The sequence below is a fragment of the Fundulus heteroclitus genome, unplaced genomic scaffold, assembly GCF_011125445.2.
Source record: "Fundulus heteroclitus isolate FHET01 unplaced genomic scaffold, MU-UCD_Fhet_4.1 scaffold_213, whole genome shotgun sequence".
Classification (NCBI taxonomy): domain Eukaryota; kingdom Metazoa; phylum Chordata; class Actinopteri; order Cyprinodontiformes; family Fundulidae; genus Fundulus; species Fundulus heteroclitus.
The window spans coordinates 24,715-96,803 of record NW_023396625.1 but is presented as its reverse complement, the minus strand read 5'-3'; the positions used below and the strand labels follow the sequence as shown (position 1 = coordinate 96,803).

General features: G+C 39.7%; 1 protein-coding gene across 1 annotated transcript; it reads right to left on the bottom strand.

Moving 5' to 3' along the window:
- Window positions 1–15,439: 15,439 nt before the first annotated feature.
- LOC105920271 (sarcoplasmic reticulum histidine-rich calcium-binding protein) lies at window positions 15,440–64,576 on the bottom strand. The gene is made up of 32 exons (XM_036129758.1): window positions 64,406–64,576; window positions 61,735–61,764; window positions 60,489–60,599; window positions 54,042–54,128; window positions 48,378–48,737; window positions 44,444–44,551; window positions 43,219–43,311; window positions 43,008–43,106; window positions 42,748–42,849; window positions 40,999–41,079; window positions 40,687–40,797; window positions 39,909–40,013; window positions 39,622–39,696; window positions 39,308–39,406; window positions 39,030–39,092; window positions 37,931–38,023; window positions 36,529–36,603; window positions 36,310–36,426; window positions 36,097–36,189; window positions 34,667–34,774; window positions 34,403–34,504; window positions 34,145–34,246; window positions 33,910–34,014; window positions 33,660–33,761; window positions 32,796–32,873; window positions 32,578–32,676; window positions 32,373–32,489; window positions 31,261–31,368; window positions 29,312–29,386; window positions 25,470–25,637; window positions 17,746–17,880; window positions 15,440–16,832 (listed from the first exon to the last, which is right to left on the bottom strand). The coding sequence occupies exons 5-32, from the start codon at window positions 48,631–48,633 to the stop codon at window positions 16,612–16,614; spliced, it is 3,090 nt and encodes a 1,029-aa protein (XP_035985651.1). The 5' UTR covers window positions 48,634–48,737; window positions 54,042–54,128; window positions 60,489–60,599; window positions 61,735–61,764; window positions 64,406–64,576; the 3' UTR covers window positions 15,440–16,611.
- Between the last annotated feature and the right edge of the window lie 7,513 nt (window positions 64,577–72,089).

The following is a 72,089-nucleotide window of genomic DNA, read 5'->3' as shown; positions in this document are numbered from 1 at the left end:
AATCTTCATATATACAATGGATCAGAAAGAATACCAAAAAATACAAAAAAGGAAATAGGAATGGGCATATGATGTCTCATTTACATTCTTAGTGGTCTATATATATATATATATATATATATATATATATATATATATATATATATATATATATATATATATATAAACATATCTATATACTTAAATATATACATATATCTATGCGCCTACATACATACGTACCTACGCGTATGTATGTGCATATACATTGTATACATTTGTACATACATACATACATACATACATACATACATGTGTGCTGACTTATGTTCAGCTGTTGATAGCAGCAGAAGTCACTACATCAGGATTATTGCACGGGTTGTAGGACAGTGTATTAAATCAATTATTGCACCTTGGTTATTGCACATTAATTATTACAGTTATGGTTACAGTTACAGTGCAGCATTGTAAAATCTGATAGCAGCAGAAATGAATGACCTGCGGTAGCGCTCCTTTTTACAGACAGGATGTCTAAGTCTGTCACTAAAGGAGCTGCTCAGCTCCTCTACAGTCTGGTGCAGGGGGTGGAAGGTGTTGTCCATGATGGATGTGAACTTGGACAACACCCTCCTCTCAGCCACTTCCTCCACAGAGTCCAGAGTACAGCCCAGGACAGAAGTGGCCTTCCTCACCAGCTTGTTCAGCCTCTTTCTGTCCCGCTCTGCGCTGCCAGGAGCCCAGCAGACAACAGCGTAGAGGAGTGCTGAGGCCACCACAGAGTCATAGAAAGTTTTTAGCAGAGGCCGGCTCACTCCAAAGGACCTCAGCCTCCTGAGGAGGTGGAGCCGGCTCTGGCCCTTCTTATACAGAGCGTCGGTGTTGTGAGTCCAGTCCAGCTTATTGTTGACGTGAACACCCAGGTATTTGAAACTCTCCACAGTTTCTATGTCCTGCCCCTGGATGTTCACGGGAGTGTGAGGTGGGGGTCTTCTCCTGAAGTCGATCACCATCTCCTTGGTCTTACTGGTGTTTAAGCACAGATGGTTTTTCTCACACCAGTCCACAAAGTCCATGATGACCGACCGGTACTCCAGCTCGTTCCCCTCAGACACACAGCCCACAATGGCCGAGTCGTCAGAGAACTTCTGAAGGTGGCAGCTGACCGTGTTGTAGGTGAAGTCCGAGGTGTAAAGGGTGAAGAGAAACGGAGACAGAACGGTGCCCTGGGGGGCCCCGGTGCTGCAGAGTGCCGCACGTACTGAGGGCGGTTAGTGAGGTAGTCCATGGTCCAGTCAGCCAGATGTTTGTCCACCCCAGCATCCTCCAGGGGTGGACAAACATCTGGCTGACTGGACCATGGACTACCTCACTGACCGCCCTCAGTACGTACGTATAAACTGAAACTGTCAACCTTATAAAGCACTTGACGATGAGGGGTGTTTTGAAATGGTGTGAGATAAAATAAAAATGGATGCAACTGAATAGCGCCCTGTCATTGAGCATGTTCCCCTGTTTTTTGCTCCTTCTAAACGGACTTTATAGTCACTTGTGCTTGTGATGAGGTGCCTTTGGCAGATCTTGTTGAACTTCGGCATCACTTCTAAATGAACCTGAAAGCACAGGCCTCGCGTCTCTTTGGCAGCAAAATTCTCAGCACAGGTCCTTGTGCTGAGATCTTAAAAACATCTTTGGCTCAAATACAGAGCTCTATAAAGATTGTAATTTGTGAGCTTTTCATTGTGTTTTTGTCTTTATATCTTTATACAGTATTGCATCAAGCAGCCGTTTGTTACTTCTAAGTAGAAACACCTTTAGCTTTTCACTTGAGCACTTTAACATGCATATTTAGCACTTTAGATAGCATGCAGCACTTTAAGGAAGCATATTTGCATATTTCAGAAATAATTGTACACAGTTGGATTTATAAGTGTTTGTTGATTATTGTCTTTCCTTTTTCCTGGTTTTAGATCCAGTGGCACTGCAGCGCTGTTATAGAGTGGTTGGGCCCTGGAGAAGAAGGGTGACAGAAATTAGAGTACCAATATTTGCGCAATACTTTTATTTAGTGTTGTTTAGTGTTTGTGTGTATTATTGCATCTTAAAGTGTTTTATTGAATGAAAATAATTAAAATAATCTAACCTGACCCTATTACTCCAGGACTGATATAGTTCTTCAAACTGTGACTATTCTGGAAATGTCCCCTCTTAATTCTGAAAATATGAACGTTTTTCTCATAATATTACCACTTTTGTCTTTTTTTTTTACTTTATTTTCCTATGTCATATATATATATATATATATATATATATATATATATATATATATATATATATATATATATATATATATATATATATATATATATATATATATATATATATATATATATATATATATATATATATTGTGGCTAGTTAGTGAGACAGTATTTAAGGCACCTGTTTCCATCACTTGCTGTTCTGCTGTTGGAGAAGACACTGCTCCTCCAAGCCCAATTAACACTTTTTGGCAAATGTTCTTTATTTAAACAGACATTATAATAATAATAATAATAATAATAATAATAATAATAATAATAATAATAATAATAATAATAATAATAGTTAAAAATTGTGGACCACGCCATTTCCTGCCTCTGCCCTTCTGCTTCCGCACCTCCCATACTTCAACCGCTAAAGAACGTACATTACAGGTATGTTTCTTTTAAACTAAAAAAACAATAACAATCGCAAGCTGCATTCATGAATGTACAGGCTATGGGACAAGATATTAATTTAATATAAGAAGCTCTGATGTGATTGGTTGTTTGCAGTCAGACTAGGATGGGCCCGTCTCAGCATCACTTTAACCCATACTGTATCTTTCATGGTCCTTGGAGAACAAATTCGGATAAACTGGGAGGTGCTTTGACTTGTGCCATTATGAGGTCGGCACTTTCAGTTTTCAGTAAGCTGTGGTGCATCGTTTCAAGAACTCTTAAGATTTATTGTCATAAAATTGGTCCAGAAATCTGTGTCCTTGTCAGAATGAACAATGGTTAACAATATTTCAAAGTCAGATTAGAATGCAAATCAGAGGTCTTCCTGCACAGTGGCACTTTGAAAACCGTTGTTGCATCAGTATCCAGCAAATACACAACCGCGGCTTTCATTTGGACGTTTAGACGTATGACAGAAGCTGACAGTGCTCCGCCATCCATGAAGGAGCTGCAAGCTGACTGCTGCATAAGAGAGTAGAGACTGCAAAAGAGATGGAAATGTGCTGTTTAACAGAGTGTGCTAAAAAAACAAAAAACAAAAAACAGAGCAACTTGTGGAGGCTTTCTGAAATATTCAGAGCAAAATAAATAAAACAGAATCGCATCATTTTTTACCAGGAAAGTTTTTGATCTTTTCTGGGGTTGCCGAGTGTGCAGGGGGACCTGTTAAATATTGTAAATGACAAAAGATCAGGCCCACATAAGTGGGCTAATTCAATTTCATGCTGCTTTGACAGGCTTTATAACTCATTTTATATTTTTTACTGAAAAAACCTCCACCTCCACAGATATTTAGAATTATCTGTAACATTTTCCATGCGGCACACCCAGCCTACTGGTCACTCTAATTAGTTTACCTACTAATCTTTCAACCCCTGAGGTGTTATTTCCAATCCCTTGCAGAAATATTCAGACCTTTTTGTGTATTTTGTCACATAACCACTACAAGGTCAGTGTATTTTATGTAATAGACCAAAACAAAGCAGTGCCCCATCATGGCAACAAACATGTTCTATACAAATAAAAATCCAAAATGTGTATAAATACATTAGTATTCAGTCCCTCTGAGGCCACACTACATAGAACCATCTTCTTTGCAATTACAGCAGCAGGTCACTTGGGAGTGCGTCTTTACCAGCGTTGGGTGGGAATCTTTTGTCCGTCCTTCTTTTTAAAACATCTCAAGCTCCATTGGACTGGATGAAGGGCATCTGTGAACAACAATCTTCAAGGTTTGACTCAAACTCCCAATAGCATTTAGGTCTAGAGTTCGACTGTGCCACTCTAACACATACAAATGTTTAACCTAAACTGTATGTGTTTAGGTTTATGTTCATTATTAGTTTTCTGCCAAGCTTACGCAGGTTTTGCATAAAGGCCAAAATGTAATATTTTGGTCTCGTCAACTCAGAGCACCTTGTTCCACATTTACTCTGATCCCTGTATTGGTCACGGCAAATTGCAAATCAGATTCCTTTTGCTTTTCGTCAACAATGTCTTTCTTCTTGCTGCTCTTCCATAAATGGCAGACACTGTATGTGGAGTTGTGGTATTAGGGCTGGACGATATGATTTGAAAATAAAAGCTCAGATTTTATTATACCAGATCTGATTATTTGATTTTTTTTTCTCCCTTTTGTTTCATAAAAACAACTTATAGAAATAATCTTTCTTTAAAAAAAATTGCTTTTGTTTCAGTTCTTCTCATCTGGGAGTTGACCTGAACGCAAAGGGCAACTAAGTACAAACTGTGAAATATAGTGGCAGGGGCTGCCATTGTAAACAATGAAAAAGTAAAATAAAATGTTTGCTGCTTGTGGTGTGTTACACAATGAGCTAGTTTTGAGTATACATCTAAGAACAGGCTTCACTTTACTTGTGTAACTTAAAAAAAATAAGTTAATGAATAAAGTAAGTTGACTCATTCTTGGGTAAAAAAAAGTTTCCTCTTTACAGTATTTTGACAATATAGTACATTCTTAAACACATTTTTAACGTTGCTGTTACCGAAACAATTTTCCCTTTCAGGACTGATATAGTGCAAAGTTTAATTGAAGGCCATAAAGTGCAAAAGCAAAATAAAAACACAAAAAATAAAATCATGTTTTCCCCAAAATTAAATAACCATACATTTCTAATTCGCATTCACTGATAAAATCTATTTATTGCTGAGCCCTATGTGGAATACTCTATTTTTCAGATTATGAACTGAACAATGCTTTCTAAGATGGTATTGTCTTGCGTTCTCTCAGGTACATCTGAGGCCTTCTTGGAACTGCGCTGTTTATCCTATGATTAAATTATGCACAAGTTAACCCACAAATAGTTGACTTCTAAAGGCAAGTGATTGCACTGGATTTTATGTAGGGGTATAAAGTAAAAGTGTTGAATATAAATTAATTTCACAATCTTCACATTTTTATAGTAAAACCAAGAAACATATCCTTTTCCTTCTACTTCGCCATCATGCACAATTTCGTGTCAGTCTATGGCATAAAATCACAATTTGGTACGTTTAAAGTTATTGTTTGACCCTCCCAAAATGTTAAATGGATATCAATAATCGAATCAATGCTCTTATCGGTAAACCAGGTTTCCTTCGTCTGTATCAGATAGGTGCAAGATGCTTTTTAAAATTTGAATATAGTCTTAATTGATCTCATATTCGGAGTGCTATGGTTTTCATTTCTAGTCAGCCCAAAAGGAGACGAAAGGATGCAAAGGTTGCTTGTAAAATGTGCTAAAATTCTTCACAAGGCTTTTAGTTGTCTACACTCTCTTTAATAAGAATGTCTGTCCTCTGGTTCTGATTTGCATAATGCTATTCTTACAAGTTTTGAAGCTTTAGAGCCAAAATGGTTTGTTTTGTAAAAGCCATCTGGAAGTGCACTGACTGAGTGTTGGAGGTGACAGTCAGATTCTTCCTATGAATAAAACCGTGCGATCTGCAGGTGGAATCGCCTCACACCTGTGGTGCTGGCACATCATCGGCAAATAGACACAACAGATGTGTCAAAGATATAATGCAAAATATTCATGCCTAACTTTTAATGCAAGGCCAGATATGGCAGTAATTAAAGCATTTCATTCAAGCTGTCTTTGCTACACTGGTGAGTATATATAAAAATATAAAAAATTTAAATACATACAGCGCTTTGAACTTTTGTGTACAAGAGTTGTTTTTAACTCTCCTTATAAAACTGTTTTTTTGGCTTTCATTAGCTCGGGAGATGCTGAAAACGGCCCCTTTGGAAGATTAAGGTAATATTTTTAATACATGTGTGAAAATCACCAGCTAATACTGCGGGAGTAAAGCAACTTCGATTGAAACCTGATTGATTAGAGGCTTTTCAGTTGCCTATAAATTAATGAAAACAAAGGCATTGAGGGGAAAAAAAGCACTCTCCATTTTAATTTTACTGTGGAAAAAAACGAAAGACACTCAAAAGACTTCAGACCATCACTATTTTCTAAACAAAAGATAAAGCCCAGATGAGAAATAGAGTAGAGGAGTAAAGGAGGAAGATGGCAGTCAGGCTGTCATGATGCTAGGATGTTTGTGTTAATTAGGTACTCCACAGTTATATTTAAGTTCTGGGTTTTTGTTCCTCCTGTGTTAAGGTTAAGGTGTCGTCTGTTTTCATTGGCTGTTTTCGATCCCGGTTCCTACGTTGTTTATTTCTTGAGTTGGCTTCATTCAAATATTATTTTCAGCACGCGGCTGCCGTTAACACAATGCCAAGAAGGAAAGACATCAGCAGCGACTTTAGAGAAGCCCTTGTTGCTATTGGTGAATTTGGGAGGAATCGCAGGTCCACATCTGAGCAATCTGGAGCCCATCAAAGCAGTGGGAAAGATTGTTAGCAAGCAGAAAACGTTTAAGATTCTTCCAATAGCTCTAAAACCTGTGCTCTCAAATTCACACCAGGGTCAGGCAGGGCAGTTCTCCATGAAACTGGTCATGAAAGCATGTACTGAAAATTCAACTCCAATAGCTGCCGATAAACCCTAAGAGGGCAGCACTAATACAGTTTTAAAACAGATACTGCAGAACTACATAAGTTCACATAAAGATGTAAAATATTGCATAGTTTCATTAAAGTAGCCCCCTTAGGCCCAGTTTATTTTTAGGGTGAGTTACACTTTAGGGCTGCTCTAATAGCGAAAGTCAACGGGAAATCCTATTTTAAAGTGTTGTAATCTAAGTTATTTTAGAAACACTGAAAAACATTAAATTGACTCTGCAATGCTGAAAATAGCCGAGAGCTTACTACGTCAGTGTTTTCCAATCAAAATATCTGGTTTCCAAAATCTTTTAAAAGCAAATCTGTTTACTTTTTCGATGTGCAGCAGAAATACTTGGACAATCGGGTTCATTACTTAATCATATGCTGTAATTGATCTGGAGGGGATGGGTGTGATTCAGAAACGTAGCACAGTTTCAAACATTAAAAGCTTTTCATATGATAAACGAGTATCTCTGTTTAGCATGACAGCACCAAATAAAAAAGCCATTTATTTGCATTCCTTGTGTTTTTTGTAGCTCTGACATCTTTGATTAAAATTTTATCAGATGGTTATTTCAGTTTGCCCCACCTAAACTCTGTGGCTGAAAGTGCTGCTGCGACTCCACTGTTGTACTCTAAAATCCTGGTGAAACGCTAAAATAAATTATAGTTAAATATGAAAAAGGCATCTTGTCTTCTTGCTTTCTCTTCGTGTTTGAGAACCCGTTGAAATATTTAGACAGATCAGATGGCAGAGGCATTACTTCAAAACAAGCGGCGTTTACCACCTGAAAAGCCCCCCGACAGGCCTAAAAGCACAGCAGAATATTTCAAAACAAAAGCGAGAAAGAATAAATCCGATTCCTTCCAGCGGCGCATCCACTGTGAGACGCAGGAAGTGGATGGGGAAAAAAAATGCTCTGAATGAGACAGTTGCTGCGCTCAAGAAAATTACCGTTAAAATCAGTTTTATGAGCTTCAGAAACGTGGGGTCTCGCATCTAAACAGTGCGGTGTGTGCGTGCTGGAGAATCACAGAGAGGGCAGCCACCCCAGCTGCTCTGATCACACATCCCCTCTGCAGCACTACACCCAACACGCCACGTGAATTTTCACAGGTTTCTTTCTTTCTTTCTTTTTTTTTTTTTTAAAGCCTGAAGCGCAGGCATTTTTTGAGGGCTACATACTGCACAGCGGCAGCCGTTTTTCAGACACACGCCAGCGTGTTTGAAATATGGCACGCAGGTGCTTCAGAAGGGTGTGTTTAAGGCACAGCGAGTCACAAGGAGAAGGAAATGGGGCACAGCCAAAGCGAGGGCCCATTGTAGACATTTTTTTTTCTCCTGCTTATTCAAGGGGAAAAAAAAACAGTTTAGAAAGTATGCAAACATAAGGCTGTCACTCTTAACGCTCCAGCAGGAAGTGACAGCAAAGAGGAACAGTGCACGACATCTTGAAACATCAAATGTCTTCTTTAGATTCAAATAAAGCTCAGTGTGTGTGTGTGTCGGATTTTTAAGTCATTAAATAAATAAGAATATATTTTGTAAAGGGGATTATCTAATCTTCAGATCAGATTCCACCTAGCTTTGTTCATTGCGTATGACATAAAAACGTAGCACATAGGAATAATTTCAAGCATAATACCGTTCATGACGTTTGTTACTTTCCCACTGACTGGTGTGGAAATCTCCACTGCCTGTCTGTGTTTCCACAGTTTTACGGGGATCACAGAATGAAAAGGCTAAATTAATTCCTTAAATCATTCCTCCGATTTTAAATGAAAACAATGGAGCAGGTTAAAAAGTGTAAAAGTATTCGCTCCCTAATGGATTTCTTCAGATTGTGTTTCTTTGTCACATTCAAAAGACCAGCGCATCAAACTAATCTTCAGATAATAATAGAAAGAAAACCCAAAACGTTTTCAAATCATGATTTAATTTATTATGGAAGAAAAGCATTTTCCAACTAACATTATCCTACATAGCAAAGCAATTACCAGCTTATCAAATTCATTTTAGGAACTTTCTTTGTCAAAAGCCCTTTTTATTGAGATTGATAGAAGCAAGGTAGTTTTTTTTCTCAACAATGCTTTTGGACGTATGTCTGAAATTACTTGTTAAGGTAGTCATTACATTGCAAAAAGGAAACTAAAAGTAGGTAAAACTTTCTTGTAACCAATGTATTTCTCCTTGATTTGAGCAGGTAAATAAGATTATCTGACAATGGAATAAGTACTTTTACCCCTAAAATAAGATAATTAGATATACTGCACTTGAAATAAGATGATGGAGATGAGCTGTTCCAAAGGAACCCAGCAAACATCTTATTTCATTTGCAGATTATCTAAACTTGCCTGGTCAAATCAAGGTCAATTTTTGTCATTTCAGGACAAAAACGTACTTACTTCCCCTTTTTGCCGTGTAGATATGTGAAAAAAGAAATGAGTACTATACTAACTTTACAACGATAACAAGCTGAAGATCACGTGTGTTTGGATGGTTTCCTGTGCTCAGTTGATCATCCACACTTCCGTGTCTACAAATGTGATTTCCTAGATGCCCTGCCGCTGTTTTTACTGACAGCCTGTCTTCTTGACCTTTGCAGCAAACAATAACTTCTTTTACCAAGAAGCAAAGAAGGCAGACGTTGAGTCAAGCCGACATTAGATCGCTCGGTCCCAGATCACAAGATAAAATACTTCAAACAGTCTGATGCAACTTTGTACAACTTCTTTTGTACTAAGCGCCATCAGTTTTAAATTCAGATAAGCCATTTCAGTTCAAAGGATGGCCAGGTTGGAATTAATATTTCAGCAATGTCACTTTTTGTGGTGGTTATTAATATTATTTTCTTTTGTTTGGCAGTGTTCTCCCCCTTGTATTGCCTATATTTGCAGAAATAATGTAATAATATTTGTTTTCCCCACCTGTAAGACACATTTCCCCTCCATTTGTTTATGTGCTCTGGGAAATACATAGTATTTGTACCACATACGTTCTTCACATTTCATCAATTTCCAACAGCTATTTTCTGTGCATTTTACAGATTTTATGAAATAGATCAACAGAACAGCCTATGATTGTGAGGAGGAAGGAAATGTTATTTTATCTTACTCCTTTTGGGTGTCGTTATGGACGTTCTTACTTCAGGTCCATCATGTTGTTGAGGAAATAAACGTGTAGCACACACCAATCAATGTCAAACATTTAACACCAACTGTTGCATGCACATAGGTAGGTAGGACCCAAGAGATTCGTAAATTATTTATGCGTGTTCTCACACTCTTAAGCAGCGATTTTCACAAGTTCACAGGCTTTGCTACCAGACTCAGATTGGCAATCTGGAAACTGAGTTTAATGCCAGATGGGCCGTTTGCACAGAGGGCCAGAAGGCCACCAGAGATGTATCAAGAAACGGAGAGCAAATTATTATTTTTTTAACTGGATAAGGAATAGGCTTTACAGGAAGCAGCATCCTCAGTTCAGATTTGGTCAAGATAATGTTTGAAACCGGCAGAAAGCAAACTACAATTTTTTTCACATCACGCATAAAGGTAAAAGTTTCAGGAGCTTTAGTTGGCCGTTTTTGGGTTGAAGTAATGTGACAAATTAGCAAGTGACACCACCTGTGGTTACCCCAAAGTGCTTCGCTAAGCATCTCATTCTCTTCAATTGGGCAAATGTAAAAAAAAAGGACAGTGCACTTTGGCATATGGCAGCCATCCTGCAGCATATGTAAGACCCTGTCTTTTTGCACATCTTGCTACATCACAATTATAAACTTTATTATATCTTGGGGTTTTAAGATAACAAACCAACAGTTATTTAACATAGTATAAAAGTAGTCTACGCCTAGGAAGTGGAAGGAAAATTACACATAATTTAAAATCCAGGGCAACCAATTAATTGCAAAAGCCACCTAAACAGTTAATAGAGATTTAATCTCAGTAGAAATTCAGGTATCAGATGGTTGTGTAGAGAACATCAGGGAGCAAACAGCATCATGAAGTCAGAGGAGCACAGCAGGCAGGTCACTGAGTATCTACCCTGGCCTCGTGTTTAGCCGTGATGCATTACCGACCTAGACTGGACAGACTTTATCAACATTCAACTGCACATTCACAATGCACATATGAATGAAGTTTCGTTGCAAGGCTCCGAATAAACACAAAATACAAAAGGGGTCATTGCCTGAGCTATTGTTGCCAATACCTTCATGTTCTCTTTCTATAAATGATATACTTTACTATCTTCCTGAGCTTGTATGTTGTGTGATGTGTTTCTCTCCCTGATAAAGCACCTTATGAAGATCCCACTACCATTGACTCTTTACCTATTTTTTACGTTGAAAGTCCTCCTGGATCAGTGATTCTTTGTTTTATTGTACTTTTTTTTCAAACCCTCCATCAGTCGTAGCAGACGGCTGTGCACCACGAGACAGCTCCCGCTGGAGATTTCTGGAGCTCTCCTTCTTCACTGCAGCCACATACTTGCTGTGGACGAGGGATTGCTGCAAAGTTGACGTCTCAATGAAACAAACTGTCCACAGTTGCTTACATCCTTTTTCATGAGTGACTGATGCAAAGTCAGTCACCCAATGCAATCAGCTGGATTTCCTTAGATAGAAAACGTTTTACCAATTGGCACAATAAACTAAACTTGACCGCCTAGTTTTACAAAAAGGACAGAATGAGTATTTATGTGATGCTTGAATCTGTCTGTTTCTTTAGATTAAGTCGGTCATATATGTCCTACATAAGCTCGACCTGTTTGTCCTGTTTAGATAAATAAACTGAATTAAACTGCTTTAAAATGTAGGTAAAATACATTGATGTTCTGGTTGTAATGTGACAAAATGCAAAGAAACGTCAAGGAATATGAAGACTTTTGCAAAGCATTGTGTGCTAAATAAAATGACCAACACTAAGCAGGTATACGTCTGATTCTGCAACATATGGTGCTGACCACTAGAATGGGCTATAATCCCTTTCTCGTATGTACTAAAATGTGTCACACAGCAGTTTGCAATTGATAAAATACTGTCTGAAAATAATAGTCGACTTTTAGTGTTCATTCCCACCTTCTGCTCAGAACAAAACAGATGCGCTGAACATACTTCAGCACCCCTGAAGCTGTTACTAATGAATTCACAGGTAAATTAAAAAAGGTAGTTTTTAAAAAAAAATCTCTTTTCTTGTTAGAAATGTCAAAGATTTAATAAGTTATTGAAAATGTCACTTTGATATTCTCCCAAATGACAGTAGATGGTATCTGCATACGAATAACTATTTCAAATAACATTAATATGAAGGAGATCGTGGGCAGATGACATTGCAGAGGGCCAAGACGCTGATATTTAACGGAATCATAAAGAGAATGAGCCGGACTACAGATTAGGAAATTAATAAATTCCTGTTTTCTATTGCAACAATATTTTTAAAACCAGAATTAAAACAGAATAGTTTTATGTTTCATTAAAATAAGCTGCAAATCTCTCAGCAAGGGATCTGTAATATATATGGAAAATCCGAAAGACGGGTATTAACGCAGAAGAGTGCATGTTAAATCCTATCAAAACTCTTCTCCTTCGCACACAGGACTCATTAGCTGTTGACCCATTGTACACTATTATCTCTACTAGTATCTCAGAGTAAGCCTCCTTATCCTTCCATTGAACAAGTAATTATTGTTGTGTGCCTGCTGTGATTTCCTGGTGCAAGCCGGATGGGATGATAGATGGAGGGACCTGTAACGGATTGAGAATACACGACCCTTGCCAAAAAAAAAAAAACATAAGGTGCACTGCCTGGATTGTTTCCATAGGTATTCTGTCACATGAAGTGTGTGTGTTTTTTTTAGACGATGAAACTCAAGACCAGCTCCAGTAAGAAGCCAGAGAAAATCCCACCCCTGGAAGAGAAATCAGGTCATGTAGGGAGAAGGTATGCTGCACAACGTATTACTGACAGAGGCCCCTGGGCACAATATGAGGAAGGTAAGATGTGCGCATCTTGAAAACAAAGGGGGGGGGGACAGCAAGGTAGTGGGGTGGGAGGGAGTTTTAGGGCAATCAGATGTAGAGGCCATGTGGACCCGTGTGACATCTACAAATAATCCAAACAGAAGGCCTGGGCACAGCTGGGGAAATGGTACAAAGATGACATGGACAAATAGAGACATTATTTTCCAAAACTTGGAGTCACATCCAGGCAGCTGCAGGGAGACAAAGACAAGCTTAGGTCGCTGTGCTCTCATATCTCTTCCTAGGATTTCAACATCAGCAGCACTTTGTGTCGAGTACTTCTTAATAGAATCAGATTAATGTTAACATGAGGGCTTCGCCCTCTTTTTGCTTAAATAAACATAGTTGGATGCATGAACCTGACCAAGCTGAAATTTATTGTGACTTAAAGTCACTCTCCACAAAAAATTGCAACGCCTGGGCTTTCTTCGCTTGATACGCTAAATGCTCAGATTGTTTGATCTGACATATTAAGGGACAGTAGATTACAGCGTTTACTCTCATTAATTTCTAATGTTTGAGCGGGTTCCTCTTAAAAGTGGAAACGCAATATAGCCTAATTTTTAATTTAGCAGGTTTGAGCCTTAATTAATTAATAAATTACTGCAACAGCTGCCTGTGCAAACTCTACAGCTAACAGGCTTAAATCAGAGGCAACCGGACTTTCGTTCAGCTCTTTCTGAAAACGTTTTGACACCTTATCCAGGAGTCTTTGTCAATTCTGGCGGCTCACACTTGAGCAACCTGCAGTTGGTGCTCTGCTGTTTTTAAGGACATGGAGGCCCATCCTCCTAGGTGCCTTCTCAGTCAGATGCAAATCAATGACCCACCTGTCACTGTCCTGGGTCACTAGAAGCTATTGCTTGGTGTGAGTGGAGTACTTGGTCACCTGAATCATGATGAGGTGCTGATGTAGTCTCTTTGGAATGTGTTGGAGGACTGAGCTGTAAACACTGAGGAGTTGGAAGCGCTAACTACCCCCTCCGTTTAGTGATGGCTTTTCTCTTTTTACCAAGATGGCTTCTTTCACCCCTCTTTCAAACCGTCTGAGCACCTCAAGAACAAAGGACACTCTTTTGACGACAACAACGTCCAGATTTTGGACAGGGAGAACAGACGGGTGAAAGAAGCCATCTGCATGAAAGCTATATTTCATGTAAACAAAGCTACTGATTAATTTTATCATCTTAAGCATTCGCCAGAATCATGTTTACAATGTCGTCCAAAAAATACAGTAAAAATGGGACGGAACAAACTTAATTTCAGGATTTATGTTACCGATACGTAATGCAAGTGTTAACATTTGTCAACATACAAAACTTTGTATAAATATATTAATTAGTTATTTATTTTATTTCAAGTCACGCCCTTCTTTTCTATTACACAATCTGATGTTTTGTGCACATGGTTTTGTGGCACACCATCACTTTACTTTTGAACCAATGATAGCACAGTTCAAAAGGATGTTTTGGTGCCAATAAGGTCATAAGCTAAGCTATAGTAGCTGAAAACCTGGAGCTAAGTAGATGATCAGCTGCAGGATGGTGCATCTTTGCAGGATGCTCTCTAAATCTTTTAAAAGGTTTTGTTTGCTCTACAGTTTGATATTAGAAGACCATCTTGATAGTTGTATGTTCAAGTACAACCAGATCCTTGGACTCCCTTTACATTGTGGATGTAGATCATTTGTGGGTTTGTAAGCTCTGTGCTCCCGTGATTCGGTTCATACAACCGCTCAGGCTCAGAAGGGATAAGCCCAACATACAGAACTGCTAATACAGCAACCAGCAGCTCAGAGAGAGGTGTAATGCCCAAATCCCTATTCCTCTACTCCTTGCAGATTTAGTCTGGGTTTTGTATGTAATGTGTGCTTTATGTTGATATTCCTGCTGATATAATGCAGAGTTTGTGTCTCTTTATGCTCTTGCTAACGAGGCTGACTCAGCGGTTCAACAAGGGAAACCTTTAAAGGTGTTTCTGCTGCATGCAGACAGCGTTATCTGGGATTAAAAGAGCCAGATTTGTTTTTAAGTCATCGCAGATCACCGTCCCATCACCTATGATGGGGAAATATATCCTCCAGATCCAGAGCCTTGCAAAAGTATTCATACATCTTGTGTTTTACATTTTTTTGTCCTGTGGCAGTCAGAAACTTTAAAGCATTTTTTAATTTGGATTTTGCATAACAGACCAACAGACAGTAGTAAATAATTATAAAGTGGAAAGAAAGGAAAACCTGTGTTTTACCCTTTTCACAAATAAAAAATTGCCTACATTTGTTGTCAGCTGTCTTTTCTCGGACACCTCTAAATGAAATCCAGTGCAACATATGCCATTTGTCACCTTTTTAGTACAGAATAAGCCTCCATCTAAATACATTTTTATCTCAGAATAAATACTGTTCGAAAGGCATTGTATGATCATCTCTTCTTTTTTTACTATATCTGAAGACATAAAACCTCCTTTCAAGTACTCCTTAAAGTAAACCATTTGTTACTGTTGGAGAGTTAGAGACAGATTTAAAATAACACTGGACGTAGTTCTTCTTTTTTTTTTTTAAATGAGCAACTTTATGTGCGAATGTGTTGATCCCATGAAAATCTGCCTCAAGAACAGGAGCGAAATGAATCGACTCTTGAGTGAATGAAATAAAGTACAAGCAAGAAGGCAAATAACAGTCATATTTACTGTAAGCTTTACAATCAGTGTAATAAAATGCACATTAGGAATAGTTGTAAATTTATTTTTTTTATAATTTATTATAACTTCAAACAAAAATAATTTCTACAAAAAATATTCAAATAATGTCATATAATTGATACGTGGTTTACATCTTTCCTCTCTTCTTTAGACCTCTGATTAGTTGAAAAGTGGTAAACTCTGCTTTCAGAATACTGTGCGAAGATTAAATCTCGTTAAGCGTGGCAACAATCACTGATTCCTACGAAAACCATAATAGTGACTAAAGTCCTCTTCTTCGTCTTCTTCTTCTTCTTTTTTTTTTTTATTCATAACCCCTCCCCCTGGATATTATATAATATGTATAATCTCAGCGACTGCTAGTGGGCGCATTTAGATAAAATGACTGAAGGTACAATTCAAACATAAAAATGCAGCAGAAAAAGAAGAAATGTAAAATCAAGTCTCATCTTTTGAGGAGAAGTGAAACTTGGTTAATATACTTATGTGTGTAGGCCGCAGCAGCAGAATTAAACAAGCTCATTTGGACCCGTCCGTTTAGTCGACGTGACTGAGCGCGCACGCACACACGCACACACAAACGCACGCGCACGCACACTTTAGCTGTCAGTCAGTCTAACAGATGAGAGATCTTTAGCTCAACCAAGGAGAAGGAGAACAGAACAAAAATAGATCCTGGTGGGGTTTTTTTAACAGCCATTCTCTCTGAAGTGAAAACAGTGGTGATTTAGGTGTCTTTTTTTGTTATGCTTTTTGGTTTGATGCACATTGCTCCAGCTGAGGAATAAAGGGTACAGTGGTTGGTATGATTTACTTCCCCCCGCCCCCCCTTTTTTTTTTTTTGACTGCATCGCGTTCCCTCTGAGGCGTCTGCGTCTCTCTGCTCGTCCTTCTCACCCCTGAGAAAACACGCTCGGCGTCGTAACAGTCCGGTGAGGTGTGTGTACGTGGGCTTGCGAGGACTTAGGTAGTGTTTTGGTGCGAGAGTGTGCTTGTTCCGAGTGCTGCCGCGGGGGGGTCCATAACTCGACGGGGCCCTCCCCACCTCTCCGTTGTATGTGTGTGTCTGTGTCCCACACACTTGTACGCGCACACTCGCAGTGTCTCGAGGAGTGGGCGGGGGGAGAGGGCGTGTTTTCGTGGCTCAGTGTTGCGCTAACGTGGCCAGCAGGTAGATTAGAGCGCAGAGCAGCAGCGCTGCCAGGGAGAGGCGCGCCGACGGAGCGCCGTTGCAGTCCTTGCCCGCCTCGCAGCGGGACTGTTGGCACAATACCCCTTTAAACTCCGGAGGACAGATGCACTTCTGGTTCATGTAGCACGTTCCTCCGTTCTGGCACAGCAGCATCTCCTCGTCGCAAACGTTAGCTGTGAGCACAGGTAAAGAAAGTGGGAGAGAGAGAGAGAGAGAGAGAGAAGATGAAGGAAAAGAGGGTCAGTTTGATAGGAAACGAGAGATGGAGCAGGAAGAGCGGAGTTCAGAGCGGAGAGAACAAAGCAGGAAGGATAGCAGGGGGAAGGAAGAAGGGGCAAGATAAATGCTCCAGTTTTTTTCCCTCGGGGATAAGAAAAAGTAACACCTGCTTTTTTTTTTTTTTTTTTTTTTTTTTTTTTTTTTTTTTGCAGCCCTTTTCCGGTTTTTCTTGAGGTTGCACTTTCCCAGGGTCGAGTCATAAACTGTTTTGTCACACCCGGCCAAACTAAGAAATAAACAGCACACGTGTAATTTGTTAAGTAAGGATCTGAGGAGCTTGGAGCGTCTATAAAAGTGCTATAAAAGGCACGAGTGAGAACACAGAAGCAGTTGGATATTTAAAAATACCTGACCTAAAAATCTTAAAAAAAAAGGATCAGGTTTCTGTGTCCAGAAATATTTATTTCTTTTGTTCCTTCACAGCAGAAACAATTGGTTGGCTAGAGGTACTTCGACATCTAATCTTAAACAAACGGCACCCGTGTTAATTAAACTGTGCTCTCTATCATTTCTCATTACTAATAAATCAACGGCAAACTCGTCCATGCCAGCTTTTTTAGCATAAATGCGAGGCTGAGGCCCCTGACTGGATGGTAGATGGGAGAGGAAGGCGATTCTCTGTAATGGGGTTAAGGTGTGACAGGGTCATCAATTTAAAGAGCAGCTGATGCCTCTAATGAGCTACATGATCCATTCCCCTGTGTGTAAAGAAAACATTGGGAGCGGCCACGAGTTAAGTGGCCGGTGCGCTCGAAAAGGTCCCGGGAAAAGGCTGCAACGTTTCCCTCGTTCCCTCGTTGCACTCACGGTAACAGCCTTGCTTCCAGTAGTATCCTGGCACGCAGTCGTCACATTTGGCCCCCGTGGCCCCGTCTTTGCACTGGCAGAAGCCCGTGCCGTTACACCGGTCGTGAATGGAGCCTAGCTGGTTGCAGTTACACTCTGATGAGAGAGAGAGACAAAGAAGAGGGGGAGACTTTTAGACATGATGGTTTGTTTTTTTTTTAACTTGGGCTCAGTTGATTAATGTTCATGGTGTTAATAGCCGGGGCATTTTTGTTGCCTGGGACTGCCTGGTTTGCGTGTGTTGGCTGCGCGCCGCTAATGTGGCCACAGCCATAAAAGGAAACAGCTTCATGAGTCATGTTCTTATGGGTTTAAAAAAAAAGTCACAAGAAAAATGGACGTGTTAATTTAGGCACTGTGGACGACGTGCACCTTTGTTTTTTTTCCCCCAGTGCCTTGCGATTGGGTGTGCAAGTGTCCCCTATCTCACATTATAGTTTTGGTAATGCTGTTGAGTTCAATATATTACACATTGGTTATTAGTTTATTCGCTGACTGGTAAAATAAAACATACTATTTGTATTAATTTCCCCACTGGAAGAAGAAGTTTTGTTTACAGTGTCTAGAAAAAGTATTCGCTGCCCTAAAACCTTTCCACCCCTTGCTGCTTTACAGCCAATGTATTTCCCTGGGATTATGAGAGATGGACCAACACAAAACAGTGCATCATGGTAAAGCTGAAGGAAAAGTCTTTTACAGTTTCAAAATGTTTCACGTAATATAAAATCTGAAAAGTGTGGAGTGTGAGAACCTGGTAAAAGCATCATTAGCTGGAATGACGGCTGAAGCAGTTCTTCTGAGACATGCTTCTACAAGGCTTCTTCAAATATGTCCACAGCTGGATGATCTTGCCCTTGAGGGCCGATGCCTTGAAACCTGTAGTCGGGTCCCCAGACCGTCATGTCAGTGTCCCCTGAATTACCTTCTTGGGATGCGTTCAAGTCCTACAGGGTGCTGCTAATGACCCCAATATTTCAGGTGTGTTGAAACAGAGCTGCATCTTAAAGTTGTGGGAAACGGGCCCTCGAGGACTGGGGTTTGAGACTGCCGGTGTCGATGGAGTGTTTGAGTGGATTTGCGGCGCACCTTTCTGCCACCCATCGTGTTTTTGCATGTGGGCCAAATTGTTACAGTTTGGTCCCATCTGACCGGATCACCTTCGTCCACACGTCTCCTGTGTCCCCCACATTCATGCATACATTGAACGCATGAACGTATCCTACTTACAGACTGCTTCCGGCTTTCTCTGAGCAACATTCTTCAAGGCCAGATTTGAGGAGTGCATGACAAGATGCTCACACCTGAGCTGTGGATCTCTGCTGCACCCCCAGGATTACTTTAGCAATGGCCTCTTGGCTGCTTCTCTGATTAATGCTCTACTTTCCTGACCTGTCAGTTTAGGGGGAGCAGCCGTTCCTTATTAGGTTTGCAATTGCCCCATACTCTTTATATATATTTTATTTTTGAAAACAACAACAACAAAAAAAAAAAAACAGCAGACCTTGAGATTTTTAAACCTCATGACATCGTTTTATGAACTAACCCTGCTTTAAACATCTCTGTCTTCCCTCACCTCTGACCTGCCTGGTGTGTTCCTTGGACCGTTTGCTCGGTAATGAGGCGACGCCTGCCAGCTAGTTGAGGCCGTAAACTCCAGTTATGCGGCTGCTTCACAAGGGAGCCTGCGCTACCCCTGCCTGCTGTTGTTTGGTGCTCTTCAGCCCCTGAATTTAAATTTTTTTATTTTATTTTTTTTTGCACTGCTTGTGTTCCTCTGTCACATGAAATCCCATCAAAACACACAGGGGTTTGAGGTTGCAATGTGACCAAATGCAAAAAAAGAAAATCGAAAAAGAAGTTAATGGGTGTGAATACTTTTAGAAGGCACTGAAGTTATGCATAATGATTTTCTTCTGTGAAATTAAGCTTCCTGGAGTGTCCTCAAAGTGAATATATGCTAGACAGTACTGCAAGGATTCAGATCTGACATGTAATCCAGTTCTCTGCACAATTGCCACTGTGTTTCACCCTGTTTCTTCCGCCGCTGCAACATGTCTGAAGCAAAAAGTCTCATCTAAAAGCTCTTTTCTAGTATTTGCAGTTATTTTTGGCTCTCCGGCTCTAAAACGCGTGTGACTGAAGATCTTTTTCTAATAACGTTTTCTTCTCAGTGTCTACAGCATCAGTACACAAACCGTCTGAAGGTCTACCTGAGGTTAAACTAACACCTTGCTAGTCTTTCCGCAAACTGTCACACGCTTCCAAACAACAGCGCGCATCTCCCCGGCCTTGAAGACTTTGCTTTGACTTTCTTCACATTAAGATAGAAGAAAAAAAAAAATCCCACAAAATGACAGGTGTCCTTTTATGTCGGAAGGTATTTATCTCAGACGTTGATGACAGCCGCTCAGCCACGCAGAGATGGAGGTTTTTTTTTTATTTTTGATCACATGATGTCTGAATTGAAAAGTAAGTGTCAGGAATGTTGTACGATAAAAAAAAAGGCTGACAGAGAAGCAAAACTTCCTGTTTTAATGATGCATTACTCACCATTTTGTTTAAACTCTTGCTCAGATGTGTTCTTTTTGCTTTAAGAATTCAAAGAGCTTAGATTCAGATGGACAACATGTTGGAAAGTGATACATTCTGCACAAAACATGAATAGTTTTGTGTTCACAGACAGTCTCAAATATACAGTGTAATTCATCCCCTGACCACAAGATGTGGAACCTATATTTAATTTAAATTAATTATTCCCTCTGTAAATTGTCTACCACTTACTGTACATAATGATGGAAATCTGTTCCCATTGAAAGCATTTTTGTTGGTCATAAAACACAATTCAAATTTATTAGCTGCACTCACTCAATAAAGGGGAACCAGAGCAGTAACCCTAACCCTACCCTACCCTAACTGGAAATAAAATGTTAAACTAAAGTGGACAACTGCCCTGGTTCACTTTTTTGAGTGATACAGCAGTCTGAACTTTTAATTTGTGAGTTGGAAAAATCAAATTTGTTACCTGCTGAAGTCGTAATTCCGACTTAAAAAGATGGAAGTCCCAAGACCACCTCGGGTTCAGATTCAATATGGCAGCTCGGTAGGGGAGCCGCTATGCCTCATATTCCGATCAGATTATGAGATAAAATGATACCCGATGCTAGCTTGATGAGAATGATATGAAACAAGATGAAGTTTTACCAACATTTAGAGCAGGGGTCACCAACCATTTTGAAGCTGAGAGCTACTTTATTGGTACTGTGTCATACGAAGGGCTACCTGTACTGACCTTTATAGTAGAAAAGTGAAAGTTCCCTTCAACTTTATGTAAAATAAGATATTTTTTCATGCTTTTTAGATATTTTAATCCTCCAATGTATATAAATGGAAGTGTGATTAAAATGGAGGAGCAATGGAATAAAATAAAATGGGTTTGTGGTGGGTTGTGCTATTTCTAGAACAGGCTCATGCCCACCATATGTGGTCCTTGGGGGCTACCTGGTGCCCGCTGGCACCATGTCGGTGACCACTAATTTAGAGTAAAACTAAGAAGATGTGTTTTGGCTTTTAGAATTACGATAAAGATTTAACAAATTTACTAACTGTCATTGAAATAATTGTTTATAATTAATATGTCCAGCCTTGTCCACTCCATATATCGCTGTTCCACCTCTAAACACTGTTTACGTTGGTTCTAATGGCAAAAAAGTGTTATTGTATTTTATTCAGCCATTCGGTTTAGGTTTGATCAGTTTAAAATTAGAGATGGTCAAATCCAGACAAGACTCATAAAAACTAATTTTAAATCAGCCCTTTAGCATCCTAGTGCTTTGAACCACTAGGATGCTTCAAAGCAAATGCCAACTTTAGCCTCATTTGCAGCTAATTGTTTGCCAGCTGCAGTATTCCCACTGGGCTTACACATCGTTCCGATCTTTATAATCACAATTTAAAAAGAGTAGGGGGCTTTAATGCTGTTAATCCTGTCAAAACAACAGGGCAACTCAACAACTACTTCCTTCCTTGCTTCAAAATAGGCGTCACAAACATAGATACAACAGGGCGTGAGGATCAAAGCACTCACTTTCATATCTGGGGAAACATAATATTATCTTACAGTCACTTCACCCCACAAACTCACATGCCGACAGTAGCTGGAAATTGCTTCGCTAGACAGGCTTCACTTTGATGGGTTATTTTATTATGGGGAAATAAACTGATTATTTGCACTTCTGGTGTTTTCTATTAAATTAGCTCTGCATAAAACACAGAAATGTACAATTTCTATCCGTAAGCATGTTCCTTTACTGTTTGAATGCATAGAATGGGGAGAAATACATTGTCATCTGCTTATATTGCTAATAGCAGCTAGCCTGGACACATCAACTGGCAAATTCCACTGTTTCCCCAGGTTCAATGAGACTGAACTTAAGTCTGAGGTCATTTCTGGCAAATTTGATGAAGCAAAATGGGCTAAATAAAGTTACTATACATTATATAAAATCCAAAAGTCCAGCTGAGAGACCAAGGCTGAAAACGACAAACAGGTATGTGGTTCAATTTCTGGGTCACATGCAGTGTATATTACCGTTGGGGGTGCACGAGCCAATGAGCCAAGCTGTTTTAAATATGTTTCTTCCTCTAGAGACTCTTGATTTCTTTGGCCACGCTCGGTGTGCCACTGTGCAGGCAGATGAGCTTATGGGGCCCTGTTTGTGCTGACTCCAAGGCCGGGGGCCTGTGTGCGCGCTGACTGTGGTGAGTTCACCCTTCAGCCTCCTGCAGTTCACTTACAGATGGCAGAAAATCAACAGCAGATTTCACCTCTACAGCTATACAAACAGAGGAGTCTCTGATACGTATGCTTCACAAGAGCCGTGGCAGCCGATTAATGTAAATAAACAGTGACTGTGTACAAAAAGTGTAAAAGTAACTTCCTGCAAATTTCAAACCGGGGCATGTCCTTCATTGTTCTGGTCCTGCACTTCAGTGTAGTGGATGGGATGCGTGTTTAAAGTGTTGTCTTTCAGCTTTAAGGCTGCCTGAGGGCGTTTGCATCATTGATATTGTTATCCGTCTAGCTTCAGGGTACCAAAACAAAAGTCCTAAAGCACAAAGTTTTAACTCCAGACCATGGAAAGCTCTTAGGGGTCGCTCTAGTAACCGAACACATTGTTGCGATGGACTATGATTCGACTGAAAGAGAATAAAAATCAAAGAACCGTGCTTGTTTCCTTTTCTGTTGAAGTCCACCTGATTCAAGAAGTATTTGAGAATTTAGTAATTTTTTTATTCTATTTGTCACCTCTACCACTGGCCTCCGCATACACCCTGTATAACTATAGCATTGGTACACTTGTGGTAAAAAGAAAATAACCTCTTTAAATTCTAGGCTTGTTTGTATTTTGTTGATTATATATTATAACAAATATATTTATGTCCCTCTAGATTATTGAATTCAGGGGCTCCAATCCCTTGATTAAAATCAAGCCCCTAAGCATGCAGACTGTCTATCAGAGAATGGGCCACTCTCAAAAGTTTAGCAAATCCCATCGTGGTGCTGTGATAGGAGGCCACCTGTTCAGTAAGTCCAGGCCTGAAATGTCCTCAATACCAAACATTTCACATTTAACTTTTATTAGCACTGAAACAAAGTGGAAGCAAGTGGGAGCGAGTTCAACTGGGCCTTGAAGTATTAGGTCACTTAAAATCCCAGAGATGCTGAGGCGTACAGTCCACACAACACCAAACTTCATGGGACATCAAAATGATTAATGCTGACCTGAAATTTGAACTTGGTCATAATTTGACTTGGCTCTGACTGTCAAAATTTTATTTTTTTAGTGACTAAGATATCTATAAATTAGAAATAATGTGGTCAGATAGACTTTCCCAAGATGAAAAGTGAGCAAATTTGGAACTAATGTTCTGTGCATCCCCTATGGTGCCTTGCTAAAATATTTTACAGCTTGTTCTTTCACATTATTTTCCTTTACAGCCACAAACCTTTGTATGTTGTTCGGATTTTTTAAATTAATTTAAAAAAAAAGGATTTTTTTCTGCGCTATACCAACTCAAAGTACCGTGAACTGTGAAGTGGAAGATAAATACACGCACGCACACACACACATACACACAAAATATTGGCATGCATCTGTATTCAGCCCATCAAAGTGAATACTTTGTGGGACCACCTTTTGCTGAAATTACAGCAGCAGGTCTTTAGGGGTATGTTTCTCCCAGCTTTGAACTTTTACAAACTGATGTTCAAAGCTATTCCTCTTTTCAAAGTCGCTCAGGCTCAGTCAAACTGGACATAGACCGTCCGTAAACATCAATTTTCCAGTCTTGCCGCAGATTTTAAGTCATTTTGACACAGAAATACGCTTTGTTGTAAACTTCAGGCACCAGTGCCCAAGGATGACAGCCCTGGAGCTCTTAGATGTGTCCCTGAATTAAATATTATGGCCATTAGCATAACTCTGACTGCAACCTGAGCAACCCCCCCCCCCTCCTTTTTCTGTCCTGGTGAAGAAAAACCTCCCCTTGGCATAATGCTGCCACCACCTTGCTTCAGTGTTGGAGAAGTGTGTTAGTTTGGTGCAATACACAGCATTTTGCATTTTGGCCAAAAAAGTCAACTTTTGGTCACATCTGAGCAGAGCCCCTCCTTCAGCATGTTTGCTGTGTTCCTTAAATGAGTTGGAACAAACTGCAGAGGGACTTTCGTGCAAGCTTCCTCAAAGGGTTAAACAATCGTCCCACTTTTCTCTAGTGGCCACAATAAACGGCGATCCTGTGGACAGATTCTCCCACCTGAGCGGTGGATCTTTAGCGCTCCATCAGGGTAATCATTGGCTGCTGCTCTGATTAATGCACCCCTTGCTCACCCGACTTCTTTGTGGGTTTGTACGGTTGTGTCGTACTCTTTCCCGTTACAGATGATGGATCGATCAGCAGTCTTGTGAGATGCTCAAAGCTCGGGATCTTGTTCCGTATCCTCACCTCGCTTTAAACCTTTCCACAACATCCGTCTTGTGCGTTCTTTCGTCTTCATTGAGATGGTTGTTCATAAATGTTCACTTAAAAAAAACAACCTCTGAGCAGTTTTATACTGACACTAAATGACAGATCCAGCAAATTCTACAAATGCTAAAAGCATGTGAATAACTTGCGGAGGGGCCTTTAACGCACAAGCAATTTAAAGGCAATATTTATATTATGACTTCCTCAACTTTAATATATATATATATATATGTATATATATATATATAAAACAGAACACACTCACTACGAAATCTGCAAACGTAAAACAAAGAAGAATCAAGATTTGCAAAAATCCCATGAATTTTGCAGGAAGGTCTTTTCGGAGCTCACTTGAACTTATTTTCAGACAAGCATCTATACATTTTATAGTATGAAAAGTCTCTTTGTTTTTACACATTAACATTTAAGTCTCCAACCCACATCACCGAACAGTTATTCCTCTCGTTTAAAAAAAAAATAAAATAACCCACGTCGTATGAGTAATTGCCTTAATTTTAAAAGTAGCCACAGCATCCTTTTTATCAGCTTTCTCTGTCAGACGCACAGAGGAAATTCACGCTGCGCCTGCTGCGCTACTGACACAAACACACGGCTCCCCTCCCCTCGCACTCTCTCTCACTGACTCCCAGCAGACTGACCGACGCAGACGTTCTCATCATCCAGTTCAGCAGAGGCGTTGCGGAAGTATCCCAGTCTGCAGTGCTGGCAGTTCTGGCCTCTGGTGTTGTGCTTGCAGCTGACACAGGTGACGATGTTCAGGTAGTCGATGAAGCTGCAGCGGTTGGAGTGGCCGTAGCACTCACAGTCTGAGGAGGGGGGGAAAGAGACAGGTTTCAATTCATTTCTCAAGAAGAAGAGGGCTGTATTTTGACTTCACTTCGAAGGGTGAATGATGAACATGGGGAGCGGGAGAGGATGTCATTCAGGGCGACAACGAGAAAGGTTCTAACGAATGTATCAGACAGGTATGGACGCCAGCTTGAAGAACAAACGGCTCTGTTTGCCTTTTATATTGGCTCCATAAAGTCAAACCACTCCCTCTCCATTAGTACGCTCGCAGGTTTGCTGAGTCTGCTGCGCTGTGCCGCACTGATTACTGAGGGGAATTCCTCCATCCTGTGTGTTTCTGCCGGAGCGTGTTTGTGTTCACGCATTTAATCTTGCATAGGTTCAAGCATGTTAATTCTGCCCGGGAATTTAATTACGTTACCAGATGACTCGATTATAAGCTGCAAAACTCCTAAGCAGGGGAGTTGGAGGTGAGGGGTGCGCCCATGTGTTTCTGGACCTGAGGCGGGAAACCGCGGAATCAGCCTGACCCCGCTTAACATGACGGGTCCAATGCTGAGCAGAGCAATAAAATAATCTAGATAAGCTTTATAAAATATTCTAACTAACGTTTAAATGAGATGCATTTGGGGCAGTCCTCCTCGGTAAGCCCGTTCTCTTTAAAAATCAAACCCACGGGTCGTTTATGCATGGAATAACAACTTATAACCACTTTTAGGAATATGGGAGCTCCGGCGGTCATGAAAGCTTGTCACTGATCAAAATAGTTTTATTAATGATTTACTTCAATGAGAACATGGCGTGGTTAATATACTGTGTTTTAGCTTTAACTATTACCGTTTTCTAACCTGAACCAAATATTGCTTTCACAACGAGCGCAACAGATGGCAAATCTTTCTGTAAATGCTTGGCAGGTGTTCATTATGGAACCCCGAAAGATGTACATTCATTTGGTTCATGTACTGCTTTCACGTTGATTAAATTATTGTTCTATCTAATAAAATTGTTTATTACAGTACTCTGCTTTTTTTTCTTTCACTGTTTTTGTTTATAAAAGTTGCCGCGGCATTTGTTAATGGCCAACGTAGAGTGCAATTTGACTTTTAAGCTTCGTTTACCTTCTGAATTTCATGGTTTTCAGTTAAATATGAACTGAAAATCATGCCGGTTAATGAAAATTATTCAAAGAACATGTCTGAGGTGGACATTTTGAAAAATATTCAGGAACTGCTTAAATATTTCACAGTTTAATTTGAATTTCTGACTCACTCTGAAACTAATGACTTTGCTATTCACAGAATTATATGTAAAAAGTGGAATAGCTACGTGTGTGTGTACAGTCGTGTTTAATAAATTATATTATTATTGAACAGTTCATTTAATTAATTTGCTCAATTCACTAAGGGAAATGCATACATTATATAGATTAACACAGACTGATGATGTTTTCAAGACTATATTTCTGTTATGATTCTTTTTCCACCTCCAGCTAATAAAAACATCATTTACGATTAAAATATTGCATTAGACCAACAAAAAAGCAACAATTTTTATGGAGAAATGGGGACTTAATGAAAAATACTGACTTAGTTTGTATTTTTTTTCCAAAGGTACTTTTAATCTGACAAACAATTATCTTAGAAATGTATATTCTAACCTATTGAATATGACTGTATGTATTGCTGTTATTTATTATTCAGTAATAAAGCCAGGTGTAAATAGAAATGACTATGCAGACAAGGTTGAGACAGTAGATTTTGATTATATGTAATCATATGTGAGTCTTTTTGCACCTTTTTGAGGAATTAATCACATTTTGTCAACATCCACGACCTAAGGTAGTGCCGTGATTCAATTGTAGAGTTTTGCCAAATTCAGTTTTGTCTTTAGGTGATTGTAAAAGCTGTTCGGATTGAAAAGAGCTTGAAAGGTTTACTTTTTAATTATTTTTTTTAAACTAGGATTGACGTCTTAGAGGAGTGGTCCCCAATCCTGGTCCTCAAGGGCCGGTGTCCCTGCAGGTTTTACATGTGTCCCTGATCCAACACACCTGACTTACTTCCCCAGTGTGCTGTCAAGTTCTCCAGAGTCCTCCTAATGACCTCATTATTTGACTCAGGTGTGTTGAAGCAAAGTAACAAATAAAAGTTGCAGGACACCGGCCCTTGAGGACCAGGATTGGGGACCACAGACTTAGAGCATTCAGCAAGCACCAGGACTGTAAAAATGATGTTGCAGACGGTGCAGAGCTTGCTTTAAAAGGCATGCATGCATCAATTTTTTCATTCATTTTTCGTTAAGTAGCTTAACTATTTACAATTACTGACAACATTTACAATTATTTAATCATTTTCTGTTTCGATTGCATTTATCGAAATTTACCAATACATTTATCGGGCAGAGGGTCGTCTGGGCCTCCCTACTGAAGCTGCTCCGGACCCCGGATAAGAGGAAGAGGATGGATTACAGTTATTTTATGTCTTATTTTTGTTTATCTGTTTTTAAGGAAACTGAGGGTTGCATTATAAATGTTGTCATGAACAAAGTATTATGGCAATAAAACATTAGATTCTATTCTTTTCTATTCTGTTGTTTTTATTGCTTCATTTATTTACATTTTTTAAATATTGTCACAGCCTGAGCTCTTAAGGACATATTCTCTTTGTCATTTTAGGAACTGTTCATAGAAGCTCTGATGGAGGTTTTATTTATTGTACATCCTTAATAAATGAACAGCTTATCTGACGTTCAAGTCTAACCAAAACTAAGAAAAAAAAAAAAAGAAAAACGGTGTAATGATTGGAATCATTTCTCTTCAGAGAGAGATTAATGATATTAGCAACAGAGGTGTCTGCATTGTGCAGAGGCGGCGCAGCCATTGGTGGAGCGGTGCTGTTCCACATTCGCTCCCTGATTATCTTGGCCGGGGCTGCTCCCTAATGAAGCTTTTGTTCAGCTTTAGAAGTTGGCTGCAATAGTGCGCTGCAAGGCATCACTGTCCTCTAAAGAGGCGTTTACCGGGCATGTTTATGCAAATACACATTTAAATGCGCATTAAAAAGTCGGAGTTTAGCTGTTTAATCAGCCGTCACATTATTATTTTATTATTGTTCGGCTGATGATGCCAGCTAAAATATTAATGAGCCGGAGAACCATAAAGTGCCTCTCTCAGCACTGAGGGAACCGTGCAAGCAGTAGGGGAGCCCTGCCTAATTAAATATAAATGGCCAATTACTTTGTAGACTGGAAAGGCAATGGGACATTCTTCCGCAAATTAGTGTTATGAGTCAAGATGCTGGTGTATTGGTATTTATTGGTAGTGAATGGTTAACAGCAAAAGGTTAGGTTAAGGGAAAGAAGGCAAATGTCTGGTTTGAAGCCTGGGAGCCCACGGTAATTATTGAGTATCTTCCAAACAAGCAGAGGAGAAAAAAGAAATGGGAAAAGCCATTAGGTGTTTCAACAGGAGCGTGAACATTGACTGCAGCTGCTTACCTGAATCATGGACATGAGACGAACAAAACCATGAGAGGGCAACAGAGACAGAGGGAATGAAGGAACAAAATGAACAGATGAAGAAGATGGAACAACGTGAGGGAATTTTTCCACAAACTTGATCTGCTTTAACACCGGTGGAACCAGGAGGCGCATTAAGTCCTCAGACTTCTTACTAAAGATATCGGTCTCTTACCTTTAAAATTGTCGTATATGATCCCAAGTAACTGTTTGACCTGGGGCTCTCCTGAGATCAAGAGTTTCAGAAGCCCTTTGGGGAGTGAAGGAATCTTTGTTTCAACATTCATGTTTTTCCACTGTGCTACAATTCTCTACTGCACTTTACGTTCCCACAGCCGGAGTCTGTCTGGCCTAGAGGACAGTTTCAGAACCACACAGGAGTCTAAAGAGGAATCTAATGGATTAGGTCTAAGGGATTCCCACTAGAATTTACCTGAGAAACCGTTCTGCAAAGCTGACAAACTACAACTACTGAAGTTTTTCTTAACTGGTTGGACATAAGTGGAACAATTTATTGATGAGGACATGTCTAGTAAGGCTTTCCATAGAGGTACGTATGAATGGGATTTGACTGATTTGGTTGAAAAGGTGTGTGGACAGGTAGCTTGGTGTGGACTGTTTGAAAAACAGAAGACGCTTAGGTTGTTATCAGCACAGGCACTGATTCTGAAACACTTTAAAAAGAAGGAAACCAGAAAGGAACCAGTTCAAGATTGCTTGAGGCGATGACAGAAAGTCACCAAAATCCCCAGAACTGAACTGAACAGAAGGTTTTCTGGTCAAAGTTAAAACGTCATCACACTTTAAGTAAATAAACTCCAGCATTGATCCTGAAGCATGCATAACTTGATCTCCAAGCTGCCCAGATGTAGTCTTGGATTTATTCAAAGTCAGAAGTTCACACACGCAAAGAGAAATATTTATTTCAACGATTAAAAAAAAAGATAACAGATGATGATGATGAAATGGCTTTGTAATTACTTTGGTTAAGTCACAAGATTTCTCCACACCTGTGGACGCTATTTAAGGCAAACACAAACAAAACGTGCTTGCAGAGCTGCAAAGGTGTGTGTTTAGTGTTTGGTCAGAAAAATGAGTAAAATATCAGCAAACGACTGTGAGAAATTTGGGGGAAAAATGGAACAATTATCCCAAGTTACAAGAGTTTGAAAGGCATTTCTGTCAAATATGAAAAAAAGGGAATTAACTGCTGGATTTGGAGAAAGCTAAAAAAATATTTTTTCTTATTATTTGATCTAAATGGCAGATTATTCTGGCATTCAGCAACAAGGAATCCCTTTGGGTGATCCTCACTGAACTGACAGTTCAGTCTAAGTTTAGTCTAAATTAATGGCAGTGGGAAAACCTTTTCTTTTAATACACTTTACATAAACAAAAATATAAACAGTGTGCTTTCTACTGCACATAACACATAGTTGCCGCTGCATAATAATTTACATAAAAGTCACACAAACATCAGAGCAACTAACTGATAATAGCACACATTAATGTCTATCAATAGCTCCAACAGGAGGGCAGTCTAAGCTACTTCCTGGTTAATTCAGAGACAATGTTGTGAAGTATTTGACCTCTTGGTGGCACTGATAATAAGCGTATGGCACATCGAACTTTCCTACGCAAATGGTCAGCTGATCATTAAGTATGGGGGGAAAATATGAAAACGATGACTTCACAGCAAAGGTAAGTTATTCTGTCCCTTCACGGGAGCACACTCTGAAATTTTACAACCATTATTGGGGGTTGCACCCCTACTTTAAAGATGGAAGATAGAACTTAATAAATAATAAATAAATGTATTTATTAAATAAATTTAATAAAATTTAATTCAATTGAATTGAATTGAACTTGATGCTTTAAATAATGCACTCAATTCCCTTCACATTTATAACCTCATTAGATGTGTCTTTAGACACACCAACACAGGCGGGGAGTTCCAGCACTCCTGGACTCTAAGCAGGACGGCAAGCCTCACTTCAGTGCAAATACTGGTAGCAAATAAATGCAAACACCAATAAACTCTGATATAATCCCATCAGCCGTGTGCCATCAATATGTACAACCAGTTATGAACCACGATGCGACTAGATCACTATGAGATTCTACCTTTCTTTTTCCCTTTTTCTTTTTCCTCTTCGTCCTCTTTCCAAGCACCGTGCCTTGTGGTCCCGTGACCACCTCTTCCTCTCTCAGGATTTGCAACCACACCATGCTCTACAAACGAGCCACAACTCAAACATCAATTTGTATTTGTCCAGCGCAGATTAACTCAGGCTAAGTGACACGCAGTGCGGTGCCCCCTTACAAGATTTCTTCAGTTTTTTAACTTTTTGTCACATTTAATTGTATTTAGTCATCAATCGCAATTCAGCACACTACTTAACCTGAGTGAATACGAAAACGCAGTTGTCGAATAATAAGACACTTTGTTGACGGAACGAAGCTCTCCAAAGCAACCTGGCTCTATGCGAAAATAAAAATGTCGTCTTTGTTACATCTTGAGTTAACTGTGATTGGCCAAATTGTTTGGTTCAGCTTTAACCAGCAACGCAAGCGCCTGATTACTGCCGAAAATCCAGGAATGACTTACATAAAACCGGTTTGACAACATGAAACAGACTAAGAGATCCAATAAAAGCAACGATTTTTCAAAGTAATCCTTTAAGAAATCTGTAAGTGGGCAAATACTTTTCATGGCACTGTAGCACTAGCACTACAGGAAAGCCAACATCATTTCCAGACATGTGAGTAGAAATTGCAAATGCTTTGTAAAATATAGGCCAAACTTAGAAAAATGTTTCTGATTTTCTGATAAAACATGAAAGCAGTTTGAAGAAAATACCGCTGCGCAGCATTAACAAATCTTTACAACACTCTGATTAGGGCAAAGCTGCATATTTCATTGTCGCTTCATCCTTAATGCTGTTTCTTATTTACTTTTTTCGCCTTCAACATCACTGAAGATCTTCCATAAAATCGTATGGCACCACTATTACTACCAGATCAAGATTTAGCAGTATGGCTCATATTGAGTGGCAGGCAATTATTTAGTTGAAGGGATAAGTTCAGATGCATTTTCCACTCTTACTGTGGGCTGCCAAGTCTAATTTATTGTAAACGTTTATCTACTCTGCTGTTACTGCATCGCAGGTAATGCAGTGTTTATAGCTACTGTAAATCTACGAACGCGTTGCAATAACTGCGTGAAAACAAAGTACCTTCATTTTCAGCCCCTCTATGGCTGTGGGCATCCAGCCCGTCCTCCCTTTGCCCTGATGGGATCGCTGGTTTGTGGCCGTGAGTGCTGTGCGCGTGCTCCTCAACAACGTGGGAGACTGAAATGCCATCATTAGCGGTGAGGTGAGTGAAGCTCAAGTGTTGATTTGTAAGAGGGTCTCTATGACAGCATGTTAAAACAGATACCTGTCCTCCCAGTTTCCCCGTGCCCTCCGCTCTTCAGCTCATGTTCGGAGGAAGTTGTGGATTTGTGGCCATGTTCTTCAGACTTATGTGGAGCTGGGGCTTCATAAGCAAAAATGTCATTTTTATTAACAGAAGCTTCTAAATCTAACTAATGAGGAAATATTATCTATTCTACTGTCTATAGAGAGTATGCATATTAATCAACAATCAAGTGGTACCTTGGCTATGCCTGTCCTCTCCGTGCTCTGATCTGTGGCCATGAGTCTCATGTGCATGTCCATGAGACTTGATGGGGTCTGGAATCAACATTTTCATTGAGATTACAGATAAACAGCTACATCAACGCTAGTTTTTTTGTATTTTAGTTTTCTTTTTTTTTTTTTTTTTTTTACTTTTCTGCTTGATGTTCAAAACTTCCAAGCTAACAAGAACAAAACTACTACTACTACACATTATGTTGGACACAAAAATTTCATCTGTTGAGCTTTTTCCCTTTTTGTCAAGTTACGACCACAGACGTCCACGCATTTTATTAGCAATTTTTTGTGTTAGGCCAACAAAAATATAGTGAAGTTCGATGTTCACGATCGTTTTACAAATAAAAATATGCAACATGTGGCATGCGCTTGAACGCAGCCTCTTCTACTTTGACTGTCCCAAATAAAATCTGAGGCAAAAAGTGCTTTGTGGATTGTATCTACAGTATCTTGTTGCATCTGTTATGTTAAAGTACATACCTGCAGCATAGTGCTGCCCCCTCGGTGTTTAACAGAGAGCGTTACCCACATAGGCCAAAATGTTTGACAATAGCTTTCTTCTTACACACAGGCAGAGCCAATATAACAATTAGATAACTTCAGATGGCAATTGATTGCACAGAACTTTTACTTAAATCAAATCTGCCATTTTCAGAGTTTGTTTTGAATTAGCCAGAAGCTATTTTCCAAATCGCACAAAGTGTTGGCCTATCACATAAAATCCAAACAAAGTACACTGAAGTTTGTGGTTGTAATCTTACGACATATGACACAAGTTCAAAGGGTCTGGATACTTTTGCAGCACCCTGTATCAAACAGATCTACCTGTCCTTTCAACATTTCTGGCTGTGTGCTCCACCTCTCCATGTCCATGTGAGGTTGCTGATCTGTGACCATGAGTCCCATGTCCGTGGGACTTGTCAGTCTCTGGAAGTAGTATTTTTTTTATTAAGATCACAAAACAACAACATTTTAACGACATCTTGCCTGAGTTTCCATTTTAGCTTTTAATTTTGCAAAACATCTCAACAAGATGGTTCCACATGAGCTCAGCTCTGACTAAACCTATATATACCTGTCACTTCAACTTTCCTGTGTGTATGCTCCTCGCCGGGTCCGTGTGAGCCTGCTGATCTGTGACCATGAGTCTCATGTACGTGTCCATGAGTCTCCAGAGGCTCTGAAACAACCGTTGTCAACAAAATCACCAGTCTGCACCAACATTTTTCTATTTTCATGTGTCAGGGCAGCTTATCTGCTGCTTTATTGGACTGTAGAAGAACAGCTCCTACTCCTTGAAACAGATATACCTGTCGTTTCATGTTTTCCGTGCGAATGCTCTGTCCTTCCGTGCCCGTGGGAGGTTGGTGATTTGTGACCATGATGTACATGAGTGTGAGACATGTGAGCATCTGAAAATAACAATTGTCGGTAAAATAACCAGTAAGCGATGCCCACTTTTTGCAGCTTGTAACTCTTCAGGGGGTACATTTAGGAAAATTCGCTAAATATTGTTAGTATTTTTAAAAAGCTTCCAGAAGCCTCTGACTACATAGCTAAAGGTTTACCTGCACTCTCAACCTTTCTGGCTGCATGCTCCGTCTCTCCGTGTCCATGTGAGGTAGTTAATTTGTGGCCATGATGTACATTGGTCTGAGACTCATGAGGATCTGAAATGCATATTTTCATTTAGATTACAAGTAAACGCTTGCAGATATCTACTTTTTGGGCATTTGATATTCACATGGTGAATGTCTGCAAAAGTCTATATTTAAAATTGGTAACCTTACATTACTTATTGCTATCCCTGTTTTAATTTTTTAGACATGTACCTGTCCTTTCAGGGTTAGTGTGTGGATGCCCCTCTTCTCCATGGCCATGTGGGGTTACTGCTTTGTGGCCATGAGTACCGTGTACTTGTCCGCTAGACTTGTGTGGATCTGAAATCAATGACTTGCCATTAAGAAGAAGAGCAAAGTTGTCTGCTTCTTGAACGTTTTAGGTTTCAGTGGCCCATTTTTGTATATTTATGAAATATCGTGACTCTTGATCATCATGACTTCAAAAACACGCAGCTCCTACTACTTTTAAAATATATCCCAGTATTAATCAGATTTTTAAATCACATTGCCTTCAAAAATTCTGCTCACCTATTCAACTTTTTCTCACTTTGGCATAACCACAAATTCCAGTGTATTCTATGAGCTTTTATCTCAGTTTTTGCTATATCCCTAAAACAAAGTAGCACATAAATGTGACGTGGATGGAAAAGGATGCATAGTTGGCCACTTAAACTGACAGTCCGGACAAGGAGAGCATTAATCAGACAGGCAGCCAAGTGACCCATTATAAACCTGGAAGAGCTGCAGAGATCCAGAGCCCAGGTGGGGGAAAAAAACAAAAACATTCAACACAACAACAAATCTAGGCTTTTGAATAGTGACAAAAAGCCATTTTTTTTTTTTAAGAAACTCATGAGCCGTTTAACACAACCCATGCAGGGGACACATCTGGTTGTATTAGACCACATTTTTACTCTTTGGCCTAAACACAAAACACTAGGTTTTGCAGAAATGTATCACAGTACGTCACAGGCAGCTACCATCTCCACTGTGAAACATGGTGGTGGCAGCATTATGCTGTGGGGTTGCTTTGCCATGTTTCTGCTGGACAAGCAGAAGCAGGAAGCTTCACAGAGCTGAAGATGGTACTGTTCAAGTCCTGGTCAAAGCCCTGTTGGAGGCTGCACATAAAGTTTGGTCAACTCATCACCTTTGTGCACAACAACTCTAAACATAAAGTTAGAGCTACAGTGGGATTACTTAGATGAATGATTTTCACGTGTTATGATTCAGTTGAGAATCTTTAACGATGACTGAACTTTTTTTGCAAAGAAGAATGGGAAAAAATAAGTCTGTTGGTATGCAAAGCTGATAGAAACGTGCCCCAAAACACTTGCTGCTGTAATTACAGTAAAATGGAGTTCTACAAAGTATCGACTCTGAAAGGCTATAAACAAAAGCACGGCATACTTTTCAAATTTTTTATTTTTTTTTGTATTTAAAAAAGTAAACCTGTATCCTTTTCCTTCCTTTTCACAATCATGCACTAATTGCGGATAATCCACTACTTGAAATCCCAGTAGAAAAACCTTAAAGTTTCTGGCTATGACACAACAAAATGTGAAAAAGTTTTTCTTTTTTTGTATGTTTCCATCAACACAGCTTCAAATCAATCCCACATTTACATCCACACTATATACCTGTCCTTTCTACTTTACTGTGCCCCTCCTCTCCATGTCCATGTGAGGCTGTTGTTTTGTGGCCGTGTCCGTGCCCCTCGTGCATCTGGGAGACTGATGCAATAATGTTCATTAATATAAGTAGCAAACATTAATATCCACCTTTGCTGTTTCTAGTAGACATTCAAACTAATACAAAAACTCCTCTGCCACCAACACAAATTAAACAGATACCTGTCGTTTGAGTATCACTGTGCCCTCCCTCATCTGTCTTGTGTTCAGACAAAGTTACTGTGTTATGGCCATGAGTTTCATGAACGTGTCCATTAGACTTGTGGTGGACCGAAACTGCTAACACAAAAATAACAGAAGTTTGGGGGATTTTTTGTTTTTGTTTCATTTGACAGGTATCCAGCAAACATTATTATGCTCCAAATAATACAGATGATTTACCTTTGCTCTCCTCCCCATGATGAGATGATGTTTGACTTTGAATTACATGTGCATGTTCCACAGATGTGTGCTGATCTGGCATCAGCAAAGTTGTTAATACAAAATAAAAAAGATTTTGATTACTTTCATACAATTATACGAGGTGTAACTTGTGTGGGCCAAAATCTATGGAAGCCCTGAAAGGCAAGTGTTTTTTAGTCTATTTAATAGATTTGTTTTTTCTTTTTTAAGATTAGATATTTACTTTTTCTCTCACACTTCATAACTTGTGAGCAAGTGAAACATATTTACCAGAATATTTTAAATCATTCTCTTCTGCCATGAGGATCACAACTTTGGAAATCTAATTAGAATCTGTAAGAACTAAAAGAAAAACTATTGCAGTTGCTGCATTTATTATAAGGAACATATATCATCATGTCTTACATTGAAAAGCAATGTAGCAGGGGGGTCCAATGTGCAGCCTGGGGACCTCCTCCCCGAAAACAATTCAAGAATAAAACATAGATTTGGTCTCAGAGCAAAAGGCTGTTGATGCAGATTGACACTTTAAAAAAAGGTTAAGTAATTTTCTAAGAAATTTTAATTTTCTTGAAACTGAAACTGAACAAAGTATTTGTATTTTATTAATCATTCCCTTTGCTTTTCCTTTCAATTTCATAGTAAGCAGATCCCCAAAACACCCAGTAACTTCAAAAAAATATCCCGTTCTTGTTGCTTATCAAACAATAACAGCATTTTTTCCAAGACTACTTTCTTCACTTCATTAAAAAAATGCATGTTCCATTTATAGTTTAAAAGATAAGAATACAAAATTTGATGATGATACTCTAGAAGAAGAGTCCACGCTGACCGTGAAAATATACAACTTTGGGATTTTTGCCCCATTTTGCAAAAAGTTATGAAACTGCTGCAATATAGCAGCATAAAAGGAAAGTAGTGTCTCACCATTCACTGTTCACAGGTTTAGTTTGGTGAATGGAAAAAAAATCATGGGAATAGACTATATTATGACTGCATTTTCTGTATTCTGTTTTTCCCTGTAAATCCACCTATCAGCTTTTTGTTTTGTAAATTTCAGAGATTAAAAAGATGTTCACAAACTATTTATTTACTGGTGTCTCACCAAGAAAAGATTAGAAAACATAAAATCATAAGATAAAAATATAAATATATATATATATATATATATATATATATATATATATATATAATACTTTTCATCAGCTCACAAGTCATTGTGTCAGAAAAAAATCTTCTGTTTTATAAAATGCATCACATGTACTTTTTATCTCTTGCTTTTTAAGTCTTCCATATAAGTTTATCTAAGTGTCTCTATACTGTTCTACCGTATAATGCTACCGTATAATGCGTCACTAACCACTACACCTAAAAGAAGTACCTTTCCTTTCAGCTTGTCTTTCTATGTGCTCCGCCCCGTGGTGAGATGATGTTTGATGAGTCCCATGTGCATGTTCCTCAGATGTGTGGTGGCCTAACACAACACATGATTTTGATATTATTTTAACATCATAGCATAAACTTTGCCCTTTTATTTCTCAATTTCTTGGCCCCTTCTTTGGGGTGGAGCTTATATCACTGCATGATTATGGGTTGTCGTGATAATATAAAAAGATTAGAATCAACTGGTACACATGTACGAGAACCTAGAGCTCTGATGGAAATCAAGGAACTACAGGGAGACGACTGGTGGTTTTAAGAAAAATCTGCAAACTCCAAGATGGCTATTCTGGATCTACCACACAAGCTACGTTTACATGGACAAAAGTAATCGGAATAAAGGGCCAATCAGAATAAAAATGTGTCGATCAGAATATTGTGATCAGATTAAGCTCAATCAGAATGAAATTGCATTCTGAATGAGAAAGGTGGTTTATGCTGATTGATAATCCGATCAACGTGCATATAAATGCTTGTCAGGCTCAAGTTATTCTGAATGTGGCCAACTGACCCGAGTACGCATGTGCACCCGACGTAAACAAAGTATTTCCATGTTGTCGAGTGGTGGAAATACGTCGGGAAGCAAAACTGTCATTGCTCCCGATACAACCTTTCTGTTTGAAACTTTAAAAGAGCTAAAAATTGTAATTTATTCAGTAACATTTCAACTGTAATTAGAACCTTGTTCAAGTTCAGCCTGGGCCCTCGGAAGACCAACAAACTCGTATTATACTGCTTTATTAGTTTTTTGTTGTTCAGCAAAGATGGGAGTACTTCTTCTTCTATGTTTTTTTTTTTAGGGAAATTTGATAACTGCGCATGTCAGAGTGTTTCTATTCTGAATAAAGCCGGGTGCAGATATACGCACATTATGATCAAATTAATTGATTGAGTGCCCATATAAGTGGTTCATTCTGATTTTTTTTTATTTTTTTTTTATCTGAATACATTTCAATCCAATGGTGATATTTTGTGCATGTAAACATAGTGATCGACAGAAAGCTGACTGTAGGTTTTCTCTTTTGCATGATTCACCTCACCTTGCACAGAGGAAGCTTTGTGACCATGGCTTCCATGATGCTGTTGCTCGGGTGTATGGGAGACTGATAAACATCATTGTTAGCAACACACAACATACATCCCAATATTAACACCTTTCATCCCTGTCATTAAATGCCCCAGGAGTAACATCCATAGTATTTAATTAATGAAACAGGAGTTTGTTATCAGTTTCCTACTGAAAAACAGAATGGCTTGAACTGAAATTCATAACGTTTACGTCTGTGTATTAATTCAGTCTTACAACTGTATATAATACCTGGACTGATACCGTGTATTTCAGCTGTCCTGTGTGGATGCACCTCGTGTCCATGACCAGCTGGTTTAACGTGTCCATGAGTTTCGTGCCTATACGTCTCTAACAAGGCATGATTGTAAAGAGCAAAATAAAAAAAAGAAATTACTCTCTACATTTCCTAACAATTGTTTTATTGTGATTCATCTTCAGATCCACCATTTCAGTGTCCTTCAGAGAATTCGTGTACACGCTTATTTCCCTTGAGGAGAAAATATTAAATCCCTAACAACTTTAATAAAACTAGAAAGAAATCTCCCAACAAGTAAACATGATACCTATTCTGTCAGGCTCCTCCTGCCCGTTCCCCACTGAGCTTGTTTCGTGTCCATGGTTCTCATGGTTGTGGAAGACTGGAACATCGGGGTTTTCACAAACATTGCCAAAAAAAAATGTCTTGTGAGATCATTTGAAAAAATAATCAGCTTCCTATGTGTGTCTTGAGTTTTGACGTTTTTCAAGAATAGCATTAACTTTAAACATTAACTTAAACTTAGAGTTCATGGATAAAACTTTTAAACTTTAAACATTAAACTTTTTTTTCTGTTAGATCCTGTAAAGATACCTTGCCTTTCTGTGTTTTTTTCACCTTCCTCCGCTCCATGTTCAGATGAGGCTGTCGCTTTGTGGCCATGAGCCTGATGCACGTTTTCTTCATGAGTACTGTGAGCTGAAGCACCACAACTATCGTTACTATAAAAGCCAAACATTTGTATATTTTTACCTACCAACTTCTAAAATCTACATTTTCTACTACTCCATTCTGCAGTAAATTATAGGCTTATGTCTGCCACACTTTTTCTTTGGTGGCACATGTGGCAGAGAGAGAGAGAGAGAAGGGGAAGGGTCTCTGCAGCTACATATTACTTTCTAAATTACAGTAGTATGACTACTGCAATTTAGAAACATAATCAACTCAACTCCATGTGTGCCGAAACTATGTAACTGATGAAATTGTTACTTATCAACCCAATATCACTTTATCTCACGTTATGCTATGCAAATGTTCTATCTGTCCTTATGAAGATCCACTCACCTTAGCATGCTGAATGCTTAAAGTCTGATTTGGCAGGGGCATATTTTTGTGTAATTCAACAAATAATTACTTGGCTAATTGATGGTGTCAATTTAATGTATATGGTGCATCAAATTTGCAACTGAATAAGATCAAAATTACAGCCCACTACAAGTGGTAACTTATTTTGCCATTCATTTACATCTGTAGCATTTCCTTACACCTGGAGCTAAATAAAAAGTGCTTTTATTTTCACCAACATGCATGACAAGATAAACAGTACAGTAGCGACTTTAAAATGAAGCTAACTCTAAAACTAAAAGTATACCTTTAATCTCTTCATGGCTCTGCTCATGCCTTTTCTCCCCGTGGGGCTGGGATGAGGCGGGTGTTTGGTGGCCGTGGGGTTGATGTGCGTGTCCGTCAAACACGTGGGAAACTGTCACACCACAGTTGTCGTTGTCATAAGCAAAGCCAGGAAGAAAGCAGACACTAAGATGCATCCCTGCCCTTTTTCTGTCAGGGGGTCATTTTCTGCTGTTAGACGTCAAGTTTGACTCGTGGTGATAAATTAACTACTACCCGTTTCTATTTCTACACTAGAGTTTATGCACCAATGTGCTGCTTCTACGTTAAATACCTGTTTGAGGCTTTGCGTTTCTTCCCTCTTCGTGTTCAGATAAAGTTGTTCTGTGGCCATGTGTCTCGTGTCCGTGTCCCTCTAACTCGTTGGAAACAATCAAGACACGATTGTCATTGACTAAAATGAGAAAACAACATCTAGGCAGCTAAACTCCAACAACTGTTTTAGTAACATTCAATCTATCTTTAGGTTTTAAAAGTTGGCCCCAGTCAGGGATTAGTTACTCGAAGTGAGTTCTCCACTTCTTCTGTCTCTGTGACTAATTATCACAGTCAATGTTTCCAAATTGCACTGGCCATTACCATCTAAAGAGAAAACAACTGAGAGTACAGCGCTGTGCAAAATCGTTTGCCTCTCGAAGGATTCTTCTTCTTTTTTTACACAATTTTAATGAATCTTTGTCTCAGAGAAACACAACTTGAATAAATGGTGGCCTTCAAGTGATAATTTAACAATAATAATAATTGAACTTTATTGATCTCACAATGGAGAAATTCACTTCTGCATCTTAACCCATCCCCTTGGGGAGCAGTGGGCTGCCACTGTGTGGTGCCTGGAGAGCAATCAGGGGTTAAGGGTCTTGCTCAGGGACCCAGAGTGCTGGCACTGGGGATCGAACTGGGTACTTGCAACCTTCTCTGAGTGCAAGTGCACTGCTCTAACCACTAGGCCATGACCCCCCCCCCCCCCCTCCCTAAATTAAGTAGACAAAAAAGCTGTCTAAGAAGACCTGTTCCTATGTGGAAATGCAGTTGCTCCCCTTGTTAAATCCTGAATTATTGCAATCAGGCACATGTTTTGGACAGCTCACTTTCACCCAGTCCTGATAACTGCTGGGCTTTTGAAATCAATAAAACTTGAGAAAACCGTACCCTAACCCTAACAGAATCAGACAAACAACACCAGATAAGCAAAACAATATCAAAAAGCAACGCATCATGCTCAGATCTAAAGAAATCGAAGAACGGATTAGAAAAACAAAATCATTGACAGCTATGTTTTGGAAATAGTCTGCAAAGAGTTACGAATGCACATTTTAAGCGGTCAGACTCCAGTGAACCACCTTGTGATCCTTAATCCTAAAATGGGAAAGTAACAAAAACAGTAATAAACGTTTCTAGCAGTCCAAGATCAATTCCCAGCGTGTTGGTGACTCACTTAGGAGGTCAAAGAATAACTCATGACAGCAGCTCTCCTTGCCTCAGTTAAGATCAGCATTCATGATTCAACAACAGGAAACACTTCCAAGGCAAAAACCACAAATAATCAAAAAGATCTCAAAGGTCTGGCTCACATTTACCAACTTAAACCAGAGGGCAGGTTTAGAGGGCAATTATTTCTTTCACATGGGGCCAAGGTAGTTTGAATATTTTCCTTCCTTCAATGAATGAAATCATTATTTGAAGACACTTTTTAGTATGTACTCAGGTTATCCTTTTCTGCCAATAATTTTTGTTTGGTGATCTGGAATATTTGGGTGCGAGTAAAACACACACACACAAAAAGAAATATACCTTTACACAGCACCGTACGTCTCGATGGCTTTGATAGAATCAACAAATGTTTCTTCTTTGTATCACTTTATGTACCCTCATCCATATTATTCATTTTATGCTATCGGTTCATTTGTTCTCGACCACACTGGGATCAACTAAAACTGTTTCACATTCAACCGGATCACTTGTGTCTCTCACATGGCTAATTTTCACAGCGATGACTGATTCGTTTAGATAGAAATTCGGTTACCTGTCTTGTGAGCGTTTGTCTTCGCGTGCTGTTCCTCACCGTGCTCAGATGAGGCAGTCGATGTGTGAACCTCATGTGCGTGCCCCTCCGACGTATGGGAAACTGACAATGTGCAGTTTTCAGCAAATTTATGAGCAAAATCTAAAACCCGTTCAACTGTTTTTCACTAGAAATGTGTCTCCACGGTTCTCTACTCGGGTAATCTCTACAGGTTAACTATTTTAGCAGCTAAATGGCTATGTCTAAGCTTTGAAAAATACCTGTCCTTTCAGTCTCATCGCTGTCTTCACCATGCCCGGAGGACGCTTTTGTTTTATGTCCATGAGCCTCGACTGTGTGCCCCACAGGTGAATGAGGGTCTGACACGCCACGATTATTAAAAGAAGCAAAAAGAATGTAAGTTTTTATTGTTGTTGCATTTTTTTTTTTGTTTTCAAGGTAATATTGTCCCCACATGTAAAGACCGAGTACCTTTCATTTCTGCATGACTTTCGGTTTGCTTCCCTTTCTCTCCGTGCAGAGACGAAGGTATTTTGAGGCCATGAGTTTCATGTGTGTGGGGGTCTGAAAAATCACAAGGTTAAGTTGAAACAGCAAAAGAAATTTCAGGATTATGTACTGTATCGCAATAGTTCCTTTAATTTTCTCAGGCTCCCTACAGCAGCAAGATGTGAAATTTATTTTACATTTTGCATGTACCAATTCTGCCTCTGAACGCTGGTATGACTGATGAAACAGAAACTTACTCAATCTATAAAAAAGTGAGTGGGTTGATCATTGTATGCAAAACAAAAAAAAGAAAGCTAATTTATGCAATGGGCATTGCAGATAACTCCTGTTTTGATAATTAGCTAATTGTTTTAGAATCACTTTTATCAGGCAATGAAAGTGCATATATTTGTCTTAATAAGTGTATCAACTGATTTGTGAAGACAATGTGAGATATCAGCACACTGATGGGTCTCATCTGAGCTGCAGCTAATGCAAGACGCTGCTTATAGGCAGCTCTAATAACTTTTACAGCAGCAAACGCAATTTATGCCCCCACTTAGTGTTCAGTTATGGATCCTCTGTAACAGTCTGGATGAACGACTGTGAAAGCTGCAACCAGAGCAGATCAAATAAACCAGAGACTCATTTTTTAATCCTCAGTAATTACCCCGAGATAAGCGGCAAACTTTGTTCCCTTGATACGGAAATATTTGCGGTTTAGAGATATTTATGGTCTCCAAATAATCAAATTGCAGACGCAACCCTTTGTTCTTTGTGTATGTTCTGTTTTGGTACAATTTGGAGCCGATGTCGGCTTTTGAATGATGACTTTGTTGCAATTCTTGCAATTCTTGCAAATCTTGCATGATGTGATGGTGGGGAAGACAGCATCCCTGAAACAATTCTGTAGAGGTTTTTTAATAGCAGGAACGCCTAAAATTGTGCCTCTTGATCTCTCATATTAGTCCTCAAAAAAAAAAAAAAAAATTCAAAATATGATACTTTAGCATTTCCCGAGGAGTAAAACGAAATGGCAAAATTTTACTTTTAAAGAAAAGTCTCCAAATCATCCCGCTAATTTATATATATTTACTGAAAAAACCTACTTTGCAGTTAAAATGAAATCATTTTAAGAGCAACTGTTTACACTACCACTCTGAACTACGGGTGACTAACACAACTGCTGTCCATGCACAATGGATACCTTTTGCCTCCGCCCGTCTCTCCTCCTCTCTCCTCCCTTCATGTCCAGATGGAGGTTTCGGTTCGTGGCCGTGAGTCTGGTGTTGCAGTTCCCCAGACCTGTGGGCACCTATTTACAGAGTGACACCCTTTATGCCGAAATCCTCAAAAGGAGCTGAAATTGAAAAGTCTGTCGCTTTTCATTTGGGGCCCATCAGCTTCAGTCAACGTCTGTGTAAATCAGTGATGATACTCTTGGTGTCAAAATCTTTTCTGAATGACAGACTATTTTGTCAGTGAAGAGATAAATGTATATAGATTTGACCTTGAGTTCTTATGAGACCATTTTTCACTCTGAGCTGTCGGCGTCCATAGTACATTTTTTTATCCAGTGCAGCGTTGTGCACCGGGAGCCAAATCTACCATTACGTTTACGTGAAATACGTGTCATTTTAGATGTTTTCTCTTCCTCCTCATCCTCCTCTTCCTCCCTGTCTTGCTCAAGCTCAGTAGAGCTTGATGCCTGTCACAATCGTAATTCAGTAAACAAGAACAGAGATCTTATGGGGTATTTTAAAAGCTATTTCCTCAGCCGCCTTAACAATAGGAACTTTATAAATACACCAGTACTGCAGCAGGTAAAGATTAGCGATAGCATCTGCCGTCTTCCTGTCTTCTTTCTTTCTTTCTGTCGTTCTTTCTTTCTCTCTGTCAGATCGGCCAATCAGATGCCTCAGTCCTGGACTTGGGGGGGGGGGGAGAGTCAGAGGGGCTGGAGCAGCTGCTTCATTGCTACTTTCCACTCCTGGTGAGAAATGTATGATGTTGTGCTCTTATTTATACGTGGATGTTAGGAATATTTCCGAACGTTTCCTTCTTTCATCCAAAATGTACCCAAATAAAGCAACAAATAACTGCCTTATAATGCAGTAACATCTTCTCAAGGATGTACTTTCCTATGTTGAGATGAGCACAAACTAACCCTAATCAATATGAGCAGAGCTAGCACACACATACCAATTATAATGCATTTTTAATTGCCTCTGCCTCCTTCTCCTTGAGGGCTTTATATTATTCCCAGGATTCTCTGCTGTACGCTTTTTGGGCTAACAGACTGAGCCCACGAGAAAGAGGAGGGATGTGAAAGTAGTTTAGTTTATATAGAGCAGATCAGAAGTTTGCATACATACATCGATGATATGAATGGCCCATTATATTGCATACTAAATGTTTGTATGTTGTGAGCGCTGTAACTGAAGATACATTTCTTAATTGTGCGTGTCGACGCGGTCAAATAAAGCTGATTCTGGTTAATTTTGTTGCCATCAGCATAGTCTTGGCATATGTCTGGCTGGACATTAGATCGCTCTTCTTAATAAAAATGATAGATGGTTACCTAGCTCGGCTCTTGCTTTTGAGCACAGTCCATAAATCTTCAGCAGGGCTGAGGTCAACCATTACGGAGGCTTGATATTAGCTCGTTTATCCGTCTCCAGCTAGTTTTCTATGTGTGCTTGAGATCGATGTTCTTTTGAATCACCCAACTGTGGCACCGTTTCACACATCCGTCTCAAACTGTCACCTCCAATGAAAACAAATTAATGAGGATGTTCAACAAGAATCCAAGAACCACCAAGCCTTAAGCCCATCATAAACTGGAAGCTGCTTAAACACCACTCCCACTGTCCACAGGGAGGTGTGTAACATCAACACAGACTAAGGCGGCGGCTGACCGCTAAAGAAAGCTCTGCTCCGAGCCAGACGTCTCCGAGCACAACAGACGTTTGCGTCTGCCCCAAAGTTGAACTCAAATGCGTTCGTGTGAAATGCTTTATGCTGAAAGGGGAGAATAGCCCATGTTTGGAGGAGTCGAGGTAAAAACGTTCAAGCCTTTGAACACTGTATCAGCTGTCAAGCATGGTGGCACTTGTTCCTGCTTAGGCAGGGATAGGGGGTAGGGATGTGGGTGGGGTTTGCTGCCACTGCTGCTTTAAACAACATCCAAGTGGGTGAAATAATGAAGAAAGATGATTACCTTCACATTTTTCAACTTTAGCTCATATAAACAGCTAAAACCTCTGAAAACTGAACACAGTTTAATTTTCAAACAGGACAGGGATTCAAAACATACGTCCACATGCTTTTGGAAAGGTTAAAGGAGGCTATCACTGAACCTCTGGAATGGCCCCACCCTCTATTCTATTGAAATAATAGAGGACTGTGCTGAAAGTTGGTCCTGTGTCAGGAAACTCTACCTTAAACTCTATCTTTCTGGTAAGGAGAAGGGTTAAATATTCAGCCAGATTTACTGCAGATGAAAGTGTGTGCTATTTCTCTGCATCCTGCTAAAGGACACGTAATCAGATATTAGCGGGTACAGATATGCATTAGAGCTTGAGTGCATAATTATAACCCCGTTTAGCTCAGAGAGGGGAGAAAACAGTAAGAGATTAAACTTGGGCATGTAATTCTTTTCTTTAAATCCATTAAAGTTATGTGTTGTATCATTATTGCAGCTTGATAAAGGAACAGTTTAAACAGTTCTAAATTAATTAATAATCCATGGGGTAAAAGCTATAACCAGTGTTGTAGATCAAACACATCCTTCAACAAAAGCAACGTTCACTAAGTCAGCGTATCACAGTCTTCCTCAAAGAGATGATTACCATCAAGAAACGTGGATAACCAATCACAGGGAGTGACCACACCATGAACATCATTGAGGGACTAATGACCGCTAGAGACTGCAAAGCTGCATGCTTCCATCTGTGTTTCCCCCCCGTGAGGTGTTTAGAGCAGGCGATGTGCGTTCTTCTCCAGATAGAGGGGATTCAGCAGGCCTGCCGCTCCCCCGCGGTGCATTCCCCCCTTCAGGCTACCTCTTGTCCACTCGCTCCTCTTCATCCCTCCCTCCTCTATCTTCCCCGGGGCTCCAGTGAGACGGGATGTCGGCAGCTGCTCTCACAGCACCCGGGACCGTTTCACACAACTGGCATCGCGCCATCGCTGCATCTCATCAAAGTTTACCCTGCCCACGTTTCTACTACTTTGTGTCCTCCTCCGGCCCCACCAGAGCTGCCTTCTCACACATCCGTCACACTTGCTCGCTGTAGTGAGGCGGGATTCTGAATCACGGTTGATCCAGGGGGGCTACTCCCGGGCAACGGAGAGCGTAAATGAATTTGATCTCGGTAACCTGCGCCGCCTCGGGGGCAGGACGAGTCTCGGTATTCATCTCAGTCAGCTCTGCCCAAGCTGTCTGACATCAGACGTTGGCAGCTGAAGCGTCCCGGGTTCCTGCTCGCTCCGCGGCGAGTTTAAAACAAAAGGGGTGTGTGAGAGTCGGCCGGGCTTTGTATGGAAAGGCAGCGATGAAGCTCTTCATCTGCCCCCTTGCAGGCAGGCTGACACCATGCCTGAACCAACAGACAGTTACCTCTAACAATACAGGACGGCTTTATTTATACTTCCAGACTTATTAATGCTGCAGACATTGTAGTTTGTAATCTACTGCAGCGGGGCGAGGTTAAGTTGGGCTTTGCCCCGATTCTGTCTGCTTTGTCTCCATGTCTTTTCATCGCTTTGATCCTGTGGCTGATGTTCCTCAATCCCCTAAATGTCTCCGCATGATGCAAACACAATGCCAACTGAAGTCATTCCTTCACAGACTTCCCCGTACGCACATTCAGCTTCCTCTCATCAGACCTCTCGCTCACGCACACGCTCACACGGAGGAGATCTCGGTGAACTCAACAAGCCTCTCTCTGACTCGTGAAATGATGCAGAGTAACATAAAAAAAAAAACGGTGACAGTTTGTGAAGAACCACACGTATGTGGAAATTTGCCGCTCCTAGACGTTCCACTCTATAAACACCCCCATCCTGGTTAGGAAATTATATCCCAAATCCAATTTGACTATTCTACTCTCTGTCAAGCTTCAAAGGGTGTGCCTTACCTCCTTCGCTTAAGCCTGAATGATGCTGAACGTGGACAGTGGACTCTTCTGTGGCTGAATGGTGATGGTGATGATTAGTGACAGAGTGATGAGGGGGACCTTCTGGGACAGGGTGAGACACATGCACGTGTTCAGGGACTGTTTCTGAATGAGTGAACTCCCGCGGTGTCGGGGAAACTCTGTGCTCCCCCGGCAGAGAGTACGAGGAAGGAGCATGAACCTCTGTTCTGACAGCAAGTGTGTCAGATTGTCCCATTGGTATCAGCGGAGGCTCAGTCGAAGTGCTGGTGGATAAAGCGTGGTGCGTTTGAGGGACTGAGCTCGGTGTAAATCTGCTTTCTGCTGCTGGAGTTCTGCTGTCTGTTGAATCAGGTGCAGGAGGACAGAGAATGTAAATGCAATGAGGAATGAGCAAGCTAGGGCATTAGCATGAGAGATGCTGCCTCAGATTGTTTATCTGAAGAAAGCCTTTCTTTTGCAGATTCACACACGCACGCACACACACACACACACACACACACACACACAGACACACACACACACACAGAGACTTACACACATACAGTGAAGTGAGAACACACAATAAAAGTGTGATTTCACACTGCTGAGATAGGCTAAACTCAAAAGCTGTTCCACAACCCTTCCAGTGCTGGAAACACTATTCAGCTTGCAAATACAGTGTATATTATGGGAGTGACCGTTGTGGATGTGGTCCTAAAATATTAATATACGACTTTCATTGTGTGTCAGCCTGTTGTACACTTTTAAGTTCTGTGAATGCTTATGTTATGTCATAGAATGGACAGTGGGAAATGGTGGTAAACTTATCTCATACTTTTAAAAAAGCGTGAACGAAATTGTGATCTGCAGCAGCATCACTATACCGTGATCCCAAGGAATGTCATCATTTGTATGTTTAAATTAGCTTTTTTATGAGTTATTTTCTACATTTTCTACTAATTTATTAATTGTATTGCTAGGTACTAATCATAGAGAATTGCACAAGTTTCACTCTTTATCTACAGCCTTTTAACTGCAACGCTATTTTATAATACAACATTCTGCTTACGCCACATTTCAACTATGACACATTTTTTTCTCAGAACCCATTTTGTTGGGGCTTTCATTAAAGCAGCACCATGTACTTTTTGCCACTAGGGGGCACTACACCCGGAACTTCCCCGTTTAGTGCTGCTTAGGGCCACTGACAACACTGCACTATCACAAAATTAAACAGTCTCTGTGTTTTGGAATCTGATAGCAGACCACTTTAGAAAAGCAGACTGAGAAGTCATCGTGTTAGTTTTAAAGACTAGGTCACAGTCACCCGTCTAGATTATACTCAGAGTCTCCCACTAAGGCAGAGAGGGAGAGGACAAGGCAGAGCAAACGGGAGAGGGAGAGGGAGGGGGAGCTCAATGAGCCGTGGAAGAGAAGACACACAGACTCAATAAGGACTCAATCATCTGGTTATGAAAGGCAGCAGCAGAAGAGCTGACATGGAAGTTTGCAAACTATATTTACTGTATTTTGTAATAATAACCATGGCCATGACTAACTTTGACTCGAGGATGAGAAAAGTAGAAGCATGTAAGGTTAGCTCTCAGGTTAAGGGGAGCTCAGATTGCAGTAAAGCGCCACTCTAGGTCACATGACCCATTCCGAGCCGGATCCTCTCAAGTTATATAGGCAAGTTTTTGAGAAGGGCAGCCCACACTGATGATCCACATTCGGCAAGTGCTTTATATTGACCTTAAACTCATTTGATGTATCGCAAATTAAGCTAATAATAGGGTCAAAACGTACACAGTGCTGCTTTAACCCTGGACACTTTTCTGTGTGCTTTTTCCAAAACAGGGCCAGATGCTGATTGGTCTACAGCTGTGTAGCTTGAGAGGCAAAAATAAGAGCTGTGACTTTAAACAATAAAAATACAACCGATGAGGCTCACCTCTTGCATTTTAGAAGTGCTATATAATCACCGTAGGGAGGAAAGGGGATGAGGGGAGAAGCTGATTTCAGCTCATTTCACTGTGTTTTGCTGTAAAACTGAAATATAATCCCACTGAAGTCAGAGGAGTTGGTAACTTTCACATTTGATAACTAAAACCTAGAAGTTTTGTCCCAAAAGTGCACCAAACATGCTGAAGCAGCAGTATTCCTTGTTTCTTAAAATTCTATTAACGATCCACATGTGGATTTTGGGCTTGTTCCTTATTGTCTCAGAGCAGGAACAATTTAAAATACTAAAATATTAACTTGAATAAATGTTTTACTGTTTCTTTCCACACAGATGTCTGTAAACAGATGTTGATCATTCAAACGCTATCGCAGTAAAAGTTTTACAGAAAATATTAGCTGTAGACTATTTTTAACTGATATGACTGGTATGAATTTTAAATGCTTAAAAGACTTTCCCAATTACAAAACTCCATCCAAATGTTTCTGGTAATTAAAAAGTACCAGCTCCCTAACAGGTATTTTTTCTAGGCAACATTTCTACTCTGGAAATATGTTGTGGAAACACACTGCAATAATAATACACCCAGAAACAATTACAGGTGTATTTCCATTTTTTTTTTATTATTTCTGTTAAAAACTACAACTATAAGGGTTAGTATTATGAGAAAATATCCTAATCAAAATTGTCAACTGGCAAAAAAAGGAGCTTCTTTAAAGGAGCAATAAGCAATAATTCATTATTTTTTTAAAGAACTAAAAAATGGTGATGTGAAGAACTAAAGGTATCTTTTTATGCGGTATGACTCCACACACCATCTCTCTGTGTGGAGATGTGTACGTCCATGTGAACAGCTGCCACCCAGGGCTTAGCCCCTTCCTGCCCATACAATGCCACTGCCACGTCCACCTGAAGATAATCAGGACCCATTACTACAAAAAAACAAAACAAAAATAAAACAACGGTCTTTGGAAAAGAAGTTGTCAGAAAGAGATAAAACAACGATTTACATTGGCCTTGTGTTGCCAAGGGGGAGACACAAGGCCAACACTGTTGGTGTTACAGTGTTGTTAGGCTTGTGTTTCTAGTGGTTGGAGTTTGGCCAGGCTTTATTGTATCTCAGAGAATAGACTTCAAAATCCTTCTGTTAATCTATAAATCCCTGAATGGCTTAGCACCTAAATACTTCACAGAATTATTATCAGTGTATCAACCCTCCAGACCACTAAGGTCTTCTGGCTCCAGCCTACTCTGCAGAACCAGAACCAGAACTAAACATGGAGAAGCAGCATTTAGTTCCTATGCTCCGCTTATCTGGAACAAACTTCCAGAAAACTGTAAAAGTGCTGAAAGCCTGAGTTCTTTTTAATCAAGCTTACAAACACATTTGTTTAGGATTGCCTTTGACAGTTCTAGTTAAACTGTTTTACTGAAAGTTAATTAGTTAAACTTCGTAGTCCAACTGTTTCTAATATTTAGTTTCTATTTTTCCATGTTTTATTTTGTTTCTACATTTTATTCCAACTTGCTTTTATTCTGTGTTATTTTTAATCATGTAAAGCACTTTGCATTGTCTTTGTACTGAAATGTGCCATATAAATAAATTTGCCTTGCCTTGTTATGTGAGGCGAGTAGCCATCGGTAGCCAAGCTAACACAGTTAGCGTTGTTTAATGCAGCCCATCGGGCTCGTGAATTGCCCACCATGATTCTCGCGTACATTCAGGGCATTGTTCTGTTATTTTTGACTAAAATTGTAAAATTGAAACAGATAACTGTTGCTTAGATTTTGGAGGTAGAGAGAAGCGAGGCTTGTCACACATCTTGTTTTGGTCTCAAGGCCGTGCTCAACAGCCCACCTACTGGTGAAAGTTTGCTTATATTTCCTTTAAATGAAAACTCTTGCACAGAAATCGCCCTCAGCAAGCCATTCCCTCTGCTGTCCCAAGAATAGTGAACTGATAATAGATTTCACATGGGTGGTTTTCCATTACAACTGAGAACCCCGCCAATGGTCGGCATAGCAAGGCCACAGAGAATCCGACACTTCATGGCTTTCACCAGCCGCCCAGCACAGAAATAGGTGCACCACTGCGTTGGACAACAGTATTGTTTTGGGGGCTTCCATCTACGTTCAGTATATAATGCTATACTCGGTTGTTTTTTTTATATAGCAGGTCTGGTTCTTGTTTTGGAGTCGCTCTAATTTCCAAACGGTGATTCCACCCCCTAGCCACGACAGTCTTCCGATGTCGCGCCTCCGGGCCGACTCACTGCGTTTGAACCGCAATAAAGCAGGTTCTAAAACTAGTAAAGGTCCACGAAACGGTTGCTAATGAAAAAGCCAAAAAAGTGAGTCGACCCATAGCAAACCACTTTGAGCTGGTACTAATGGGATGGGGGCAAGAAGGACCCTGGCCAAACAACATTATCGTTGGACAATGTCTCCCACCCCATGCATGAAGCTTTTGCAGATCTAGAGAGCTCCTTCAGTGACATACTGCTGCATCCTAGGTACCCAAAGGAACGTTATTGCAGGTACTTGTTCCCAGCTTTATAACCATCACTGCTCAAAACAAGCTCAAACAGTTGCTTACATCCATGCTGTTATTTGCACAGTTTTTTCAAAAAACGTTTTGGTAGTCTTTTGCTGTTTTCATGGACAATATGCACATTTTGTACACCTTTAGACCACCCTACTCAGTGGAGCATTACATCTAATGAGTTTTTTTTTTTTTTTTTTACTTTTCCCCTTACTTGCTGCTGATACACCTGTGTTTCCCCACTGTGAGACAATAAGGGATTATTCTCTTCTATCTCTTCTCTTCTAAATGTTGAGAAAATACTGATTGTTTAAACAACTGCGAAGCACAGGTTACATTTCTTTTCCATTATCTGTTTCAGGTAACACAGCTAAAAGCATGTGCAAGAATTTGAAAAAAAAAAAATACAAATAAAATCTTACGCCTTTAATGCCAGAGAGGCTTTATTTATGAATGCAGTTTTCTTTTTGATCAATAATGGGGTAGCTGTGGCTCAGAAGGTAAAGTGGATGTTTTTTTTTTCTGTCAGTGTCTGCCGGATCGATTGAGAATTTCCTCTGATCACACCGTGTTACTTAAGTTATTTCTGGATAACAGCATCTGTAACAGAATCTAACTTAATAAAGACTCTCAGTTTCCATTACAGGTCTGACATAACAAAGATTAATCCTAAATTACTCATATTCTCTTTTGTCAGTAGTAGTACATTGGAGTTTCAAATCGTATACACTGTGTGTTTTTGTTGAAAAGACCAGAGCAGATAAAAGCATCTTGCCCACTGGTTATAAGACTGCTTGACTGCTATATTTGTTTACCTGAAAGAATTGTGGAATTTCCTGTTCTTAAAAAGGCTTTCTAACCACAACGTTAGAAAGCACAAACGGCTAATGGGTAAACTAGGGAGAGAGAGAGAGAAAAATGGCTCTAATGCTGGGCTAGCAGGTTATGTGACCTTCAAACAAAAAAAACTGCTGGTTTATTTTTTTTCAACCATGTTTTTCTGTTTATTCTGTTGGAACAGAAATGGTGAAGTTTAAACCAAACGTCAGGCCGACGATTTTAACCCAGCAGTTTTTAAAGATTGCAACTATGAGCTGTAGAAAAACGCTAAAACACAACTAAATCTTCTATGGCAGGTCCTATTCTACTGTGTATTGCCTACCTTCACTTATATCAAAATGATGAGGGTTTAGAGAACTGACAACTGAGTTTCCAACTTCAGCAGCGGGGGTGCTGAGGTCCGAATTCTCTGTATGCAAAGAAAAACGTAAAATAAAATTGTATTACCAGACATCTGACAGCACCATCGCTCCCTCATGGACAGCATCAAAAATCTATCATAATCCTAAAAAAAAATGTGCCCGTCTGTTCAAACGGACTCACTTACTGTCCCGTGATGGCACACTCCCTCTGGCACACGCTCAACCACCTACTATTCACACACAACACCGAGCACACCCTCTGTGTCCATGTGCCCGCACACTTTTAGGTGTCCTCCTCACAAATGCATTTGCATATAATGAGATCATTTGTCACTTCTGCTAAAATAATCCGAGAAAGTGTAAATAATAATGTCTAAATGTCACTTGTCAGTCTCAGCACTCTCATCATTTGTTACACGAGTGTGAGACGGTGATTTGGCTGTGCGCTGATGAAGGCATTGTGATTCAGGATCCGTTAACATCTGCAAAAAATCTTAATAAAGTCAAACAGCATGGGTGTTGTTAATGTGTCACATGATTTTCTAGCCATGATCCAATCACTCCGTAACTGGGGCCAAGTTTAGTTTTTATAAAAAAATTAAAGGATTTGAGCAGACCAGCACGTCACCAGCGTACGCACACTTTTCCGCATGTGCCTGACCATGTGACCGTGCGTTGTGAGGTTCCAGACTTTGGATGAAAACCAAACTGTGGTCATGTGGGGGTCCTGCGGTTGGGTTGGTAGATTTATGATAGGGTTTAGGGATTGGGTCTCGATGACCGACAACCCTCCCCCACCCCGTGCCAACACCCATCTGTCCAGACTGACCAATGAGCTGCGTGCTCAGTGGATCAGACTCTGTTGCCAATAGATCGCTAATCCTCTGAGCATGCTCACTGACTTAACTGGGGCAGGGACAAGACAAAGGAAGCATCTACTATGACACGGCTGTCTAACACACGCTGATGTAAGGATGCTGTAGATATGTCTGTTCAGGCACCATCAACAACACAAAACAGATGATTAATAATTTTTTTTTCTTTTATCGCTATGGTTCCAAAATTTTAAACACATGTCCGAGCGGAAAATATTAAAATGTAAAGCAAAATCAGTGCATGCAATGATGATGCAGTTATTTTCTAGCTTCCAGTGCAGTGTTGAATACCTTCAAGCCACCAGAAAAGATAAGACTTGATAGTTTTTATCATTCAAGACAATAATGGTGTAAAGTGAACTACTAATAGACACCACAGGACCTATACCACGAAGCAGCATGAATGCACATGTGTCAGTGTGTGTGTGTGTGTGTGTTTTATACTGTGTGGATATGCAAACAGTAGTGGCGGCCCGCTTGGTGAGAATGGGACCTAAGACCTCAGACCCCCAGGGGGACACGGGGGGGGATGCAGGTGATTTATGGGTTCAGCTGAACTGCACCATATGCCTGCAATAAATCTAAACATGCACACATACGCTCATATAAACACGCATACACACAAAGGAAGGGTTCAGATACAACAGGGTTAGGCTTTAACCTAAATACACGCCTCTATGCCTAAGATTTGAAAATAAAAAGTTAGGTATGAGTAAAACTTTGATGTTGGATATTTTAAGTATGGTGTCCCAGAAGGACAGCTGGACACTTTGTGCTACTAATATTAAATACAATCAGTAGCATGCATGTTTTTAGATTTTTCGTAAATTTACCGTCACAACATAAATATACACCCATCCATTTTCTGTACCCACGTAATCCTGTTTAAGGTCGTGGGGAGGCTGGTGAATAGCACAAGGCGGAGCACGCCCCGGACAGAGAACCAGTCCATCACAGGGCAGCAAAGAGACAAACAGCAAACACTCAGGCCTGTAGTGCCTCGCAAAAGTATTCACACTCCTTTTATCAAAAGTTTTTGATGTTACAGTCCCTGTGTGTTTTATAAGGATTTGACGTGACACGATTAACACAAATCTGGTCATTGTAAAGTTAAAGGAACGATGTCTACCATTGAAACTGAGAAATATGCCCAGCTTTTCTGTTCAGCCCATCTAGATCCTTATGTTTGTTTAAGGCTTTTGACTGGACCACCTGTGCATATGTAAAATGTGATTTTTTTTTCATGCTAAAGAAAAGCATGCCCTCAGAATAACACTGCCATCACCATTTTCCATGGAGGGCATGTTGTTTTCAGAGTCATGTGCCTGTGTAATTTGTGCGTCCAATGTAGTGTTTTGTAGATTGCCTTTCCCCCATGTTTGCTGTGTTTCCTACATGGCTTGTGGCAAACTGCAAACAGGACCTCCTAGTGTTCTCTTTGGACAACAGCTTTCTTCTTGCAACTCGTCCACAAAGACCAGATTTATGAAATGGTTGTCCTGTTGTAACTGAGCTGTGGACCTTCACAGCTCCTCCAGAGTTACAAGAGGCCCTTTGACCGTCTGTCTAATGAAAACAGTCTGTTTGTTTGTTCATTAATAGTCTCTGACATACCTACACTATAAGACCTTCACAGACCAGATGGATTAATACTGTGATTAAATTACCCCTTCTGAAACTCATTGGTTGCCCTGGATTTTATTTTGGCATGTCAGAGTAAAGGGGGGTGCACACAGATACATACTTTTCAAGGTTTTCAAAACCACATATTCTTTTTTTCTTCCTATTCAAAATTGCCAGCTACTTATGTGTTGGCCTATCAGATAGAATCCCAGTAAAACACATTGGATTTTGGGGTTAAAATGTAAAAAAAAGTTCAAGGGGCTTAAAGGGCAAGTTATAGTGGGTCGTTCACCTAACACCTGGACTGTCTGAGGAAGCCAGAGTACCCAGCAAAAACCAATGCATGCACACCTAGTATATGAAATCCATACACAGAAAGGCTCTGGCCAGGATCTCAACCTAAGACCTACTTGTCGTGAGGTAACAGTGCTAAGAACTGTTGTGCCCTGCATGCAAGCACTTAAAGATGCAGAAATTAAGTGTAAATATTCGGGCTCATTGGTTACAACTCAACCAGGAGTTGTAACCAATGGAGATAATTTAAGAATAGAATTAACGGGTGTTTGAATTAACTTTGACAAAAACATGGATGTTGTTTTTCTGGGAAATTGGTGTCCTTCGCGTTGAACTTTGAAGGGCTTACAAAGGCCTGTAGTTTAAGCTTCCATGGGACTCTCCAGAGTCATTGCTAATCATTGAACTCCTTTGAAGGTCCTCCTGACGTCAGCCAAACAGCAAAAGCGCTGTGCAGTTCAAAAGCTCACACTTAATGGATTCCTTAAAGACAAAAAAAAAAAACAACAACCTGATGACGTTACACCGAAGTGGAAATCCAAGCACCCCCAGTTTTGTCTTGGCACGACATTAAAAGCGCCGCTGCTTACCAAGCTGGCAGGCTTTAATTTAGCATGAGGGCAAGCTGGGCTTTAAGGGCTTCAAGGACCACTTTACTGTACATTGAGGCAGCTGACAGAAAGTTTTTCCATCCATCCGGGGTGGTTTAAGATCAGTCAGTCAGAACAAATAAAGTCTGAATGTCCACAACACTTTGACAACCTAGCTTTCAAGACAGGACAATCCACATCCAACATTAATGTCAGCAATATAAATAGCCTGAGAAACGGTCAATGTTCAGCTTAAGACCTCCAGTAAGTTGGAGGATGAATTATGCATGATTTCTACACTGACACAAACACCCTGCCTGTCAGTGTCTATAAGCACATCCACAGGGGCGCACATTGGATTTGTCACAAATGTGTAGGAAGTTCCTGCTACAATGTGACTGCATCATTTAAACGTTCAGCCGAGGAAAATTTCATATCACTTATTGAGGTATCAAGAGTATCCTGACTAATAAGGGAAAAAAAAGGTCTCTCTTCAATTTTCAATAGGAGACTTTCTTTTGGAGGTAGCTTTTGTTTATGCAGATACCAAAAAGACAGAGTAAAAAGACTGCTTAACATCGGCTCTCTACTATGATCAAATAAAGATAAACCTAGAAGTGGAAATTCAGTTTCCACTTTGAAAAACCTGCCTACTCATTTTCAACTTATTTTCAAAAGTATTAACTTATGATATGAATTATAATTAATATTATTCTAACCCACACAGTCAAAATTGTACTGTCAAGCTCAGATATATACATACACCCCCGCTAAGATTTAGTCAGATCTTCCTTAGCAAGTTGCAAAGAAAGGACGCACTTTTTATAGCAATCACCAAGGCCCTGTTATAATTCAGCCTTATTCGTTCTACTCATCAGAAATGGCAAAGCTCATTTAAATGGGTGTCCGATGCGACCCTGGCCTTAAAGGATGGTCTAAAATGCCAATAGTGTGATGGTCAGGATCTATCCTGAAGCTTAAGAGTTTAATAGATGGTACAGTGTTCTTAGGCTTACAATTTTCACGTTACGTCCTCCAAACGTTGTTACCCATCGATGCCACCTAGCTTTGTCTAGTTGGACTGATTTTGCAGCAGAGGCTTCTTACATGGTTGCCATTCCCCAAGGTCAAGTAAATAAGAAAAAAAAATCACTTCATTGTGGATAATGTTTAAAGTAAGTGGTCAAGCACCGGTGTCCTGCATGTTTAACATGTTCAACACATCTCAGTTAAGGTTTCAGCAGAGGTTCATGACATGCTGGGGATGTTATTTAGCTCTTTGAGTTGTGTTGGAGTATAGACACATGTAAACAGGTAGGACATCAGCCCTTGAGGACTGGAGTCAGACACCCCTGACACGGGTTGTCAAGCATCTGAGCCTTTGAGGTTCTCAGATCGTTCTTGATCATCCTTACACCGCTAAAAGGAAAGTAGGAGTCGGAAAAAATTTCTTGAAATAAGTGTATTTTCCCTTGATTTGAGCAGGTAAGATTATCCACCTATGGAAAAGATTTTTTGCAATTAAAATAGTAATCTTAAAGTAATCTTATTTCAAGTGCAGGATGTCTAATTATCTTAAAAATACTAATTCCATTGGCAAACAGTCACATTTATCTGCTCAAATCAAGGAAAATTACACTCATTTCAAGAAAATGTGACTTACTTTTAGCTCCTTTTTTGCAGTGTACTGATGTCTTCTCATGCGTGTGACAGTTTTGGTAAGATTGTTTAAACTTAGATGCAGTTGGCAGGACAGTGAGTTTACAACTGGTTTAGGAATGGCTAAAACTGCCGAACATTACATTTCTGGAACTGTGCAAAGCCACAAATCAAATGAAGATTTATGGACTATCTGTGGACATCAGACCTCCTCTGGGAAACCAAACACTTGAAATTAACTCTCCTATTTCTGAAAAAGAAAAGAGGAGGGGATGAAATAAGCAGCCAGAATCATGCCAGAAGCTTGTTGATGGCCATAAAGGAGAGGGAGTTTCTCTGCAACTTGCTAAGAGACATTTACCCAAAGACTTTTAGCATGTGTGTGTAATTGTGACCCTCTATAGATAAGAGAGCCTTCACCATAAACTCAAACTTCAGCACCCAATTCGAGTAGTAATATTGCCCTGAGGGGAAAAAAAAAACTATTCAAATGCATCTGTGCATGATCTGTATATCCATGAGCGCTTTTCTAATTTCTCACTGGCACTGTAGCCTGTAAAACCTTGAGAACATATTTCTTTGTAAGCTAATCAACCAGCCAGTTTAGCTCATGACCAAAGACTGAAACTGAGCCTTTCAAAGCTCACATATAAGCCCGGTTTTATCTCGCTTTAAAAATCTCGGCAAACCGTGCTCTTAGGAGTTGTTCTGCAATCGATGAAGAGCTCCAAGATTTTACAGTGCCACACCAGTAAACACGCCCTCTTTTTTTTCCCCCTCCACAATATGTTTGATACTGACTGCAAAACAAGGAAAGGTTAACTGATTGTGTACGCTTAAGTGGTGCCGATTGTCTCGTAGGTCAGGATTGTTGTTTTCTGTTGTTTTCAGTCTCCGGATGAGCCAAACAGCTGCTGTCTGTGAAATGGTATCTGAGAAACAGACATGACAGCGTCGTCAATCATCTGTTCCAGCTCTCTGACAGGGAGTCGGATGTTTCCCAAAATACTGTAGCATTTCTTTAAGGAATATTGGTGAAGTAAGTGTCAGAATCTTAAAGAAAAAGAGTTTAAGAGGAAAATAGCCTTAAGCACTTTATTGTTGAAAATGCACAAAAAGACACTTGACTTCTGTTGGTGTGACCTTAATGCAAAGGTAGATTTGCTGTTTTAGGACTTAGTAAGAAATGGATTCTTTTTTTTTTCTGCAGTGTGTGCAACTGTTGGTGTAACTGGATGTACATGTCTGCTGGTGTACACTAGACAGGCCTGAAGTGACATTATGAGGTTGGGCTTCCGCTGCGTTTTTACAACGTAATGAAAAATCTACCTTGTATTTCTATCTAGGGCTAAACTACGTTTCGCACCTTCCGAAGAAGCACCAAAAGGCTCCTGTGTAACAGCCTGCAACCCTTCAGCTTCAGAGATGATTGTGGCTTCAGTCTCAGCGTCAGCGTCATCCTCAGCCCCTTTTCTACCTTCGTTTACAGGAGAAGAAAAGATACTGCGTGAAGCTAGTGATGTGGATTTTCCTTTTTCAAAGTAAAACAAGTGAAACTTTTCGTTGAGAAATTCCGGGCTCAGGATCTTCTTCACTTAACTTCGTGTGGTTAAAGCCGACATTTTGTCCTCCTTCTGGTGGAACTTAGGTATTACAGCATTTTTTGATTGAAACCCTAGAGACATATTTTCTTTTTTAAACAAGAAAAATATTGCATAAAAAAAAAAATCTTCCGACCAGTGATTTAAAAGTGAACCTGTGGGAGTTTGAAAATGGATCTCCACAGCTATAACCACTGTGGATATTAGAGTTTTTTTTTTCTATGATTTCTCAAAGTCATTGTTTGTTAAGATAATCCCTCAGTTGTGTGCAGTTATCAAAGGAGGCGCTTCAAGAGCTCTGTGGTCCAATTGCCCAAGTTTATCCATGCATCCACCAGCCCTTTACCGTTGGGCCGTGTGGAGAAAAGCCCATAGCTGTCAGGGTAGATGTTGCCACTTTGCCGATCGCTTCCGTCTAACAGCTCGGAGGCTGAGAGCCTCTCCACAGAGAGAATCCCTAATCAAATTCCCTTTTATTCCTGCCTTCCCTCGCTTTTCACCCAGAATCACAGTGCATTACAACAAACTAACATATGCCCACATCCCTATCTCCAGTTGCTCCCTCTGTTCTCTCTCGGCTCTGTTTGCTGCTCCTTTCGCGGCACACGTACAACGCCCCTCTCATCCCTCCTTCCTTCCCTCCTTCCATCCATCCATCCAGCAGCAACTGTCATTAGTCTAAATATAAAAAGCTGATATGTGGAAGAATTCCTTCTGTGCAGGTTAGTGTGATGTTCTGTGATGAAAGGATGTGGCGACAGAGAGATTTATTAATAATGAAGCTCCCAGGGCTCACCAAGTGTAGAGATGCGGGGGAAAAGAAATGAGCAACTGGAGAGAGCCAGCTGAACATCACAGGGGAGAGAGGTGGAGTTTAGCGGGAATACAGATGGAAAAATAGATGGTTAACTTAAAAATGTCAATGCGATAGGAAAAGGGGTAAGAAGCAAGCTGGGACAAGAAATAGAAATGAGCACCAAATCTTCTGCTTTGCTTTGCATTATTACTTACTAGAACCGGAGGGGGAACCAGCAATTGTACCTAAAAGAGAATGAGAAAGGGAAGAGGAGATGAGAACTTGTTTATTTATGCATTCAATTTGCCTAAAGACTTGACTCTGCCTCATTTATCAGACTCAGGTGGCAGAAAGCTGTTAAGAAAAATAAGGGTTGCCGAGGACCACCTCTCATCGTCCCGGAGTAATTACAGGATCTGAACCGCCGTCCCCCTCATCCCAAATTGTGCTCTTTCCCTGCTTCTTATGCTCGTGCTCTCTCGCTAAGTATGTTTTCACTTTGCTTTATTCAAATAAAGCTCATTTTTGACTAAACCTAAATTTAGCCTTGCCATGGATAATGCATTGTATCTTTTCCATGCTGCAGCTGTTTTACCTCACGTTGCAACCTTGTGGAAGCTGCAAACGTTTTAATTTTTAAATGCCACAAATGGGATCCAGGAGTTTTAAAAGGCCAGGTATCAGGACCGAAGGTGTGTCTCAGTTCTAATATAAGTAAGTTAGAAACAACAGCATAACGGGGGGTGGGGGGGGGGAAAGCTGACAACTTTCTGCAGTGTGGGTGCACGTAAAAGCGAGCGCATCACCGCTGGTGTTTCTGTGTGTGGCTGTCTCTCTCGGTGCATAAAGAGTGTGTCAGTGTAAAAGCAGAAAACTGGGGAGGGGCTGCCCTAGATTATTATTTTATCATAGCTAGCTGCTGTGGCTGGTTACTCTCTCCAAAAGGATTTCCTGCCCACACACTGCTGTGCTATCACAGCCCTGCTCTCAACGAGGAGGTCAAAAAAGCTGTGAGAGCTTCGTATCCCTGTCTTCTTCCAAACTGTCCTTTCTTCTGAAACTGCTCCTTTGGTTCTGCTTTTGATTCAGGATCTGTGGGGTGTTGTAACACCTCTGTATTTATCAGTCAGATTTGGAGTAAAAATGGAAAATCTTTCCAAGTAAAAGCCTTTTGTTAAAAAGTAAAATAGCACGTCAGTTCTTGTTAAATAAGAAGAATTTGCACGATGGTTGTTCAGATGCAATGAATGCATCCTTTATACTTCAATAACACATGCTGCAGACATCCGAACAAAGCACATAGGAAAAAGTTTTGACTCAGAATTAATTTAAACATGATTTACCTAATTATCATCGGTGCATTTATTTATCCTAAATCAGTACAAAACAATCAGATGTCCGCAGTTTATTCAGGCTTCAAGAGAGCGCAAGACTCGAGGCAGATAACGTGAAGGCATGACAGAGCACAACAAAGATGCTCCATTTCAGCATTCGACCTTTAGAAATCAGTTGGACAAGTAAACCACAGTTAGCAAATGGGACACCTTTAACAGTGGTTAATAGCTGTAGTAAAAAAAAAAAAAAAAAAATCTCATTTGTTGTAAAGTTCGGAGCTATTTGAAAACTATTGGACCTAATGTTACAAGGTAAAACAAACAGAACTTAAACAATCCTTCAATTTGTAAAAAACAATTGTTTGTGGAAGGTCGAAGCTGCTGCATTTCTAACTTCCTGTAGCCTTTAGCTGTGTTGCTTGTAAAAAAAATTTTTTACTTACACCAAAAAGTTAGAATATTAAGTTTTAGACTTTTTTTTTTTTTTTACATCTAAATTAGGAATATTTTTTGGTTACATTTAATACCGTATTGTCTGAAGTTAATGCATATGAAAGAAACAGGTGATAGCTAAGGTCAGAAGTTTACAATCACTCATCATGGGCATGAAAGTCATATTTCATGTTTTCAAGATTTATCTGAGGTGTTGTTTTCCCCACAAGTTTGAATTCCTGAAGATTTTCTATAATTCACATAGCATCAAAACAATGCAGGTATATGCAAATGCTTAAAAATACAATCCATAAAATAGTTTACTTGATATTGCTAGAACCTTCACAAGGCCAAGGTCTAATTTCTCATTAATAAGCATGATTGAGTGCAACTGGTAGTTTGTCTTTACAAGCCTTTTTGGCAGATTTTTTTGTTTTTGGTGGCAGTCTTCCAGCTGACATCAGAGCTCATAATAACGGGAAAGTCAAAGAAACTATGTGAGATCTAAGAAGATTTAGGGATGTTTAGAAAATAAAAATATATATTTTTTTGTCATTGAAATAAATTAGTTCAAAACTTGGCAAGATCACTTAAACTTAGAGGTTTAAGATCACTATATTAATTATCAAGCGGGCTAACATTTGGCTTCTGAACTAGGCTCTCCAAAATGTTAACATTTTGTGGAATATGCTTAATACCCTGCTTTGTGCCAGGAAACCAAACAATTTAAATGTACTGCTCTGTCAATTCCACCATGAGTGACCAAATATTCATCCAGAGTTTTTCCAGGGGTTGGATGATGGCTAAAACAAAGTTCAGCTGCAAGTTGCTACGGGGCCTTTACTTTTCTTTTATATTAAAGAAGATATTTGTACATTTGTCAGCTTGCATATATAATTTTTGATTCTGTGTCAAAAAAAATTTCTAATTTTTTGCTTTTAAAAATCTTTCAACCCTGAAAATCATCCAGATAAACAGTTTAAAGCCCAATGTACTGTATATAATACTTTTGCCCATCATGAATACCTGAAAAGTTCTGACTAGACGTGAATCAGCAGTAAAAGTCTCAGCATGCTGATTAGGATAAGCACAGTGGGATCATACATCTGCAGGTACGTACAGGTGTTGGGGGTTCCGTTTGGTGGAGGCAGGTAGGAACCTGCTTTCCAGGACTTGGCTTTGAAGCCCTTCTTGCATCGCTGGCAGTCCGGCCCAGTGGTATTGTGTTCACACTGGCACTGGAGGTTCCCATCAATCAGCAGGCACTGGGAGGCGTGGAGGTTACACTTACACCTGTGAGAGAAACGAGAGAAAAAACAGTCAAGACACTGTGTGTGTGCGAATATTGACTTGTAATTACACTTAGGGTGTAAATGGGAATAAAGACTAGGTTTTTGCAGAAGAATATCAAAAAATCAGGGTCAGCTGCAGACAGCTGGTGCAAAAACAATAAAATAAAACATGTAGTTAGTTTTGCAGAAAGACCTGATCGGTTTATGCTGTAAAAAAAAAGAAAGGAAAAAATATAAAAATACAAAACTAATTAATTTATGCAAAACCCAACACTTGGCTGTGTAGGTTAATTGTGTTAACTGCACCATTTTGGTCTCAGATATTTTTCACTACTGCCTCAGAAATCAGTGACAGAACAGCAGCATCCTATTCCTGTTTCAATGTTTGCTCACACAGTTTGTTCATCTGGCACCCCATCTGACTGTGTTATTTGATTTCACTTGCAGCATTTCCTACTTTACCTACTGTGTGAAATAAAGCTAAAAAAAATCAATACATTTCTTAATTCAATGATTTATGGCTCGATTATAAAAAAAAAAAAAACATTTTATTGATTACTATATCAGCCAATTAACAGTAAATGTATTTGCAGGCATTTCTATATGTGAGAATTTTGTTTTACTTTACACTTTGGGTTCTAAACCTTCATGTTCAAAGGTCCTAATCTGATTTCTGCAAAAGGTCAAAGGCCTGCAACACATAGTGAACAGCACATCCCTTTTATTAAATTTGCCTGCAGCTTAGAAGCAAAATAATTTTGTGAGACATTTCAACGAGTCACTTACTTTTCAGACTACATAAAGTTCCTTTATATGCAAAAGTCTAAACAAAATTAATGAAGGCCAACAGGACACTAAACATCTAAACAGCAGGGGTGAAAATTTTACACATCCAGAGATGGTTAGAATACAACCTGGAGTTAAAAGGATCTATTGTTCCCAAAATGTTTTTGTTCTTTTATTTAACTTTTTACAACTCAATGCTTTCCAAAGTAAAAGCATTATTGAAAGTAAAAAAAAAAAAAAAAAAAACAACTTAACCATATGGTAAGTGTTTAAAATGTCAACAGTTCAGTAGGAAAATAGCTTAAATTTATTGAAAATACTAAAATGTGAGGTTCTTTGCAATACTAATGTTGATGCTTAATCATCACTAACAATGGATTTTTTTCTTTGGGTTCACAGGATTTGAGAAAACTGTCGACAATCTTCTAAGAACGCTTCACCTTGAGCAGGTGAAATGCTCTCAATTATTTCCAAAGGTCTTTCTAACTCATGTGAAAACAGACGGTTTTTAATAAATGGCTGTTTCACTTCTGTTAAAAATCTTTACGCAAGGAAGTATTTGCAGAGATAGTAAGCAAACCCTCTTGTTCGTTCACAGTTGGTCTTCAAAGCAGCTTTTGGTACATCATATTTGAACAAAAGTTATTAAAAGGTGTTCTCCTCTTTTATAAACTAGGTGCGTTGCTTTAAAAATCCAACACTGAGATCGTAGCAAAAGCCCAGATAAAAAATGATATATATATATTTTTTGGATATAAGAGTAACATTGGTAAACACACATTCAACATTCCTTTTTCCTGGTTTACCTGAGTATGCCATATCATCAATAATTGTGCAACATTTACTCTGCTGTTTATTCTTATTACTTTTAATTTTGGCATTTGTGATTAAGCTCATCCTCTGCTGTTTTAGAACTAACTTTAGATTAAATAAGATTGTTTTTTTCACTGCTAGAAATTGCTTGTAACTCTGTCTGAAAATTGATAAAGCAAACTAAATGGAGTTCTACAAAATCAGTGACACGCTCAAGAGATGAACACATAGAAAAGGGAGATAGCACATGAAAGTACAATTTTAAGAAATTAAAATGAATTTTTCACTTAAATGGTGTTAAGTCATAGTTTAACGTAATTAGTAGGAGTGTAAATCACCAGTTTTAACACAATTTGATGTTATATTGATTTGTTTGGATGACTATACAAAGTCGGTTACTATACAATTTCCATTAAATTGAATTCACAGGTCTGTGATCAATATGATGCAATATCATCTGCCCGTCTAACACAGTTACCTACATTGATATCAACCCACAAAAAAAATAAATAAATGATTTGACCATTTTATTTCTAGCTCTTACAGTCATCAGGCATTTAAATAAAAAACGCCATACTTCTAACTATACATCATCATCATCATCATCATCATCATCATCATCATCATCATCATCATCATCATCATCATCATCATCACCAATAATAATAATAATAATAATAATTAATGTTATTATTATTATTATTATTATTATTGTTATTATTATTATTATTATTATTATTATTATTATTATTATTATTATTATTATTATTAGAGATCACCTGTTCATTAATGTCTCATGCCTAGTTCATTTGAAAATAAAGGTGTATCTTTAAAATAATGATATAGGTCAATATTTTCATTTTGCATTGATGTAATTGGATTGTTAATCATTCAATTGATATATTGATATGGATCAATGTGTTGTTATGACCCCAGAAATTACTTTGCATGATTATCGTGCATTTCCAAATATCTTACATTAGTAAATAAAATACAAGTATTTCCAAAATTACATATTGCTAAATTCCAGGGTATGTGTGTGTATCTCTGGTTTCTGCAGTGTGTGCATTCACATGTGCACAGTTGACCTCAGCAGAGGGCAGGGCCCAGGTGTGTCGATCCACACACTGCAGGTCTGCCATGAAGGAAATGAGAATCTTAAGGACACCCCGCAAGTACGACTTGAAATTACAGCCTTTTCCAGTTGAGCGACTGGACTCCAATCCAGTTTGTTCCACTGGAGTGAACAGCTATCCGTCGCCATCAAATATTCAAAGAATGGCCTCTGTTTTCGAGACGAGACGACTTCTTCAATCTTCTTTCCTCACACTAATCTATGGCACCCGATCATATTTTTGTTTATTTCGTTTTCTTTCTTTTTTTTGAAGGCGGATGTAGTGAGCAGCCATCACGTGGGACTCTAATTTTGCACCAACAAATAGTAAATAACAACTACTAAAACTTGGAAACGGTATAATAATAACTCAGGTGATGGAAAGAATTGTGTCTCAGTCCACGGGCCTGATGGTGATCCTATGAATTACCCCCCATCTCCCTCTGACAGGACATGCCATGGAGAATCCATCCACCAAACAAAGCCTCATTTCCTGCCGGCGTTCTGAAGGACAAGAGCTGTCCACTTAGGGAAGACTGAAATTGGATATCTCTTTTTCAAGAAGAAAACAGTCTGTATCAGAGAGTGAATGTGTGTCAAAGACAGACAGGTGTGTATGTGCGGTTCTGCTCCGTGCGTTTGGGATGCCGTGGTTTGCAAGTGCAGATGACAGACAACAGATCAGGCAAAAAACAGACGCATTGTGACTAACGCCTGCATTGAGCGACTGACAGCACTGAACATATCACTGCTTTTCATCTCCTGGATCTTTGCTTATAAATCTCATCTGTCTCATCTTTAAAGCAGAAGCACCGCCGAGTGCAGGATCTAAGAGTCGCAGCTTAAATCAATACCGAAGAATAGAGTGATTTCTCTCTCGGTGTTGTGCGAAGCAGTTTGTGTCTTGCAGGCCTTTGGGGGGGGGGCTCATTCAAAGAGAACTAGCCTGTCCCGCTAATTTTCTATAAGGACATGCATACTGACATTTAAGCCTATGCGAGTTTATATTACTGTAATGTCATAAAACGCCGCTTATTAGAGACTTTTAAAGGTAATCTACAGTGTTTTTCAAACAAATATAATAATACTTGGTCTCTTTCACATTTCATGTACGCTTTTTATGGAGATCTTATGTGATAGGAGGACAACGCAAAATGGCAGATAATTTTGACATTGTAGATGAAGGTTCTCTGGATAGTTAAGATCAAAACTTTTTACCGCCTGCATGCAAAATACTAGTCATCATCATGAGCACGCCACGCCCACGGAGAAGTATGGCGGTGGATGCATTGTGCTGTGGGGTAGTTTTTCTTTAGCAGTGACAGGAGTCCTGCACAGAGATGATGGTAGGGTGGATGTGTGAGTACATATGCATGCAACCAAAAAAAATTGTAAAAATGTTTCTAACTTCACAAGTACACAGTCCCTTCTTCTAGAATATAATACATAAAACCACAATAAAAAATGTATTAAAGTGTGAGGTTAAAATGGGAGCAAAAGTGAAAGGGTTCAAGGGGAGTGAACAATTTTGCAAGGCAGAGTGAGTAATTAGAAATGTCTGAGTAGCACTTGGACGTGTCATCCCCTTGACCTGGTTTTCTGACCTCAACCTCACAATACCGCCGATAAAGACCACAAGTACTTCCAGCCTTGCACTCATTCCGCATGAATGATGTGACACTTTGACTTCTGGAGTCGTACGTCTCTCCGCTCTCACTCTTGCATGTGACAGGTTGCTCTGGGATTTTCATCATCCCTCTTTTCAGTCCCTTCGCACACAAATAATACATGGGAACAATCGTATGATAATGTGCAAGATGTCTGCCTTTGCTGCAAAGTCATCAAAGCAGGAGCGCAGCTATGAGCTGAAGGAAGTTAAGATGGGACAGCTGGATCCATCAGAATTGTTTTTAGTTACTTAGCGAGGGAGGAAGCCGGCAGATTAAATAAAGACAGAGAAGAGCAAATGGAAAAGGAGAGAAGGTTTTTTTTTTTTTCAGAACAGAAAGTGGTTTCATTCTCCTCTTTACATTAGAACCCACTCATAAATGGGTGTTTTAATTAGCTGCAGTAATTACGGGTCAGTGTTTCTGTTCATCAATCTGCTCAGAGCAGTTTCTGTGATACTGGCAGCAGTTTTTGTTTTTTTTCACATTCCCACGTTGTGTGTCTTTTGCATGCTTATGCATGCACACATGCATGTAGAAAGGGTGTGGGTGAAAAAATGAACACACCATAAGAAGACAACTAGTGGACAGAAGGCACGATTATACAACAGAATCAAAATATATTTCAATCCGATTGGATATTAAAAGGAAACAACATTCAAGGCATCGCTTGAACAAGAACCATATGCTGTATGCCTCAGTACTCTATAGCTATTACTGACTAAACCCTCATTACAGAAGAGAAAATCACACAACCAGAGCTCTTACTTTAGGTTGGTTAATGTGTGTAAGCCAAAGGTGTGTACGTTTTGTTTTGTTGTTCTACATTTTACATGGATCAAGCCAGGCTGGTATATCTACATCTTCATAAATTCTTATTTGTTTGTATTCTGAGGAAAAGGTAGAGTCTAATATTTAGTAAGGACGAGATTTAGATCCTTCTCAAAGACAGAGTTACAGTCAATGACAAAGAAAGCCACCAGAGCTCACTACGGTTTTGTTTGTAAGGGCAGTAGGATTCTGGTTCTGCTGGAGGTTTCTTCCTGTTAGTTTTCTTGTCCACTGAGAGATTGTATTTGAAGCACTTGATGCAAGAGTTTACTGTACTGCAATATTTTTGGACCCGTCGAAAGCCTTTGACATGGGTGACCATAGCATAGTATTTCCAAGGCTTTTGGTCATTGGATTCACAGATCACACCACAGCTTGTTTTTTTAAATAATTTGATTGGGCATAAACAGTGTGTACAACATGGTGGTCTAACATCAAGTTATTAGGACAGTACAAAAGGAGTCCCTCAAGGCTCAATTTAGGGCCCACTCTATTCACAATAAACACACTGGGACAGGGTCTCAAAGATACAGCTATGCATCTCTATGCTGATGATTCTGTGATCTACTGTCATTCTAAATCCATTGATTTTGTTTTTCAACATCTGCAGGCATCTTTTCAAACAATTCAGTCTCAACTTTCAGAACTTGGTTTGGAAATGAATGCAGGTAAAACTAAAGGTTTATAATTTGCTAATAGAAAAAAGGTTCTCGTACCTCTGCCTAAAATTGTCACAGAACAAGGGCAGAACATTGATTTTGTATCCTCCTATAAATACCTCGGCATACATATTGATGATACTTTGAACTTTAAAGGTCATATTGAAAGCTTAAACTCAAGCTAGGATTATTTTGTTGAAATAATTCATGTTTCTCATATCAGACCTGGAAACAGTTGGTATATGCCACCTTCATGAGGGTTTTAGACTATGGAGATATTGTCTATATGAACGCCTCTGTCAGCTCGTTACGTATGCTAGATACCGTTTATCTTGGAGCGCTTAGATTCATTTCACACAGTAAAAACACTACTCACCACTGCACCATGTACTCTTTGGTAAGCTGGCCCTCACCACATATGTGCAGACTCTTGCACTGGTATTTTTTCATTTATAAATCTATTCTTCATATGGTGCCACCATACTTGTCTCTTTACTTTAGACGTAAAACAACCAATTGGTTTCTCTACTCCCAGGTCTATGTTTCCTTCAGAGTTCAAGCAGTTTGCACAGAGCTGGAGAAAAAGACCTTATCCTTCTCAGGCTCCTCCAGGTGGAGCACACTTTAACAGGACCGGAAGTAATACAGTAATAGTAATATCATCTTTATTGTCATTGAAACATGCATTGAACCGTACATTACAACGAAATTTGTTCTCTGCTTTTAACCCATCACCCTAGGGGAGCAGTGGGCTGCCATGTGCGGCGCCTGGGGAGCAATCTGGGGTTAGGGGTTTTGCTCAGGGACCTGGGTGCAGACGCTGGGGATTGAATCGGGTACTTGCATCCTTCTCTGAGTGCAAGCGCACTGCTTTAACCCCTAGGCCAAGACTCCCCAATAAGGAAGCTGTCCAGTCTGGTTACACTTGGAGAATTGAGAGTTTTTGTAGACAGGGTCTATTGGAAATTGTGCTTGTTTTATTTAGTGATTTGTACCTTTCAGGAAGAGTGAATGCTGCTTGTCAAAGACTCGGTGCAATCTGCTGGATTTCCTTGGATAGGAAACCTTTTGACCAATCTGACTGTATGATTTGATTGAACTGACTTTGTGCCTTGAGATGATGTGTTGTCAATTGGTTGTGAGATCTGCATCTGATTAAAAGTAATGGAATTGAGCCAGTAAGGCTATTGTTCATTACCAAACATTTAAAACAACACATATATATTGTGGGGTCGCGAGGGGTGTTGGTTTCTATATCCAACTGTCAATGGGTGAGAGGCAGGGTACATGTATGTATATATATATATATATATATATATATATATATATATATATATATATATATATATATATATATATATATATATTCTATGGTATATTGGTTGATTGTGTCATGTGATGTAAACACACCTTTCCCAGCACAAATGCTAGCCACCTGGCACTGCTTGTGACCGCTACGTCGTTATTGGAGGAGGCAGTGAAACATCCAGGGTTGGTACAGAGACATACCAGCCAGGTGGAGCAGCAGACATTACTCCTGAAGCTTCCCCAGGGGATTCACGGTCAGTGTCGGGTGAAGTGACAACAGTTTAGTCCATTAAACTTTCACTGCCACTGTCCTCCGCCCCAAAAATTTGTTAGA

Coding starts and splice junctions, on each gene's coding strand:
- LOC105920271 (XM_036129758.1), bottom strand. CDS start 48,633: ATGGGACAATCTGACACACTTGCTGTCAGAACAGAGGTTCATGCTCCT. Junction 36,604..37,930: donor AAGACAAGCTGAAAGGAAAG/GTACTTCTTTTA, acceptor TGCTGATGCCAG/ATCAGCACACATCTGTGGAA. Junction 36,190..36,309: donor CAGTGATACTCAAACGACAG/GTATCTGTTTAA, acceptor TTATTGCATCAG/TCTCCCAGATGCACGAGGGG.